The 68,397-nt window shown below is 58.7% G+C and overlaps 1 protein-coding gene across 3 annotated transcripts; it reads left to right on the top strand.

The window, feature by feature from the left end:
- Positions 1-31,314: 31,314 nt before the first annotated feature.
- LACTBL1 (lactamase beta like 1) lies at positions 31,315-65,857 on the top strand. 3 transcript variants are annotated; one of them, XM_068162784.1, is made up of 8 exons: positions 31,315-31,367; positions 32,348-32,423; positions 42,550-42,691; positions 44,272-44,381; positions 48,549-48,706; positions 49,540-49,787; positions 58,002-58,107; positions 63,999-65,857. In XM_068162784.1, the coding sequence occupies exons 2-8, from the start codon at positions 32,403-32,405 to the stop codon at positions 64,975-64,977; spliced, it is 1,764 nt and encodes a 587-aa protein (XP_068018885.1). In that variant the 5' UTR covers positions 31,315-31,367; positions 32,348-32,402; the 3' UTR covers positions 64,978-65,857. The 3 variants fall into 3 exon arrangements, with proteins under 3 accessions (XP_068018885.1, XP_068018886.1, XP_068018887.1); XM_068162785.1 differs by lacking the exons at positions 31,315-31,367; positions 32,348-32,423 and adding an exon at positions 34,310-34,634 and having other exon boundaries at positions 63,999-65,856; XM_068162786.1 differs by lacking the exons at positions 31,315-31,367; positions 32,348-32,423; positions 44,272-44,381 and having other exon boundaries at positions 42,618-42,691; positions 63,999-65,856.
- The last annotated feature ends 2,540 nt before the right edge of the window (positions 65,858-68,397 follow it).

The following is a 68,397-nucleotide window of genomic DNA, read 5'->3' as shown; positions in this document are numbered from 1 at the left end:
TTCTTCATATTTATTTAGATATAGATAATATTTAATATATTTAATATAGATAGATATATATTAGATATAGATATAGATAATATTTAATATATACACATAAATATTGTATATATATATATCTAAAAATATATAAAATATATTTTATATATATATATATTTATATATATATATAAAAAAATATATTATATATATATAAAATATTTTTAAATACCTTTATATATTTACTTTTTTTTTCCTGTATTTTATATTTGATATTTCCTGGCAGTGGTGCTTTATATTACATTCTTTCATATTTATTTAGATATATACAATATTTATGTGTTTATATATATATATTATGAATTTTTTAAATACCTTTATATATTTAACCTTTTTTCCCTGTATTTTTTATTTGATATTCCCTGGCAGTGCTGTTTTATATTATATATAAATATAAATATTTATATTTATTTAGATATAGATAATATTTATGTGTTTATATATATATACACACATATACATATATATATGTATTATGTACATATATATATGTACATATATATATTTTTAATACCTTTTAATACCTTTAATACCTTTTTAATGTGTTTTAATACCTTTTTTAATACCTTTATATATTTTTTTCCTGGATTTTATATTTGATATTTCCTGGCAGTGGTATTTTATATATTTTTTTTTCATATTTATTTAGATATAGATAATATTTGTGTGTTTATATATATATGTATATATATATGTGTGTGTGTATAAATATTTTTAATACCTTTATATATTTTTAAATACCTTTATATATTTAACCTTTTTTCCTGGATTTTATATTTGATATTCCCTGGCAGTGGTATTTTATATTTTATTTTTTTCATATTTATTTAGCTATAGATTATAGAGATAGAGATAGAGATAGACAGAGATATATAGACATATAGATAATATTTAGGTGTTTAAATATGTATACATATTAAAAAAATATTTTTAATACCTTTATATATTTACTTTTTTTTTTCCTGGATTCTATATTTGATATTTCCTGGCAGTGGTATTTTATATTATATTTTTTCATATATTTTTAGATATAGATATCATGTATGTGTTTAGATAGATAGATAGATATAGATATAGAGATAGATAGATAGATAGATATAGATATAGATAGATAGATAGATAGATAGATAGATAGATAGATAGATAGATATAGATATAGATGGATATATAGATAGATATAGATATAGATAACATTTATGTGTTTATATAAATAATATTTGCTTATATATAAATGATACTTTTAATACTTTTACATATTTACTTTTTTTTCCTGGCTTTTATATTTGATATTTCCTGGCAGTGCTATTTTATATTATATATTTTCATAGTTATTTAGATATCAAAAATATGTATATAGATAGATATATATAAATATAGATATAGATATAGATATAGATATATATTGATAATATTTATATGCTTATATATATATATATAATATTTTTAATACCTTCATATATTTACTTTTTTTCCCCTGTGTTTTATATTTAATATTCCCTGGCAGTGCTATTTTATATTACATTGCTTCATATTTATTTAGATATAAGTAATATTTATGTGTTTATATATATAAAAAATACATTTTTAATACCTTCATATATTGAATTTTTCCTGTATTTTACATATTTTTTACACACTCTACATATTTTTATACTGCCAATATTTATTTATCCATATATTCAAATTGATGTTTCTATCTTATACATATTTTTACTCTCTTTATGATATTTTTTTCCCTCCCTGTATTTTATATTCCATATTTCCTGGCAGTGGGATTTTATAGATCAAATTGGATTTATAGACATTTTTTTATAGATAATAGAAATGATGTAGAATATTTATGTTTATGTAAATGATATATTTTTAATACCTTTATATAATCATTATATTTTTCTTCTGTAATTTATATTTACTCTTTCCTGGCAGTGGGATTTTATATTATAGATTTTTAATATTTACTTTAATACCTACTATTTCTGTTGATATTATATATATATATATATATACACACATATAATATATATATATATATTTAATACATGTCTATCACAGTATCACAGTATCAGTCAGTGTTGGAAGGGACCACAAGGCTCAGCCAGTTCCAAGCCCCCTGCCATGGGCAGGGACACCCCACACTACAGCAGCCTGGCCACAGCCTCATCCAGCCTGGCCTTAAACACCTCCAGGGCTGGGGCCTCAACCACCTCCCTGCACAACCCAGTCCAGGGCTTCACCACTCTCATGGGGAAGAACTTCCTCCTCACCTCCAGCCTCAATCTCCCCACCTCCAGCTTCATTCCATTCCCCCTAGTCCTAGCACTGCCTGAGATCCTGAGCAGTCCCTCCCCAGCCTTCCTGGAGCCCCCTTCAGATCCTGGAAGGCCACAATGAGGTCACCTCAGAGCCTTCTCTTCTCCAGACTGAACAGCCCCAACTCCTTCAGTCTGTGCTCACAGCAGAGCAGCTCCAGCCCTCTGCTCATCCTCCTGGCCCTGCTCTGGACACCTTCCAGCACCTCCACATCCCTCTTGCCATAGGGGCCCCAGAACTGGAGGCAGGACTCCAGGTGGGGTCTCCCCAGAGCTGAGCAGAGGGGGAGAATCACCTCCCTTGCCCTGCTGGCCACACTTCTCCTGCTGCAGCCCAGGCTCTGCTTGGCTTTCTGGGCTGCAAGTGCACACTGAGAGCTCCTGCTGAGCTTCTCCTCCCCCAGCACCCCCAAGGCTCTCTCCTCAGGGCTGCTTTCCAGCCAGTCCCTGCCCAGCCTGCATTTGTGCCTGGGATTGCCTCCAGCCAGCTGCAGGACCCTGCCCTTGGTCTTGTTGAACCTCCTGAGGTTGGCTTGTGCCCACCTCTCCAGCCTGCCCAGCTCCCTCTGGATGGATCCCTTCCCTCCAGCTGTCTGCTGCACCACACAGCTTGGTGTCAGCAGCAACCCTGCTGAGGCTGCACTCAGTGCCACTGTCCATGGCACCCCCAGGGATGTTGAACAAGCCTGGGCCCAGGACTGATCCCTGAGGGACTCTGCTTGTCCCTGGCCTCCCCTGGGCCATGGAGCCATGGACAGCCACTCTCTGGGTGCAGCCATCAAGCCAGTTCCTTATCCATCCAGTGGTCTATATTTAATGTGTCTGTTTTTCTGTGTTTTATATTTCATAATTCCTGGCAGTAGTATTTTCTACTCTATTTTTTTAACATTTATTTTCATGTAGATAACATTTATGGGTGTATCTCTTACCCTCCTTCCCTGCCTCCCAAGGGCCACCCTTCCCCATCCAGGAGGGAGAAAAATCAGAGCAGTCTGGAGCTAGGGAGAGGGCTGCTGGAACTGGGATATCAGCAACCTGGGGTGGAGAGGAAGTCCTGGGGATCCAGGGAAGTCCTCACTGAAGGAGAAACATAACCTCCATGTCCAACAGGGTTCCATGACCCAGGGGACTACAGACCAGGCAGTGTCAGCTCTGTGCTTGGTAGGACCATGGAGCAGAACCTAAGCAACCCCAGCTCCCTCAGCCTCTCCTCACAGGGCTGTGCTCCAGACCCCTCCCCAGCTTTGGACACCTTCCACAGGCTGAGGGCTTGGCCAGGAGTTTCCCACAGAGGGATTCTGGAGCAGATCAGCCAGGGCCCCACAGCAGCTCCTCTGGCCAGTGCCTTCCCAGAGGCTGTGATTCAAGTTGCCCTTGGCTCAGAGAGGGCTAAGGGCCTCTCCCCTCATGCCCAGTTCACAGCCTGGAGCTTTCCCTTGGCTCAGGGAGGGCTGGGGGGCTCTGCCTCTCCTGTGTGCTCCATTGCCAGGCTGTAGCCTTTCTGTGGCTCTGCTGGGATTGAGTTCCCTGGGAGCCTTTCCCCTTCCTGCCTGGGTGCAGGGGCAAGGCCCAGGTGTGGTCACTGCCTGCCAGGGAGGCTCTGCAGCTGCTCCTGCAGCAGCTTTGGGCTCCAGCTCTGCCTGGCTGGGCACAGGGCAGGCTGCCTGACTGCTCAGCTGGCTGAAGCACTGTCCCAAGGCAAGGAATGCCCTTGGGGAAGACAGAAGCCTGGTGGCTGAGCCTCTAGGATGGGGCACATGCAGACATGGCCAGGGCCACACACAGCTCCCAGCTGTGTCACAAAGTTGATTGCATTGCTCCATGCTGACCTGGAGCCCAGAAGTGCTCAGGGCAGCACACTCAGGGCTGCTTGCAAGGTCAACCACAGATGCTGGGCACTTGCCTGGAAGTGTCCAGGCCAGCACACCCACAGGTGCTCAGCCACTGCCTGGCCTAGGGCATGTTTGGGGGCTTGACCCTTCAGGACAATCCTCTGCACAGCTCTGGGAGCCTTTGGTGGCAGAAGGTCTGAAGGGGCAGCTGGAGCTTAGACATTGTCATGAGAGCCATCCCCCATGGGAGCTGTGTTTGGGGCTTTGGACTGCAGCTTCCTTCTTCACAGAGCACTGTGGACCTTGTCCTGGCTTCTGGGCTTGCTCCATGAGGCAGCACTCCCCCAGCAAGGGGAGGAGTTCCTGCTGCTCAGGGCTGCCTTGCTGAAGGCATTTTCCCTGCCAGGTTCTTGTGGTCTACCTCTTGCCCTGCAGCCACTGGGGTCAACCAGGAATGCCTCTCAGGCCTGGCTGCTGGTGAGACTTTGGTCTGTGTCCCTCACCATCTGTGCTGTGATCTCTGGAGAAGATGAGACACAGCTGAAGGTGTGAGAGACACAGACCAAAGTGTCACCAACAGCCAGGCCTGAGAGGCATTGCTGGCCATGGCATTAGAGTGTGCTAAGCTGGACCACACTGGCTCCTTGGCCCCCTCCAGCCCTGAAGCAGGTGGTGGTCTGAAGGAAGGTAGAGGAGAGCAGGAACCAAGCCTGGATCTGGGCAGCAGTTTAACCACAGCACTGCTGCTGCCTTGTCCCATGCCCTCCCCTGCACCAGTGAAATAGAAGCAGAACCTGCAGGAGGTCCAAATGCTCGGGGGGATGTGCTGAAGGGTGCAGGTGGAGTGGTGCTGAGCATCCTCACAGCCCTGGGTGGTCACCATGGGATCCCCAGCAGAGGGTTTGGGCACTGTGTGTGCAGCTCACCCTGAGCAGGCCAAGCTCAGGAGGAAGTGGTGAGCACTGAGAGCGCTTTGGGAAGTGCAGTGAAATGCCTCTGGGTCTGGGGGTTCTGGGGCTTGCCCCCTGCCAGTCTGCCCCCATATGATGGGGAAGCAGGTGCCCTGCTCAGGCCCCAGCCTCTCCCTTCCTGCTGCCTGCAGAAACACATTCTGGCAGTCCCCAGCCCTGCCAAGCCCTCTGCCTCTCCCCCTGCTCTCCAGGTCCCTGTCTCTCATCTCTCCCATCAGATGCTTGCTGGCAGCAGGCAGAGCGAGGCAAGAAGGAGCTGGGAAGCAGGAGGCTTTATTTTTTCCCTAGAGACTTCATACTTCAAACTGTGCTGTCAGGTATCCTCAGACTAGACAGCCTGGCCTTTTGCTAACCCCTGGGGAGGCACTGGGCCTGCTCACATCTCAGCTGCTCCCAGCACACAGCTGCAGACATACATCTTCCTCCAGATTTGCATGCAGGCTGGAACAAGCACCCTGTGGTTGAGGGAAGGGGGACAGAAAACATCTCCATTCAGCCATGCAAAGTAGCCCCAAGCAGCATCATACCTCTGCAGGAATGCAGGAGGGAGGCTCTGTCCTGCAAGCCACCACAGAGCCTGGAAAGGAGCAGAGCAGACTGTGCTGGGAGTGCCCAAAGCCTCAGCCAGGGACTGGGAGCTAGAGGGAAAGAATTGGCTTGAACTGAACTGTCCAAGGAAGCTGCTCCTGCCCAGCTGCACTCTCACCTCTGCACACCCATGGGCCTGGGGGGTCTCAGCTAGGACTTGTGTGCAGCATGGAGCACAAAGAGTGACAGCTGCTGTGTCCTTCCCCGTGTGGAGGGGAGCTGCTGGCTGTGCCTTACCCCCTGGATGCTGCTGAGTGGTGTGGAAAAGAAGGATCTGGAGATAGTTTGGGCCTGGCAGCCAACACCCACAGCAGTTTGCTCCTTTCTGCCTGCCTCTCCCTGTAGCTCTCAGATGAGATTGGTTCTTGCCACCTCTGTTCCCTCTGCACACAGAACCACAGAAGGTAGGGGCTGGAAGGGACCTCTGGAGGTCATCTGGCCCCAGGCCCACCCAGAGCAGGGTCAGCCAGGGCAGTTTGCACAGCAATGCACCCAGGAGGGGTTGGGAAGGCTCCAGAGCAGGAGACTCCCCAGCCTCCCAGGGCAGCCTGCTCCAGGCTCCAGCAGCCTCACACCAAAGAAGTTTTTCCTCATGGTGAGATGGAACCTCCAGGGTCAGGGACACCTCACACCACAGCAGGTTGCTCACAGCCACCTCCAGCCTGGCTGCAAACACCTCCAGGCAGGAGGCTTCCACCACCTCCCTGGGCAGCCTGTGCCAGGCTCTCACCACCCCCATGGGCAACAACTTCTTCCTCACAGCCAATCTCAATCTCCCCACTTCTAGTTCTGCTCCATCCCCCCCAGTCCTATCCCTCCCTGACACCCTCCAAAGTCCCTCCCCAGCTTTCCTGCAGCCCCCTGCAGATCCTAGGAGGCCACAATGAGGTCTCCTGGGAGCCTTCTCCTCTCCAGCCTGCACAACCCCATCTCTCTCAGGCTGTGCTCACAGCAGAGCAGCTCCAGCCCTCTGCTCCTCCTCCTGGCCCTTCTCTGGACACCTTCCAGCACCTCCAGATCCTTCCTGGCACAGAGGCTCCAGAGCTGGCCCCAGAGCTGCAGGGGAGGTCTCAGCAGAGTGGAGCAGAGGGGCAGAATCCCCTCCCTGGCCCTGCTGGCCACACTTCTCTTGCTGCAGCCCAGGCTCTGCTTGGCTCTCTGGGCTGCAAGTGCTCCCTGCTGGCTCCTGTTGAGCTTCTCCTCCCCCAGCACCCCCAAGGCCTTTTCTCCAGGGCTGCTCTCCAGCCCAGCCTAGAGCCATGCCTGGGATTGCCCCAGGCCAGCTGCAGGACCTTGCCCTTGGTCTTGTTGACCCTCCTGAGGCTGTCCTGGGCCCAGCTCTGCAGCCTGCCCAGGTCCCTCTGCATGGATCCCTCTTTCACAACTGCTTTGCTGACACACTCAAAGCAGGCAGATTTGCCTTTAAAGAGGAGGTGCTGGGCTCTCTGCCTTGTGTTCCACAACCATCAATGACAGCCCAGCAGGTTCCCTGCACACTTGCAGGCTTCTTTTAACCCTTGTTGGGATGCTGCCTGCTTGGAGATGCATGAGGGAAGGCAACTGCTAATAACCTGAGCAGGTCTGCAGGTGAAATGGGTAAGAAGGCAGAGAACTGACCTGAGCCTGAACACCCTGATCCCAAGCAGGGAAGAGGAACCAGGGGGAGGGAGCAGGACCATAAATAATGGCTGTTTAGAGAACACTTTTACAGTTTGCCCTCCTGCAGCTCTAAAAACAGTTAGCAGAGCAAGCTGCTAATTAACAGGAGGAGAGCTTGAAAAATGAGCTCTAAGCATCTGCTGGAGCTAAAGGCTGCTCAGGTAAAGTGGGGCTGAGCCTGACACTAATCCTGCCAGGGGTTGGGTAAGAAGGGGCCTTAAACATCATCCAGTTCCAGCCCCCTGCCATGGGCAGGGACACCTCCCACCAGCACAGGCTGCTCAGGGCCTCATCCAGCCTGGCCCTGAACACCTCCACAGCCTCAGCCTCCCTGGGCAGCCTGTGTCAGTCTCCCCAGCCTCACTCTCCACAATCTCTTCCTCCTCTCCACTCTCAGTCTCCTCTCTCCCAGCTCAGAGCCATTGTCCTCATCCTGGCACTCCCAGCCCTTGTCCAAAGTCCCTCCCCAGCTCTCCTGGAGCCCTTCAGGTAGTGGAAGCTGCTCTGAGGTCTCCCTGGAGCCTTCTCCTCTCCATGATGAACAGCCCCAACTCTCCCAGCCTGTCCCCACAGGGGAGGTTCTCTCCAGCTCTCTGATCATCCTTGTGCCCTTCTCTAGACCCTCTCCAGCAGCTCCAGGTCCTTCTTGTGCAGTGCTGCAGGTAGGGTCTGAGCAGAGCAGAGCAGAGGGGCAGAATCCCCTCCCTGTGCTGCTGCTCTCCCTGCTCTGGATGCAGCTCAGCAGGGACATCCTCCACTAGCTCAGGACTTGGGGGTGCTGGTGGGGGAGAAGCTGGCCAGGAGCAGGGGATAGGCTGCATCCAAAGCAGCATTGCCAGCAGAGCCAGAGAGGGGATTCTGCCACTGTGCTCTGCTCAGGTGAGACCTCACCTGGAATACTGTCTGCAGCTCTGGAGCCCTCAACACAGAAGGACCTGGAGCTGATGGAGAGGCTCCAGAGGAGGACACAAAGACGCTCAGGGGGTTGGAGCAGCTCTGCTGTGGGCACAGGCTGAGGGAGCTGGGGGTGTTCAGCCTGGAGAAGAGAAGGCTCCAGGCAGACCTCAGAGCAACCTCCCAGGACCTGAAGGGGCTGCAAGAAGGCTGCAGAGGGACTGCTGGCAAAGGCCTGCAGGGCCAGCCCCAGGGACAATGGCTTCAAAGCAGAGCAGAGCAGATTGAGCTTGGATGTGAGGAAGAAGTTGTGCAGCAGGAGGCTGCTGGAACACTGCAGCAGGTTGCCCAGGGAGGTGGTTGGGCTCCATCCCTGGAGCTATTGAAGGGGAGGCTGGAGAGGGCTGTGGGCAACCTGCTCCAGTGGAGGATGTCCCTGCTGAGTGCAGGGGGTGGAGTGGCTGAGCTGTGGAGCTCCCTTCCAGCCTGGACCATTCTGTGGCTCTATGATTCTAAGATCAGTGCAGCCTGGGAAGGAAGAGTTGGGCCCTGAGGAGGCCCAGGGTGGAGGGAAAGTGAAGATGAGCCAACAGTGCACTCTGATGGCAAACAGGGAAACCACAACCTGGGCTATGCTGGAGCTGTGGCCAGCAAGGAGCTACCCATCCCTGCTCAGGGCTTCTGTGCCTGTATCCTGCATGCTCTGTGCCTGTGCATCCCCCTGGCCCCCAGAACAAGAAGGATGGGAAAGAACAGAACAGAGGAGGTCTGGTAGAGGCTGGCTGAGGTGTTAAAGGTCTCATGGCTTGGCCTCAGGACAGGTAGAAGGAGATGTTGGCAGATCAAGAGGATGCTGAGGGGCTGGCACCCCCAGCCCAGCAGTCCTTGAAGGGCACTGCAGTGAGCATGGAGCCAGACACTGCTCAGCCACACCAAGCATAGGACAAGGGTCACAGAGGTGACAGATTCAGGTGGGAGACTGGGAACAGATCTCAGTGCAGCACTGCTCCTTGCTCAGTCCTGTCCCACAGTGACCTCTGAGGGATCTCCCAAAGCATTGGATCTGCTGCACAGGGTCCAACAAAGAGCTGTGAGGATGGTGGAGGGGCCTGAACATTTCTGCTATGGAGAGAGGCTGAGAGCCCTGGGACTGGAGAGGAGAAGGCTGAGAGGGGATGTGAGCAATGTCTACCAATGGCTGAGGGGCAAGAGGAAGGGGGCAGGCTCTGCTTTGGTACCTGAGAGTAGGACAAGGAACAAGGGACATAAGCTGGAACTCAGGAGGTTCCACCTGAACAGGAGGAGAAGCTTCTTTGTTGTGAGGCTGCTGGAGCCTGGAGCAGGCTGCCCAGAGAGGTTGTGGAGTCTCCTGCTCTGGAGCCTTCCCAGCCCCAGCTGGCTGTGTTCTGTGTGCCCTGCCCTGGGTGGTGCTGCTCTGGCAGGGGTTGGACTGGATGAGCTCTGGAGGTCCCTTCCAAGCCCTAATGTTCTCTGCTCTGCTTTTCCCCACACTGCTCCATGCAGAACAGCTTCACTCCCAGGCTACCATCTCAGACTCAGCTCTCTCCTCTGCACAGCAGCCCTGCTGTAGTGTGAGGTGTCCCTGCCCATGGCAGGGGGGTTGGAACTGCCTGAGCCTTGAGGTCCCTTCCAAGCCTGACAGCTCTGTGATTCTATTTGGATCATTTCCAGCTCAGGTGTTGTGTGCCTGTGTGACTCCACTGACCTGCAACTTTTCACCCAGCAAATTCAGACACATCCTGGAGAGCTGTTCCTACAGGGCAGGAAATGCAAGCTGGAGCAGTGCTTGAAAATCAGCCTGGGGAGCATCAGTGCTGTGGGAACTGCAGAGCCAGGGCCACAGGCTGGGACACTGCCTGCTCCCTGCCCAACTGCTTGATAAAGTCATCTTTGGTGACAGCATTGGTACAGTGCAGAGCAAGAAGAGATCACAGCAGAGGCAGGGGCAGAAGGGAGCTGGGGAGTGGGGTAGGAAAGGAAGAAAAGAAATCAGCTCCTAGCTGAAAAATTATAACAGCAAAAGAGAACTCACAGAGCAGGGCACAGAGCAGGGCACGGAGCAGGGAATGGAGCAGGGCATGGAGCAGGGAATGGAGCAGGGAATGGAGCAGGGAATGGAGCAGGGCATGGAGCAGGGAATGGAGCAGGGCACAGAGCAGGGCATGGAGCAGGGCATGGAGCAGGGAATGGAGCAGGGCACAGAGCAGGGCATGGAGCAGGGCATGGAGCAGGGAATGGAGCAGGGCACAGAGCAGGGCACAGAGCAGGGCACGGAGCAGGGCATGGAGCAGGGCACAGAGCAGGGCATGGAGCAGGGCACGGAGCAGGGCACAGAGCAGGGCACGGAGCAGGGAATGGAGCAGGGCACAGAGCAGGGCATGGAGCAGGGCACAGAGCAGGGCACAGAGCAGGGCACGGAGCAGGGCATGGAGCAGGGCACAGAGCAGGGCATGGAGCAGGGCACAGAGCAGGGCACAGAGCAGGGCACGGAGCAGGGCACAGAGCAGGGCATGGAGCAGGGCACAGAGCAGGGCACGGAGCAGGGCATGGAGCAGGGCATGGAGCAGGGAATGGAGCAGGGAATGGAGCAGGGCACAGAGCAGGGCACAGAGCAGGGCACAGAGCAGAGCACGGAGCAGGGCATGGAGCAGGGCACGGAGCAGGGCATGGAGCAGGGCACAGAGCAGGGAATGGAGCAGGGCACAGGGCAGGGAATGGGGCAGGTTAGCTTCGCACCACCACACTCTTTGCCCCTACAGACTTACAGAGCAGAGCTGCTTGGAAGAGGCCTCCAGGCTGACCCAGCCCAGCCCTGCACCCAGCACTGCAGGCTCAGCACCAAACCATGGCCCTAAGCCCCAGCCCCACAGCTGCTGGAACCCCCCCAGGGCTGGGCACTGCAGCACTGCCCTGGGCAGACCATTCCAGGGCTGAGATCCCTGCCAGGGCAGAAATCTTTCCTGATTCCAGCCTCAGCCTCCCCTGGGGCAGCTTGCAACCATTGCCTCTGCTCCTGGCCCTTGGCACCAAGGAGCAGAGGCTGCCCCCTCCTCAGCCCAACCTCCCTGCAGGGAGCTGCAGAGAGCAAGGAGGTCTCCCTCAGCCTCCTCTCCTCCAGCCTCAACCCCCCCAGCTCCCTCAGCCCTCCTCTAGCCCAGGGGCTCCAGGCCCTTCTCCAGCCTGGCTGCCCTGCTCTGGACACCTCCAGCCCCTCAGTGTCCTTCCTGCAGGGAGGGCCCAGAGCTGAGCACAGCCTCCAGCTGTGGCCTCCCCAGTGCTGAGCACAGGGGGATGGTCACCTCCTGGCCCTGCTGCCCACCCTGCTTCTGCCCCAAGCCAGGAGGCCATTGCCCTGCTTGGCCCCTGGGCACTGCTGGCTCCTGCTCAGTGGCTGCCACCCAACACCCCCAGGTGCCTCTCCCAGCTGCAGCTTTCCATCCACACCTCCCCAGGCCTGCAGCTCCCCATGGGGCTGTTGTGAGCCAGGGGCAGGCCCTGGCCCTTGGCCTTGTTGAGCTTCATCCACTGAGCCTTGGCCATGGCTCTGAGCTGCCCAGACCCCCTGTGAGGCTTCCCTCCCCTCTAGCAGAGGGACTCAGCCACCCAGCTTGGTGCCACCTGCAGACTCACTGAGGCTGCCTCCTTGCCTTCAGTTGGAGGAGAAGGAGCAAATGTTGGCAGGTTCAGCCTAGGCAATATTTTACTTGTTCTTAAAGACATCAGAGGGAAGGAATGCAAACAGAAAGGGAGAGATATGCAAATTAATGTAAATTGAGCTGAAAATGTGCTCACAGCATCAGTCTCTTGGCACCTTACCCCACGTCTGTGCCTGGCTGCCTGCATCTGACTGAGCTGGGGGTTAAAAGGGAGGCACAATGTGACTGCTGCAGTGCAGAACAGTGAGCAGCCCAGCCTGGGAGGGCAGCTGGCAGGCTGCATGGCCACAGGCAGGGCTGGGGCTTCACCTCTGCTGCCCTCTTCTCACTTCAGAGCTAACAGCACAGCCTCACTCTGTCCCCGGCCAGTGAGGGAAAGACAGACACCCAGAGCAGAGAGCAAGCCTGGGGGCAGCATTCAGTACAGCTGAATTTGCTGTTCAGACCTTCTTCTGGAGGGGAGGAGAAAGTTCTTCCCAGCAAGAGAGATTGGCCCTTGGGATGTGCTGCCCAGGGAGGTGGTGGAGTCACCATCCCTGGAGGTGTTCAGGAGGGGATTGGATGTGGCACTTGGAGCCATGGGTTAGCTGTCAGGAGGTGTTGGGTGACAGCTTGGACTTGCTGAGCTCTGAGGTCTCTTCCAACCTTATTGATTCTATGATCAGAAACAAACCATGGGGCTGGTGCCCTCTGGCTCTTGGGTTTGCTTATCTGATCCCTGCTGGCTGCTACAGCAGCTCTGAGTGATGAGGATCTGTGCAGACCACCAGGTGCACTCACCTGGGAAAGACCACCTGGAGCCTTCACCACTGACCCCATCCCCCTCAGCCCCCAGCACCACCTGGTGAGAGAGGAGGGAACCAGTGAGGTGTTTGCTCCTCCAGGGGCAGAGGTCAGCACAGCCAAGACCACAGCCAGATGGAGATGGCTCCCAGCAGCACTGCCCAGGGCCAGCCCAGCCCAGCCCAGCCCAGCCCATCCCAGCCCATCCCAGCCCAGCCCAGCCCATCCCAGCCCAGCTCAGCTCAGCCCAGCCCAGCTCAGCCCATCCCAGCCCAGCCCAGCCCAGCTCAGCCCAGCCCAGCCCAGCTCAGCCCAGCTCAGCCCATCCCAGCCCATCCCAGCCCATCCCAGCCCAGCTCAGCTCAGCCCAGCCCAGCCCATCCCAGCTCAGCCCAGCCCAGCCCAGCCCAGCCCAACCCAGCCCAACCCAGCTCAGCCCAGCTCAGCTCAGCCCAGCCCATCCCATCCCATCCCATCCCATCCCAGCTGGTTTGTCAGTCCTGCTGCTGCTGGAGGTCTGCTGCAGACTGGGAGAATAAGTTGGCAGATTGAAGAGCAGAGCACAGGGCACAAAGCTGAGTCAGTCCTCTTGGATTCACATCTCATCATTTGCTGCCTGCCTGCCCCATGGAGCTCCCTGGGCACCTGACACCACAAGTCTGCCCCAGCTCTGGGATCATTCCAAGCCCTCATCCTGCACTTCTTCCCCATGGTGTCCTGCTGCCTCTGCACTCTGTGCCCTTTGCTGTGACTCTTACAATCATAGAGCCACAGAGTGCTCTGGGCTGGGAGGGAGCTCCACAGCTCAGCCTCTCCACCCCCTGCACTCAGCAGGGACATCCTCCACTGCAGCAGGTTGCCCACAGCCCTCTCCAGCCTCCCCTTCAATAGCTCCAGGGATGGAGCCCAACCACCTCCCTGGGCAACCTGCTGCAGTGTTCCAGCAGCCTCCTGCTGCAGAACTTCTTCCTCACATCCAAGCTCAATCTGCTCTGCTCTGCTTTGAAGCCATTGTCCCTGGGGCTGGCCCTGCAGGCCTTTGCCAGCAGTCCCTCTGCAGCCTTCTTGCAGCCCCTTCAGGTCCTGGGAGGTTGCTCTGAGGTCTGCCTGGAGCCTTCTCTTCTGCAGGCTGAACACCCCCAGCTCCCTCAGCCTGGCCCCACAGCAGAGCTGCTCCAACCCCCTGAGCATCTTTGTGGCCTCCTCTGGAGCCTCTCCACCAGCTCCAGGTCCTTCTGTGTTGAGGGCTCCAGATCTGCAGACAGTACTCCAGGTGAGGTCTCAGCACAGCAAAGTGGCAGAATCCCCTCTCTGGCTCTGCTGGCAATGCTGCTTTGGATGCAGCCCAGGCTGTGAGTGGCTTCTCCACTGCTCTTTGCCAAGACAAAAGGCCCCTGGCACCCAGTGCCATGTGAAGCCCAATGCTGCTCCCTCTTCACCTCCAGAAATGGAGGCAGTTTGATCTTCCAGCTCCACTTCACTTTCACAGACCTCCATGGCAGCTGCTGGCCCCTGCAGGGAGCCAGAGGAACACCTGGGAAGGCTTTTCCCCAGCTCCCCTCTGATGGCTTCACACCATCATGACCACAGGGATGTGTGGGAGCTGTCCCTGTGCACATGTCTGAGCAGTGAGAGCCTCCTCCTGACCCAGCTGGAGGAGCTTCAGGCCCAGGCAGGAGGCAAGTGAGGAGTTAATAAAAACTGCTGGATGAAAATCATTTCATTGTGCCTGCAGATCCCTGCTGCTAGCCACGGGGAAGGCCCTGGGCTGCAGCTCCCTCCCAATGCAATGAGAGGCAATTGAGCCAGGCTCCTGCTGCTGACCTATTTAAAGAAGCCCCAGGCAGGGCAGAGCAGGTTGCTGCTGCCTCAGCCTGCAGCAGCCAGGCTCCTGCTGCAGCTGCAGTGCCCTGGTGCCACCTCTCTGGGAGCAGGCAGCCCACAGCCTACCCTAAGCCTGGCCAATGGTGCCACTGGCAGCACCACTGCCCCTGCCCTGCTCAGGCTCAGTGAGAATGGTCTTGAGGAGGGTCTGGGGGTGTCAGCTGGTGACAGACTCCCCAGGAGCCAGCACTGGTCCCTGGCAGCCCAGAGCCAGCCCTGTGCTGAGCTGCAGCCAGATCAGGGAGAGCAGCAGCACAGGGAGGGGATTCTGCCCCTCTGCTCTGCTCTGCTCAGCCCCCACCTGCAGCACTGCCTCCAGCTCTGGGGCCCCCAGCACAAGAAGAACCTGGAGCTGCTGGAGAGGCTCCAGAGGAGGCCACAAAGATAATCAGAGGTTGGAGCAGCTCTGCTATAGGAACAGCTGAAAGAGTTGTGGCTGTTCAGCCTGGTGTAGAGAATCATAGGACCACAGAACTGTCAGGATTGGAAGGGAGCTCAAGGCTCAGCCAGCTCCAACCCCCTGCCATGGGCAGGGACACCTCACACCACAGCAGGTTGCTCACAGCCACCTCCAGCCTGGCTGCAAACACCTCCAGGCAGGAGGCTTCCACCACCTCCCTGGGCAGCCTGTGCCAGGCTCTCACCACCCTCCTGGGGAACAACTTCTTCCTCACAGCCAATCTCAATCTCCCCACTTCTAGTTCTGCTCCATCCCCCCCAGTCCTATCCCTCCCTGACACCCTCCAAAGTCCCTCCCCAGCTTTCCTGCAGCCCCCTGCAGATCCTGGAAGGCCACAATGAGGTCTCCTGGGAGCCTTCTCCTCTCCAGCCTGCACAACCCCAACTCTCTCAGGCTGTCCTCACAGCAGAGCAGCTCCAGCCCTCTGCTCCTCCTCCTGGCCCTGCTCTGGACACCTTCCAGCATCTCCAGATCCTTCCTGGCACAGAGGCTCCAGAACTGGCCCCAGAGCTGCAGGGGAGGTCTGAGCAGAGTGGAGCAGAGGGGCAGAATCCCCTCCCTGGCCCTCCTGGCCACACTTCTCTTGCTGCAGCCCAGGCTCTGCTTGGCTCTCTGGGCTGCAAGTGCTCCCTGCTGGCTCCTGCTGAGCTTCTCCTCCCCCAGCACCACCAAGGCCTTTCCTCTAGGGCTGCTCTCCAGCCAGTCCCTGCCCAGCCTAGAGCCATGCCTGGGATTGCCCCAGGCCAGCTGCAGGACCTTGCCCTTGGTCTTGCTGACCCTCCTGAGGTTGGCTTGGGCCCAGCTCTGCAGCCTGCCCAGCTCCCTCTGCATGGATCCTTCCCTCCAGCTGTCAGCCACAGCTCACAGCTTGGTGCTGAGGGAGCCTCAGTGCCTCTGGCCATGGCCCCAATAGAGCTGCTAAAGAAGCCTGCTGCCAGGCCTGACCCCTGAGGGACTCCACTTGTCCCTGGCCTCCAGCTGCCCATGGACCACTGGCAGCCACTCTTGGGCTCTTCTTTGCCCACCCAGTGTCCTCCCATCAAAGCCATTGTGCTGCTTTGAGCCTTGAGTGGAGTTTAAGGGCTCAGATGATAAGAGAGAACTCCTGCCCTGCCTCCCTCCCCTTCCCTAGCAAGGAAAGGAAAGGAAAGGGAGGAAAGGGCAAAAGGGAATAAACCTTTATTTAGAATAAACCAAACCAGGTTGGAAGAGACCTTCCAGATCATCGTGTCCAACCCATCAACCAATCCAACACCACCTAAACAACTAACCCATGGCACCAAGCACCCCAGCAAGTCTCCTCCTGAACACCTCCAATGACGGCGACTCCACCACCTCCCTGGGCAGCCCATTCCAATGGGCAATCACTCTCTCTGTGTAGAACTTCTTCCTAATATCCAACCTGAACCTCCCCTGGCACAGCCTGAGACTGTGTCCTCTTGTTCTGCTGCTGGCTGCCTGGGAGAAGAGACCAACCTCCGCCTGTCTACAACCTCCCTGCAGGGAGTTGTAGAGAGCAGTAAGGTCACCCCTGAGCCTCCTCCAGGCTAAGCAACCCCAGCTCCCTCAGCCTCTCCTCACAGGGCTGTGTTCCAAACCCCTCCCCAGCTTTGTTGCTCTTCTCTGGACTCGTTCCAGCAAGTCAACTTCCTTCCTAAACTGAGGAGCCCAGAACTGGACACAGTAGTCGAGATGTGGCCTAACCAATGCAGCGTAGAGGGGCAGAATGAGCTCCCTGCTTCTGCTGGCCACACTCTTCCTGATGCAGGCCAGGATGCCATTGGCCCTCTTGGCTGCCTGGGCACACTGCAGGCTCCTGTTCAGCCTGCCATCGACCAGTACCCCCAGGTCCCTCTCTGCCTGGCTGCTCTCAGCCACTCTGCCCCCAGCCTGTAGCACTGCATGGGGTTGTTGTGGCCAATGTGCAGCCCCTGGCACTTGGATGTGTTCAATCTCCTGCCCTTGGCCTCTTCCCATCTGTCCAGCCTGGCAAGGTCCCTCTGCAGAGCTCTCCTGACCCTCCAGCAGATCAACTCCTGCCCCCAGCTTGGTGTCATCTGTACATTCACTGCTGATGGACTCAATGCCCTCATCCAGATCATCAATAAAGATGTTAAAGAGCACAGGACCCAGCACTGATCCTTGAGGCACACCACTGGTGCCTAGCTGCCAGCTGGCTGTGGCACCATTCACCACCACTCTCTGGGCTCAGCCTCCAGCCAGTTCCTAACCCATCGCAGTGTGCTCCCGTCCAAGCCATGGGCTGACAGCTTGGCCAGCAGTTTGCTATGGGGGATGGTGTCAAAGGCCTTGCTGAGGTCCAGGTAGGCTACATCCACAGCCTGCCCCACATCCACCAGGCGGGTCACCTGATCATAGAAGGAGCTCAGGTTGGTCAGGCAGGACCTGCCCTTCCTAAATCCATGCAGGCTGCACCTGATCCCTTGGCCATCCTCTAAGTGCTGTGTGATTGCTCTCAGGGTGACCTGTTCCATGATCTTGCCTGGCACTGAGGTCAGGCTGACAGGCCTATAATTCCCTGGCTCATCCAACCGGCCCTTCTTGTGGATGGGCACCACGTTGGCCAGCTTCCAGTCCTCTGGGACCTCGCCAGTGAGCCAGGACTGCTGGAAAATGATGGATAGTGGCTTGGAGCTCATCTGCCAGCTCTCTCAGCACCCTAGGATGAATCCCATCTGGTCCCATGGACTTGTGGGGATCCAAGCTGCTAAGGAGAGTTCCAACCACCTCCTCATGGAACATAGGGAAACTATGCAGCTCCCAGGCTCCTTCTGCCAGCTCTGCAGGCCAGCTGTCAGGAAGACGTTCTGTCCTTCTAGTAAAAATTGAGGCAAAGAAGGTGTTAAGTACCTCTGCCTTTTCCTCATCCCTTGATATATTTCCCTCCATGTCAACCAAGGAGTGGAGGTTGTCCTTTCCCTTCCTCTTGCTATTAATGTATTTATAGAAGGACTTTTTGTTGTCCTTGTTGTAGTTTGGGCTGGGTGCCCTCTGCTACAGGAGTGTTTCCTGTGTCCAGCAGTCCAGCCCAGTGGGTGGACACAGGAAGTTAGGTTATTTCCTACCATGATCCCTTGCACCACTATAAGTCTCACGGCGGGGTCTGGCACTTCCTCTTTCCTTCCTCTCCTCCATCTGGTAACTGGGGGAGAGATCTACTGGCCATGGGCCTGGTTAGGCCCAAGGCCACGGGGGGATGGGCAGTCTCAGATCTGGCCAGCTGAGACTAGCCTAGCAGTGTGGGGGGGAAAGAGGAGGCCTGGGTGTTTTGGGTGCACCCTCAGGTGGGGATGGGATCTCTCTGGGTCTGTTTTGGGGTTCTTCTTGTCACTGTGTTTTTAGCTCTCTGCACACACTCACTGTTCTCTGTTCAAACTTTCCATCACTTTTGCAATCCGTTTGTCTGAGTCGTCATTTCTGCGTGTGGTGGGGAGGGCGTCTGCCCCAACCCATTACACCCCAGCACAGCCAGGTTTGAGCAGCCTGGGGAGCAGGCTGTGGGGTGGGAGAGTGTTGAAGGCTTTGCTGAGGTGCAGGTAAATGCTGTCAGTGGCTCTGCCCTTGTCTCTTGATGTCTCTCCTCTTGTGTGACCGCGGGAGGGTGGCTGAAGCCCTTGGCACTGAGGGCTGAGCTGAAGAAGTGCTGGAGAAGCTCAGCCTCCTCCAGGTCACTTGTCAGCAGTTCTCCTCTTCCCCTTCTGAGGGGGCTTCTGAGGGGAGAGCAGGAGATGTCCAGGGCAGATCCCCAGCAGATGCAGCTTGGTCTTGCTCAGAGACTGGAGAGAAAAGCAGGAGGCAGAGTTAGTTCTGTGGCAGCTGGAGCCCAGGAGCTGCGTAGGGAGCAGCATCCAGCATGGCAAGAGGCGGCTGAGGGGTGGAGAGGCTGAAGGCCAGCAGAGGAGAGCAAGGGTGGAAGGGCAGGAGAAGAGCAGAGAGTGCTGAGCCCCCCAGGTGCAGTGCTGGCACTTACTGTGGAGGTTGCTTCCTTCTGCTGCTGTGCAGGGCCCATAGGGGCCAATGATCACAGCTGTTGCTGGGCCTCAGCCGAGCCACTTCCCGGAAGCTGTCGTTCAGCAGCCTGTTGGCTCTCTCCAGTTCCTCTTCCAGAGCTGCAAGGCTCTGCTCCATGGCCTCCCTGGAAGGCTTCTTGCTCCTCAGCTCTCTTCTGGCTTCAGCAAGGATGGTGGCCTGCAGCAGGGCAGTCCAAGGGCCAGCAGTGAGCAGCAGAGGCAAAGGCAAGGCAGAAGCCCTGGGAGCCAGGGCTGCAGCCACAGCTTGCAGCTGCCAGGGGGACAGAACTGACCTGGGTGACCTCATGCTTGAAGTTGTCCTCTCTCATCCTTTGCAGCCAGCGCCGCTGACTCCTGGCCCCAGCACGGGCTGCTGTGCACTGAGCTGTGCAGTGAGCTGTGCAGTGAGCTGTGCAGTGCCTCAGCCCAGGCCTGGCCAAGCGCTGCTGCAGCTCAGCCAGCAGCCGCTGCAGCTTCTGGTTTGCAGCTCGCAGCTGGCAGCAATCTTCCAGCAGCTCCTCCTTGGCCTTCTGCTGCACTCTGGCTTCCATTTCTGCCAGCAGCTGCTTGCTCAAAGCCTCCTGGAGCTCTGTCTGCCTCGGTCTCTTTGTTGCCTAGGGAAAGAAGCCATCTCAGCTGCTCAGGGAGCCTGCTGAGCCCCAGCACATCAGGCCCTCTTCACTCAGCCTGTCCCCCTCGGGCAGCTGCTGCAGCCAGGGCCCTGAGGATCTCTGTGCTGCTCTGGGCCTGCTGCAGCAGCCAGCTCCCTCTGCTCCTGCCCCTGCCACAGTGCCCTCCCTGCCCCTGCCCTGCCCAGCCTGCTTTGCATGCAGCCCAAGATGCCAGAGGCACTGAGGGCTGCGAGAGCTGCTGGCCAGCCCCTGGGCAGCTTGTCCTGCCCCCACCTGCCACAGCCTTCTGTGCTCTCAGAGCCTTCCTCCCTCAGCCCTGGGCCATCTGCAGAGCTCTCTCAGGTACCTGTTGCTCTCTCTTCTGCAGCTGCTGACGCAGCAAAGCATTTTCCTGCTGCAGCTGGGCCACTTGTTGCTGTAGCTCTTCTGTCCTGTATGTGGCCTCTTTCCTCTGCTGCCTGTTGTGAGCCTCCTGCAGAGCAGCCTCCCTCTGTAAAGCTGAGCTCTCCTGCAGGGAAACTTTCTTCAGCTCCTGCAGCTCCTTCTGCAGGCTGAAAATCTTCCTCTCCGCTTTTCCCAGCTGCTGAGCCATGTGCTGGAAGGTTCCTTTGGTCTGCTCCATCTGCTCTGTGTGCCTGTGGAGGTGCTGCTGAGCTGCCCTTTCAGCTGTGCTCAGCTGCTCAGCCAAGTCCTGGATGATTTGCTCCTTGTCCATCAGCTCTTCATGCTCCTGCAGCAGCTGCTGAGCTGCTCTTCGGAAGGCTTGGGCGTCGAAGCTGTCAGACGTCCGACGCCCTGCAGGGCTGCGCTGGCAGAAGGAGGAAGCTGCCCCTGGCAGCGCAGTTTGGCCTCCAGCAGCTGCAGCACAGCAAGAGATTTGGGACAGCAGAGTCAGCTCCCCCAGCTGAGGTGCCTCCAGTGCCTCCCAAGCCCCCCTGGCTGCAGAGAGCAGCTGGGCAGGCTGGGAAGGCAGCGCAGTGCTGGCCAGCAGCCTCTTCCCCAGGGCCTCCCCCCCACCCCCTGCACCTCCTACCTGCTGCTGTTTTCACAGCCCCAGCACGCCCTGAGCCCCCAGGAGCTGCTGCTGCCCCTGCAGCTGGGCCTGCAGCTGCTCCCTGCCTGCCCTGCCGCCGGCACTCCACAGGCCCTGCCCTGGGGCTGTACCTGCCAAGAGAGAAAGCAGAAGCAGCTGCAGGCAGGGCTGGGGGCAGTGCTCCCTGCCCAGCATCCTCTGCCCCTTCCACAGCTGCCTCCCTGCAGAGCAAAGTGCCACAGGCAGGCAGCCCAGCCCCGGCTCCTGGCCAAGGGCCCAGGAGGTCCCCAAAGAGCAGCCCCAGGCCTGCAGCCCCTACCTGTCCCCCAGCTCCCCCCAGAGGCTCATCTGCTCCAGACGCCTGCCCCGGCACTCACAGAAGCCACTGCGGCTCCTGGAGGCCAGGAGCCACTGCCACGGCCTTGAGCTTCTCACTGAGCGCCAGATGCTCTTCATGGCCCTGCAGGAATGGGCACTGCACTGCCTGGCCTCTGCCTGGCCACTGCTGCCAGGCAGCACTTGCTGGCCACTGCCAGCTGCTGCCTGCAAGACCCTGTAGCTGAGCCCCGAGGAGCAGCAAGGATCAGGCAGCTGCCTGCAACCTGTGCCAGCAGCAGCAGCAGCTCCAGCAGCAGCAGCACCTGCAGTAGCACCAGGAGCAGCACCAGCACTGGCACTGGCACCAACAGCACCAGCACCAAGAGCAGCACTGGCACTAACAGCACCAGCACCAAGTGCAGCACTGGCACCAACAGCACCAGCACCAAGTGCAGCACTGGCACCAACAGCACCAGCACCAAGAGCAGCACTGGCACCAACAGCACCAGCACCACCAAGAACAGCACTGGCACCAACAGCACCAGCACCAAGAACAGCACTGGCACCAACAGCACCAGCACCACCAAGAACAGCACTGGCACCACCAGCACCAGCACCAAGAGCAGCACTGGCACCAACAGCACCAGCACCAAGTGCAGCACTGGCACCAACAGCACCAGCACCACCAAGAACAGCACTGGCACTAACAGCACCAGCACCAAGAGCAGCACTGGCACCAACAGCACCAGCACCACCAAGAACAGCACTGGCACCAACAGCACCAGCACCAAGAGCAGCACTGGCACCAACAGCACCAGCACCAAGTGCAGCACTGGCACCAACAGCACCAGCACCACCAAGAACAGCACTGGCACCAACAGCACCAGCACCAGCAATACCAAAACCACGTCCAGCACCAGTTCCACCAGCACCCCTGGCACCAGCACCAGCAGCAGCTCCAGGCACTGTGACTTCATGGCCTGCCCCAGCCCCAATTTATGCTGCCCCTGATGTCATGAGTGGCTCTGTGACATCACAAAGCTGATGCTGCTGAGGCCTCTGGGGCTGGATGGATCCTTCCCTCCAGCTGTCAGCCACAGCTCACAGCTTGGTGCTGAGGGAGCCTCAGTGCCTCTGGCCATGGTCCCAACAGAGCTGCTAAAGAAGCCTGCTGCCAGGCCTGACCCCTGAGGGACTCCACTTGTCCCTGGCCTCCAGCTGCCCATGGATCACTGGCAGCCACTCTTGGGCTCTTTGCCCACCCAGTGTCCTCCCATCAAAGCCATATCTGAGCAGCCTGGGGAGCAGGCTGTGCTGTGGGGCAGGGTTGAAGGCTTTGCCCAGGTCCAGGTTAATGCTGTCAGTTGCTCTGCCCTTGTCTGTTGATGTTGTGACCTTGTCACAGAAGGCCACCAGGTTTGTCAGGCAGGATTTGCCCTCTGTGCAGCCCTGCTGAGTGTCCCAAATCCTCTCTTTGTTATCCTTCTGCCTCAGCAGTGCCTGCAGGAGGATCTGCTCCAAGATCTTACCAAGCAGAGAGCTGACACTGCCTGGCCTGTAGTTCCCTGGGTCACTTTCTTTCCCTTGTTGGACATGGAGGTTATGTTTCTCCTTCTCCAGCCAGTGAGGACTTCCCTGGATCCCCAGGACTTTCTCTCCACCTGTGAGAGACTCAAAGCTTGTCTCTCCTGGTGTGACTCAACAAACACACTTGCTGCTTGCCCAGGCAGCAGCTGCTGTGTGTTGGGCAGAGCCACTGGAAGGACACTGGAAGGTGCAGAGATAACATTGATCACTGGACCACAGCTGGCCTACAACAGTGGCCCAAGGACCCAGCCATCACACCTTCAGGACAAGATCATTTCTAGCCATCAAGTAGCCTGGAAAGGGATGATGATGAGACAATGGAATGAGTGTGGGGGCAGGTAGATGGAGAAGGAGGAGGTGGAGCTCCCCCCCCCCTCCATCCAGCCCCCTGCCCAAACACACAGGGATGCACAGAAAGATTTCCTGGGGAATGATAGAAGACTTGCCTGAGGATGATTCCCTGGCCCCTGAATTCCTGAGGGACAATACTTGGGCACATAGCTAAGGACTAAAAACTGTGTAAAAGGCTTGAGAAACTACTGGCTTGACAGAAGAAAAACAGAGAACCAAAAACACAGGAGAAGGAAAGCACAGAAGGAGCATGGTGCTGAGAGGGGAAGCAGGAGAGAAGGAAAAGCCTGGGACAAGGCTGCTCTGAAGAGAAGAGGCCATGGAGCCTGGAAGAAGCAGACTGAACCTTCCCTCCATGTCCTAAGATCCACCTGCTGCAACTCATGGAGCTGAAGAGGCTGCCCAGAGGACCACAGCTCTCCTCCAGCCCAAGCCTCAGCAGCCTCTCTCTACAGACCCAGGCTGCCCAGAGGACCACAGCTCCCCTCCAGCCCAAGCCTCAGCACCTTGCTCTACAGACCCAGGCTGCCCAGAGGACCACAGCTCTCCTCCAGCCCAAGCCTCAGCAGCCTCTCTCTACAGACCCAGGCTGCCCAGAGGACCACAGCTCTCCTCCAGCCCAAGCCTCAGCAGCCTTGCTCTACACACCCAGGCTGCCCAGAGGACCACAGCTCTCCTCCAGCCCAAGCCTCAGCAGCCTTGCTCTACACACCCAACATCTGCAGCACCTTTCCTCCACAGACTCAAACTGCCCTGGGGGGGTGAGGAGGGTGGTAATATAATTCCTCTTCTCTCTTCTCTCTCTCTCTTCTCTCTCTCTCCCCTTCTGATCCATCCCCTTTATTTATCCATCCCCTTTATTTATGTAATCCATGGCCTGGCTGTTGGGATTTTGCCCTCCTTTGTGCCTCTCATTTCACAGCAGGGGACTATTCAAAAGCACTGAGCCTCTTTCCCTCTCCGGACCGAGACACCACCCCAGGTTGCTGATATTCCAATTCCAGCAGCCCCCTCCCTAGCTCCAGACTGCTCTGATTTTTCTCCCCCTCTGGATGAGGAAGGGTGGCCCTTGTGAGGCAGGGAAGGAGGGTAAGATGTGGTCCTTGGCAGGTGAGGCTGCTACCTAGCACAGGAACACCTGGGACCCCCTCTAGACTCAACTCATCCTGGCTGGAGCCCCTCAGGCTGAGGGAGCTGGAGAAGAGGAGGCTCAGGGGAGACCACCTTGCTCTCCCCAACTCCCTGAAGGGAGGTTGGAGCCAGGTGGGGGTTGGTCTCTTCTCTCAGGCAGCCAGCACCAGAACAAGAGGACACAGTCTCAAGCTGTGCCAGGGGAGGTTCAGGCTGGAGGTGAGGAGAAAGTTCTTCCCAGAGAGAGTTGTTGGCCCTTGGGATGTGCTGCCCAGGGAGGTGGTGGAGTCCCCATCCCTGGAGGTGTTCAGGAGGGGATTGGATGTGGCACTTGGAGCCATGGTTCAGTCATGAGGTCTGTGGTGACAGGTTGGACTTGGTGATCTTTGAGGCCTCTTCCATCCTTACTGACTCTGTGATTCTGTGATCTTTCAGGCCTGGGCAGGGAGGTGTGGGGCTGAGTCTGTGAGTCTGTGGAGCGCAGGAGCTAGGTTTGGTCTGGAGAAGGAGAGGAGGCTGGGTGGGACCCAGCAGCATCTTCCACTGCCTGAAGAGGCTGGAGAAGGCTCAGAGACAAGCTTGGGGGCACAGAGAGAGGGGCAGTGGGCACAGGCTGGCATGGGATCACAGTATCACAGTCTCACAGTATCGCTTAGGTTGGAAAGGACCTCGAGGATCATCGAGTCCAACCTATCAACACAGACCCCATGACTAGACCATGGCACCAAGTGCCACATCCAATCTCCCCTTGTACGCCTCCAGGGTCGATGACTCAACCACCTCCCTGGGCAGCACATTCCAATGACGAACGACTCGCTCGGTGAAGAACTTCCTCCTCACCTCGAGTCTAAACCTCCCCTGGCACAGCTTGAGACTGTGTCCTCTTGTTCTGGTGCTGGTTGCCTGGGAGAAGAGGCCCACCCCCACCTGGCTACAATCACCCTTCAGGTAGCTGTAGAGGGCAATGGGGTCTCCCCTGAGCCTCCTCTTCTCCAGGCTAAGCAACCCCAGCTCCCTCAGCCTCTCCTCACAGGGCTGTGCTCAAGGCCTCTCCCCAGCCTTGTTGCCCTTCTCTGGACACCTTCAAGTGTTTCGACGTCTTTCTTAAACTGAGGAGCCCAGAACTGGACACAGGACTCAAGGTGTGGCCTAACCAAAGCAGAGTACAGGGGCACTATGACCTCCCTGCTCCTGCTGGCCACACTATTCCTAATGCAGGCCAGGATGCTATTGGCCCTCCTGGCCACCTGGGCACACTGCTGGCTCATATTCAGGTGGCTGTCGATCAGCACCCCCAGGTCCCTCTCTGTTTGATGAGACATCCAGGAGACTCCCTTCATCTGAAAGTGGAGAAGCACCAGGACAGAGTCCCACAGGCAGATAGCCTCAGGGTCTCTTCCAACCCAGACCTCTCTGGTGCTATGAAATGAGTCCTCCCCTGCAGCCAGCTCTGCTCCTGGGTCTTGGAAGGAAATTAGAAGCTTTCAATTTTCACAACCCCTGCAGGATCCTCCTGGCTCCATGTGAAAACAAAAGCCAAGGGGATCAGCCCTTGGAGCTGCTCAGATCCCCCTGGCAGGGCAGGCTCTGCCTTGGCCCCGGCCTTCTGCTGCTGTTTATTTGTCTGCAAAGGGGAATCACCATCTCAAGGTGGGGGGTGCAGGGGGGAGGGATGGATTAGCAGAGCTGTGCCCTTCCTGCAGCAGTAGTGGCCATGGGCTCCCTGCTGCCATGGGGCTGCAATTGCCAGAGGCCACAGCCATCCCCAGCGAGTGGCTGCCGGCAAGCAGGTAATGAGAGAGCTGTGGAAGGGCTCAGGGAAATCCACCTTCCCTGCAGGCTTCTGCCAGCAAAGGGACTGCAGGCTGCACCCAGCTGGGGGCTGCAGGGCCCTGGGGCAGTGGGGGCCTCCTAGTGCCCTATGGACTGAGGGAAGACCTGCACAGAGCCAGCACAGGAGGCTGTTACAGAGCTCTGGGGGCTCTGCTGGTCCCTGGCAGCTCAGAGCTCCCTGCCCCAAGTCCAGACCTCCTTGGGGGCCTGACCCAGTCCAAGCCTCCATCCAGCACTGCAGGCTCAGCACCAAACCATGGCCCTAAGCCCCAGCCCCACAGCTGCTGGAACCCCCCCAGGGCTGGGCACTGCAGCACTGCCCTGGGCAGACCATTCCAGGGCTGAGATCCCTGCCAGGGCAGAAATCTTTCCTGATTCCAGCCTCAGCCTCCCCTGGGGCAGCTTGCAACCATTGCCTCTGCTCCTGGCCCTTGGCACCAAGGAGCAGAGGCTGCCCCCTCCTCAGCCCAACCTCCCTGCAGGGAGCTGCAGAGAGCAAGGAGCTCTCCCTCAGCCTCCTCTCCTCCAGCCTCAACCCCCCCAGCTCCCTCAGCCCTCCTCTAGCCCAGGGGCTCCAGGCCCTTCTCCAGCCTGGCTGCCCTGCTCTGGACACCTCCAGCCCCTCAGTGTCCTTCCTGCAGGGAGGGCCCAGAGCTGAGCACAGCACACCACAGCACACCCTCTGCATGCATCACAGAGCCCAGAGGTCCTTCTGGCTGCACTAAGTTCTCCCTGAAGCAGCTGTGCTCAAGAGCCCTGCTTGGGATGCTCAGCTCTGCTGGGCACCTGGACCTGCCAGTCCTGGATGCAGTGCAGCTGAGAGCAGCTTCAGGCAGAGCAGGCAGGGGGATGTGGCAGGGGGATGTGGCAGGGGGATGTGGCAGGGGGATGTGGCAGGAGGCCTTAGCTGTGCTCCAGAAAGTGGAGGGAGATTCCTAGTGCTGAAAAAATCCCTTCAGCATCACAGCATCACAGAATCAGCCAAGCTGGGAAAGGTCTCTGAGCTCATTGAGTCCAACCAATCACTCAGCACCTTCTAACCAACTACACCACAGCTCCAAGGGCCTCATCCAGGCTCCTTTTAAACACCTCCAGGGATGGGGACTCCACCACCTCCCTGGGCAGCACATCCCAAGGTCAATCTCTCTTGCTGGAAAGAATTTCTTCCTCACCTCCAGCCTGAACCTCCCCTGGTGCTGCACACTAGATCAGCCTGGCCAGAGCCTCAGCCAGCCTGGGCTTAAACACCTCCAGGGCTGGGGCCTCGACCACCTCCCTGCACAATCCCGTCCAGGGCTTCACCACTCTCATGGGGAAGAACTTCCTCCTCCCCTCCAGCCTCAATCTCCCCACCTCCAGCTTCATTCCATTCCCCCTAGTCCTAGCACTACCTGAGATCCTGAGCAGTCCCTCCCCAGCCTTCCTGGAGCCCCCTGCAGATCCTGGAAGGCCACAATGAGGTCACCTCAGAGCCTTCTCTTCTGCAGACTGAACAGCCCCAACTCCTTCAGTCTGTCCTCACAGGAGAGCAGCTCCAGCCCTCTGATCATCCTCCTGGCCCTGCTCTGGACACCTTCCAGCCCCTCCAGATCCCCCTTGCCATAGGGGCTCCAGAACTGGAGGCAGGACTCCAGGTGGGGTCTCCCCAGAGCTGAGCAGAGGGGGAGAATCACCTCCCTTGCCCTGCTGGCCACACTTCTCCTGCTGCAGCCCAGGCTCTGCTTGGCTTTCTGGGCTGCAAGTGCACACTGAGAGCTCCTGCTGAGCTTCTCCTCCCCCAGCACCCCCAAGGCTCTCTCCTCAGGGCTGCTTTCCAGCCAGTCCCTGCCCAGCCTGCATTTGTGCCTGGGATTGCCTCCAGCCAGCTGCAGGACCCTGCCCTTGGTCTTGTTGACCCTCCTGAGGTTGGCTTGTGCCCAGCTCTGCAGCCTGCCCAGCTCCCTCTGGATGGATCCCTTCCCTCCAGCTGTCTGCTGCCCCACACAGCTTGGTGCCAGCAGCAACCCTGCTGAGGCTGCACTCAGTGCCACTGTCCATGGCACCCACAGGGCTGTTGAACAAGCCTGGGCCCAGGGCTGATCCCTGAGGGACTCTGCTTGTCCCTGGCCTCCCCTGGGCCATGGAGCCATGGACAGCCACTCTCTGGGTGCAGCCATCAAGCCAGCTCTGTATCCAGCTAGTGGTCCACCCAAGCTCTCTGCAAGGCCTTCCCCAAACAAACCAGCACCAACTGTTTCTGTGACAACCAAGGACACTCTGGACACGGACAAGACCACCAGGAATCAGTATGATGTGTGACACACACAAGCTGCTTAAAGAACAAAAGCAGCACAGCAGTGTGACCCCAAAGCCAAAGTGCTGCCACTGCTCTGAAGTTGCAGCACAGGTGGGCAGGTTAATTCCAACAGATGAAGTGCTTTGACCTCTTGTCACAAGTTGCACAAGGTGCAGGTCAAAGAATGAATACTGAGCAAGAGTTTACCACAAAGCTTGGCCCCATCCCTAGTGGAGACCTCATTGTGGCCTCTCAATAGCTGCAGGGGGCTACAAGGAAGCCTGGGAGGGACTTGTTAGGGTGTGAGGGAGTGATAGGACTGGGGGATAGAGCCAAGCTAGAGAGGAGATTGAGATTGGCTGTGAGGAAGAAGTTGTTCCCCAGGAGGGTGGTGAGAGCCTGGCACAGGCTGCCCAGGGAGGTGGTGGAAGCCTCCTGCCTGGAGGTGTTTGCAGCCAGGCTGGAGGTGGCTGTGAGCAACCTGCTGTAGCCTGGAGAAGAGGAGGCTCAGGGGAGACCTTCTTGCTCTCTACAACTCCCTGCAGGGAGGTTGGAGCCAGGTGGGGGTTGGTCTCTTCTCCCAGGCACCCAGCACCAGAACAAGAGGACACAGTCTCAAGCTGTGCCAGGGGAGGTTCAGGGGGGAGGTGAGGAGAAAGTTCTTCACTGAGAGAGGAATTTGCTATTGGGATGTGCTGCCCAGGGAGGTGGTGGAGTCCCCATCCCTGGAGGTGTTCAAGAGGGGATTGGATGTGGCACTTGGAGCCATGGTTCAGCCATGAGGTCTGGGGTGAGAGGTTGGACTCCATGATCCTCCAGGTCTCTTCCAACCTTGGTGATACTGTGAGACTGTGAGACTGCAGTGTGAGGTGTCCCTGCCCATGGCAGGGGGTTGGAGCTGGCTGAGCCTTGAGCTCCCTTCCAGCCCTGCCAGCTCTGTGGTTCCAATGTACTTCCTGTTTAGCCCAGAGAGCATTTTCCATCCTGTTGCAATGAGGAGCACCTGGAGCCATGGTCTGGCAGGCAGGAGGGCTTGGGTGACAGGTTGGACCTGAGGATCTCTGAGGTCTTTTCCAACCTCCTTGATTCTATGACTCTATGATTCTAGGAGCTACTTAAAGCAGGCAGGGACCCCCAAAGGGCATCTTGCCCAACCCCCCTGCAGGCAGCAGGGACACCTCCAGCTGGAGCAGGCTGCCAGCAGGTCTGATCTTGAATGTCTGCAGGGCACAACCCTGCCCAGCCTGCTCCAGTGCTTTACCCCTCTCACTGAGCTGGGGTTGCTCAGCCTGGAGAAGAGGAGGCTCCAGGGAGACCTTCTGGTGGCTTTTCAGTGCTTGGGGTGGGTTTGTAAGATGGGGACAGGGGGTGGGGATGTCAACCTCCAAGAGGGCAGATTCAGAGTGGGTAGAAGGAAGAAATTATCTCTGTTAAGTTAAAAAGGGAAAAGTCCCAAAGCAGCCTGGGGTTCTGTGACCATCTGGAGAGGGCAGTGGGATGGCAGCACCCTGAGGTGCACAATGCCCCTGGATTTGGTGCAGAGCTGAGGCTGTGAGCATGGCCTCCTAATGCTGAGCATTTATCACAGAGTCACAGAATGCCAGGGGCTGGAAGCTCATCCAGTCCAAGCCCTGCCAGAGCAGGGTCACCCAGAGCAGGGTCACCCAGAGCAGGGCCACCCAGAGCAGGGTCACCCAGAGCAGCTCACACAGGAACTCAGCCAGGAGGGTTTGAATATCTCCAGAGGAGACTCCACAGCCCCCCTGGGCAGCCTGCTCCAGGCTCTGTCGCCCTCCCAGGGAATAAATTCTCCCTCCTGTGTCCATGGCACTCCCTCTGCCTCAGCTTCCACCACTGCCCCTTGGCTGGCATTGGGCATCCCCCAGCAGAGCCTGGCTCCAGCCTCTGGGCACTGCCCCTGCACAGCTTCATCCCCAGCAAGGAGCTCACCCTCAGGCTCCTCCTCTGCAAGCTCCAGAGCCCTCAGCTCCCTCAGGCTCTCCTCATGGGGAAGATCTTCCACAGCCTGCAGCAGCTCTGTGGCTCTGTGCTGGACTCTCTCCAGCAGTTCCCTGAGCTCCTTCTTGAGCTGAGGGTCCAGACCTGGACACAAGATTCCAGCTGTGGCCTCAGCAGGGCAGAGCAGAGGGGGAGGAGAACCTCTCTGACCTACTCAGCACAGCCCTTCTGATCCAGCCCAGGCTGCCCTTGGCCTTCTTGGCCACCAGAGCACATTGCTGGCTCATGGTCAACCTCCCACCCACCAGGACCCCCAGGTCCTCTTCCCCTTCCCTGCTCTGCAGCAGCTCAGTCCCCAAACCATCCTGATCTGTGAGGTTGCCCTTCCCCAGCTGCCAGACTCTCCCCTTGTCCTTGTTGGATTTCATTCCATCTCTCCCTGCCCAGCTCTCAGCCTGTCCAGGTCTGGCTGGATGCAGCACAGCCCTCCTGTGGCAGCCTCTCCACCCAGCTTGGTGCCACCAGCAAGCTGCTGGCAGCGCCCTCTGTGCCCTCAGCCAGGTCATTGATGAATAGATTGAAAGGTCCTGGTGCCAGCCCTGACCCCTGAGGGACTCCACCAGACTCAGGCCTCCATCCACTGAGCACAGCTCTCTGGCTTCTTCCCTTCAGCCAGCTCACAGCCACCTCACTGCCTGACCCTCCCCTGACCCTCCAGGCCACACTCCAGCCCTGCTGGGAGGCTGCTGGGGCAGTGGCCAGTGCTCCACTGAAATCAAGACACAGCCTCTGCTCTGCCAGCTTCTGTCCCCCTGTAGAAGTCCTCCCCAGGGGCCAGCAGGGTGGTCAAACACTTCAGCCCCCAGCGTGCTGAGGGCCCCCAGCTGCCCTTCTCCCCTCTGCTGTGCTGCTTGAGCTGTGAAAGCAGCAGCAGCCCCCAGCTGGGGCTGGATCCCTGGCCAGCTGCTGCAGGGCTTGAGGAGGGGTGAGGCATGGCTGATTAATCTGTGCCCAGAGAGGCTGCCTGCTGGGATTAGTGCTTCAGATGCTCTTAACATCTGCAGCTCCACAGCAGCCCCAAATTCAGCAGCACTGGGAGCTGGAGGGGTGCAGCAAGGCTGGTAAGAGCTCCATGGGGGAGGGGGGGCAGGGGAGGGGGCTGTGAATTGCCACTGCCAGGTAGCAGGAGAGGAAGGAGGAGCTGTGGGGAAGGTGGCAGTGGTGACAATTCTCTTGGCTTTGGGCTGGGAGAGAGGAGACTGAGACTGGAGAGGAGGAAGAGATTCTTGGCAGGGAGGCTGGGAGTGTTGGGGCTGGAGAAGAGAAGGCTCCAGGGAGACCTCAGAGCAGCCTTCCAGTACCTGAAGGGCTCCAGGAGAGCTGGGGAGGGACTTTGGACAGGGGCTGGGAGTGCCAGCGTGAGGAACAATGGCTTTGAGCTGGGAGAGAGGAGAATGAGACTGGAGAGAGGAAGAGATTCTTGGCAGGGAGGCTGTGGAGACTCTGGCACAGGCTGCCCAGGGAGGCTGTGGCTGTGCCCTGCCTGGAGGTGTTCAGGGCCAGGCTGGATGAGGCCCTGAGCAGCCTGGGCTGGGGGGAGGTGTCCCTGCCCAGGGCAGGGGGCTGGAGCTGGATGATCTCTCAGGCCCCTTCCAACCCAACCCATTCCCTCCATCTGTGCTCCCCAAGCTGGCACAGGTTTGCTTGGCTGTGTCTGGGATCCCCAAGCCCAGGGAGGATGGTGTTGGCTGGGGAGAGGCAGCAAGGCTGGGAAGCCAGGGGGAGGGCTGGGAGACCCTCACACAGCAGGCACAGAGCAGATGTGCCAGCCCTGAAGGTCTCCAAGCTGCAGCTGCCTGTGTTTGGGAGGTGGGGGGAGGCTGGTGGTGGTGCCAGGCAAGTCCCAGCTGCTGCAGGAAGCACAGGCAGCTGCCAGGGCTGAGGCAGGGACAGGGCAGGTCCCACTGAGGGCTTCCCTCGTGTGGCTGCTGTGGTTCAGGTCCCTGTCCCAGACCCTCCTGGTCTGCCCAGCTGAGCTTTGGGGCTTCCTTGCTCCAGCTCAGCTTTCCCTGCACTAACTCTCAGCTTCTTTTCCCCCCAGCCCTTTGGTTGTGCAGACAGCAGCCCAGGGGATGAGCAGAGCCTCCTGAGCAGCCATGGATGGGCTCCAGCTGCGGGTAAGGCTCCCCCCGTGCAGGGCTCCACTCTCAGCCCCCCCCAGAGCCCCCAGCAGCTAAGGGGAGAGAGACCACCGGCCCCAGCTGGGGGCAGAGAGCTGCCAGCAGTGACTCCCTGCCTGCCACTGGGGGAACTCCAGCAGGCAGCTCAGGATGAAGCCCAGAGAGTGCCTGAGCCTAAGCTCCTCCAGCTCCCCTGCCCAAGGGCAGCCCAGCCTGCATCCTGCCCCCTGCCCAGCCTGCCCCCTGCCCCCTGCCCCCTGCCCCCTGCCCCCTGCCCAGCCTGTCCCCTGCCCCCTGCCCAGCCTGCCCCCTGCCCAGCCTGCCCCCTGCCCCCTGCCCAGCCTGTCCCCTGCCCAGCCTGCCCCCTGTCCCCTGCCCCCTGCCCAGCCTGCTCCCTGCCCAGCCTGCCCCCTGCCCAGCCTGCCCCCTGTCCCCTGCCCAGCCTGCCCCCTGCCCAGCCTGCCCCCTGCCCAGCCTGTCCCCTTTCCAGCCTGCCCCCTCCCCAGCCTGCCCCCTGCCCAGCCTGCCCCCTGTCCCTGCCCAGCCTGCCCCCTGCCCCCTGCCCCCTGCCCCCTGCCCAGCCTGCCCCCTGCCCAGCCTGCCCCCTGCCCCTGCCCAGCCTGCCCCCTGCCCCCTGTCCCCTGCCCCCTGCCCAGCCTGTCCCCTGCCCAGCCTGCCCCCTGCCCCCTGCCCCCTGCCCCCTGCCCAGCCTGCCCCCTGCCCAGCCTGCCCCCTGCCCCCTGTCCCCTGCCCCCTGCCCAGCCTGTCCCCTGCCCAGCCTGCCCCCTGCCCCCTGCCCCCTGCCCCCTGCCCAGCCTGCCCCCTGCCCAGCCTGCCCCCTGCCCCCTGTCCCCTGCCCCCTGCCCAGCCTGTCCCCTGCCCAGCCTGCCCCCTGCCCCCTGCCCCCCTGCCCCCTGCCCAGCCTGCCCCCTGCCCAGCCTGCCCCCTGCCCCCTGCCCAGCCTGCCCCCTGCCCCCTGTCCCCTGTCCCCTGCCCAGCCTGCCCCCTGCCCCCTGCCCCCTGCCCCCTGCCCAGCCTGTCCCCTGCCCAGCCTGCTCCCTGCCCCCTGCCCCTGCCCAGCCTGCCCCCTGCCCCCTGCCCCCTGCCCAGCCTGCCCCCTGCCCCTGCCCCCTGCCCAGCCTGTCCCCTGCCCCCTGCCCCCTGCCCCCTGCCCCCTGCCCCCTGTCCCCTCGCCAGCCTGTCCCCTGCCCAGCCTGTCCCCTGCCCCCTGCCCAGCCTGCCCCCTGCCCAGCCTGCCCCCTGCCCCCTGCCCCCTGCCCAGCCTGCCCCCTGCCCCTGCCCCCTGCCCAGCCTGTCCCCTGCCCAGCCTGCCCCCTGCCCCCTGCCCCCTGCCCAGCCTGCCCCCTGCCCCCTGCCCCCTGCCCCCTGCCCCCTGCCCCCTGTCCCCTCGCCAGCCTGTCCCCTGCCCAGCCTGTCCCCTGCCCCCTGCCCAGCCTGCCCCCTGCCCAGCCTGCCCCCTGCCCCTGCCCCCTGCCCAGCCTGCCCCCTGCCCCCTGCCCCCTGCCCCCTGTCCCCTCGCCAGCCTGTCCCCTGCCCAGCCTGCCCCCTGCCCCCTGCCCAGCCTGTCCCCTGCCCCTGCCCAGCCTGTCCCCTGCCCCCTGCCCCCTACCCAGCTTGTCCCCTGCCCCCTGCCCAGCCTGCCCCCTGCCCAGCCTGCCCCCTGCCCCCTGCCCAGCCTGCCCCCTGCCCTGCCTGCCCAGGGCTGCCTGGCTGGAGGCACCCAGGGGCTGTCCCTGCCAGCAGTTAATCTGCTCCTGCTCAGCTGTCAGGAGGAGATGAAGCCTCTATAAATAGATGGTGAACCCTCCTGCTCTCAGCTGTGCTGCACACAGGGCAGGGAAGCATTAGGGGGAATTAACATCCAATCTCCCTGGCACTCTCCTGGGCACAGAGGCTATTCTCTGCCTGCTGCTTAATCTCCTTGCCCAGGGGAGCTCAGCAGCACGTTCTGGAGGGTCTGAACCAGTCCAGTGGCCGAGGAGACCTGGAGCAGGACCTCCAGGCACCCGAAGTGGCCACTTCAAGCAGAGTGGCTGAGGAGCCCCTGCCCCTGATACCCTGCAGCATGGCAAGGTGCTCAGGGCCCCCCTGCCCGGGGCTGGGAGCAGCTGCTGGCCTTTGGTTGCCTCTTGCACATGCTGGGACCCCTGACAGCAGCCTCTGGGACCAAGGCAGCTCCTGCTGATGGTATGTGTGGGGGCCTGGGGCTCCTTCTAGCTCTCCCTAAGTGGTGCTGAGATGTTTGGGGCTGGGCACTGGCAGGGGCTGTGGTAATCTGCCTGGATGGGCAGGGGGGGGCAGGGTGCTGCAGCTGGGAGCTGGGTGTGAAGTCTTCCTTTCCTCTTCATCCTAATTATTCAGAGATCAGGGGGCAGGAAAAAACCACAGCAGAGAGCTCAGCTCCCCATGGGAAGCTGGGGGGCTCCTGCTGCTGAGGGGTCTGCAGTCACCTGCCTCTGCCTGGGTGGTAGCCTCCATCCCCCTGCCTGGCTGTGCTCATGGGCTAAGGGTCACTGAGGGATGCTGGTGGGTGGAAGATTCCCCCCCAGCATTCAGCTGCCAGCCCAGAAGCTGCCTCCAGCAGCAGAGCTCCAGCCTGCAGTGCAGGGCAGTGGAGCTGAGCTGCAATATGTGCAGGGGTTTACAATCAGTGGGCAGCACAAGAACCTCCCTGGCCAAGGACCAGGGGAAGCTACCAGCTGCTCCCTCCCTGCCTCCCCCTGGACCAAAGGGGCAAGAGATTGGAGCAGAGAAGTTAGACTTCCACTCTCCATCATTTTCCTCCAGTCCTGGCTCACTGGAGAGGTCCCAGAGGACTGAAAGTGGCCAAGGTGGTCCCCATCCACAGGAAGGGTTGGATGGAGGAACCTGGAAGCTCCAGGCCTGGCAGCCTGACCTCAGTGCCAGGGAAAGTGATGGAGCAGATTATCCTGGGGGCAATAACTGCACCTGAAGGATGGCCAAGGGCTCAGGCCCAGCCAGCATGGAGTTAGGAAGGGCAGGTCCTGCCTCTCCAACCTGATCTCCTTCCATGCCCAGGGGTCTGCCTGGTGGCTGTGGGGCAGGCTGTGGATGAGCTCTGCCTGGACTGCAGCAAGGCCTTTGCCACCATCCCCCACAGCAAACTCCAGGCCAAGCTGTCAGCCCCTGGCTGGGACAGCAGCTCTCTGAGCTGGGTTAGGAACTGGCTGGAGGCTGAGCCCAGAGAGTGGTGGGGAATGGTGCCACAGCCAGCTGGCAGCCAGGCACCAGTGGTGTGCCCCAGGGATCAGTGCTGGGCCCTGTGCTCTTTAACATCTTCATTGATGATCTGGAGGAGGGGATGGAGTCAGTCATCAGCAAATGTGTAGATGACAGCAAGCTGGAGGAAGGAGTTGATTTGTTAGAGGGTTGGAGAGGCTCTGCAGAGGGACCTGGACAGGCTGGGCAGATGGGCAGAGGCCAAGGGCAGGAGATTGAACACATCCAAGTGCCAGGGGCTGCACTGTGGCCACAGCAACCCCAGGCAGAGCTACAGGCTGGGGGCAGAGTGGCTGAGAGCAGCCAGGCAGAGAGGGACCTGGGGGTGCTGGTTGACAGCTGCCTGAACATGAGCCAGCAGTGTGCCCAGGGGGCCAAGAGGGCCAAGGGCATCCTGGCCTGCATCAGGAAGAGTGTGGCCAGCAGGAGCAGGGAGCTCATCCTGCCCTGTGCTCAGCACTGCTCAGGCCACACCTTGAGTCCTGTGTCCAGTTCTGGGCTCCTCAGGTTAGGAAAGAGGTTGAGCTGCTGGAAGGTGTCCAGAGAAGGGCAACAAGGCTGGGGAGGGGTCTGGAGCACAGCCCTGGGAGGAGAGGCTGAGGGAGCTGGGGTTGCTTAGCCTGGAGAAGAGGAGGCTCAGGGGAGACCTTCTTGCTCTCTGCAACTCCCTGCAGGGAGGTTGGAGCCAGGTGGGGGTTGGGCTCTTCTCCCAGGCAGCCAGCACCAGAACAAGAGGACACAGTCTCAAGCTGTGCCAGGGGAGGTTCAGGCTGGAGGTGAGGAGAAAGTTCTTCCCAGAGAGAGTTGTCAGCCCTTGGGATGTGCTGCCCAGGGAGGTGGTGGAGTCCCCATCCCTGGGGGTGTTCAAGAGGGGATTGGATGTGGCACTTGGAGCCATGGTTCAGTCATGAGTTCTGTGGTGACAGCTTGGACTTGGTGACCTTTGAGGTCTCTTCCTACCTTGGTGATTCTGTGAGACTCTGATACTTAGTCAAAGCAATGCAGCCAAGGTCAGGCAGGAGCAAGTGAGGAGCTCTGCAGGGCACAGAAGTGAGGAGAGAGAAATGGTTTGGGGAACTCAATCTTCTGGTAGCTCTCTCTGCACTGGGGTGGTGCAGGATGAGCTTTGGTTTCCTTCTGACACCCAGCAGGGATTTATTTACCTTGCACTGCCTTCTGCTCAGGATCTGTGAACAGATGTGGGAGGCACAGCCTAAAGCCAGCACAGTGATGCACAGGAGCTGAGGGAGAGGTGAGAGCAGAGAGGGGCTGGGGTGGGAAGTGAGAGCAGTCTGGTTTGCAGGTATCTGTCCATCAGGGGCTCACAGCCAGAGGGTGAAAGTGGCACTCCTCCTGCAGGACAGCTTAGCAGGCAGAGCATCTCCTCAGGGTGATGAATGTTCCTCACACTGCTGCCTGCCTGGTGCCCTGCCGAGAGGAGAGCTCCATGCCTCTGCTTCCATGGCTGTGCAGTGCCACTAGACCACAGAACCACAGAATCAGCCAGGCTGGAAAAGACCTCAGAGCTCAGCAAGTCCAACCTATGGCCTAATCCCTAACCCCTCCTGACAGCTAAACCATGGCTCCAAGTGCCACATCCAATCCCCTCCTGAACACCCCCAGGGATGGGGACTCCACCACCTCCCTGGGCAGCACATCCCAGTGGCCAACAATTCTCTCTGGGAAGAACTTTCTCCTCACCTCCAGCCTGAACCTCCCCTGGCACAGCTTGAGACTGTGTCCTCTTGTTCTGGTGCTGCCTGCCTGGGAGAAGAGCCCAACCCCCACCTGGCTCCAACCTCCCTGCAGGGAGTTGCAGAGAGCAAGAAGGTCTCCCCTCAGCCTCCTCTTCTCCAGGCTAAGCAACCCCAGCTCCCTCAGCCTCTCCTCACAGGGCTGTGCTCCAGACCCCTCCCCAGCTTTGTTGCCCTTCTCTGGACACCTTCCAGCAGCTCAACCTCCTTCCTAACCTGAGGAGCCCAGAACTGGACACAGGACTCCAGGTGTGGCCTGAGCAGTGCTGAGCACAGGGCAGGATGAGCTCCCTGCTCCTGCTGGCCACACTCTTCCTGATGCAGGCCAGGATGCCCTTGGCCTTCTTGGCCCCCTGGGCACACTGCTGGCTCATGTTCAGCCAAGTATCAACCAGCATCCCCAGGTCCCTCTCTGCCTGGCTGCTCTCAGCCACTCTGCCCCCAGCCTGTAGCTCTGCCTGGGGTTGCTGTGGCCAATGTGCAGCCCCTGGCACTTGGATGTGTTCAGTCTCCTGCCCTTGGCCTCTGCCCATCTGTCCAGCCTGTCCAGGTCCCTCTGCAGAGCCTCTCTACCCTCCAGCAGATCAACTCCTGCCCCCAGCTTGGTGTCATCTGTACATTCACTGCTGACTGACTCCATCCCCTCCTCCAGATCATCAGTGAAGATATTGAACAGGCTGGGGCCCAGCACTGCTCCCTGGGGCACACCACTGGTGCCTGGCTGCCAGCTGGCTGTGGCACCATTCACCACCACTCTCTGGGCTCAGCCTCCAGCCAGTTCCTAACCCAGCTCAGAGAGCTGCTGTCCCAGCCAGGGGCTGACAGCTTGGCCAGGAGTTTGCTGTTGGGGATGGTGGCAAAGGCCTTGCTGGAGCATGGACCCTGTGCTCTGGCAGCTGCAGGGCTGAGAGGCTCTGCAGGTACCTGCATGGTCCCAGCCTAGCTTGGAAGCTTTGATCAAGTTATGGAAGCAGCTGAAGAGAGCTGCCCTCAGGCATGTGTGTGAGGCTTCCTGAGCAGACATCCAGGGCCCTGGAAAGAGCTGTGGTGGTTTATGCTGTTTGAGGTCTCTTCCAACCTTGGTGATACTCTGAACTGCAGCCTGGAGTTGTCAGAGTTGCCAGCTGGATCCTCACAGAGCCCTGGGCAAGGCTGGAAGTGGCAATGAGCCCTGGGGGCCAAGAGGCCAAGGGGGTCCTGGGGGCATTCAGCAGAGGGTGGCAGCAGAGCCAGGGAGGTTCTCCTCCCCCTCTGCTCTGCCCTGCTGAGACCTCCCCTGCAAGATTGCATCCAGCTCTGGGCTGCCCAGCTCAGGAGGGACAGGGATCTGCTGCAGAGAGTCCAAGGGAGGCTGCAAGGCTGCTGAAGGGACTGCAGCACTGCCTGGGGAGGAGAGGCTGAGAGCCCTGGGGGTGTTCAGGCTGGAGAGGAGAAGGCTGAGAGGGATCTGATCAATGTCTATCAATAGCTGAGGGCTGGGGGTGAGGAGGGAGGGGACAGGGCCAGGCTCTGCTCACTGTGCCCTGGGATAGGCCAAGGGGCAGTGGATGGAGACTGCAGCACAGGAGGCTCCAGCTCAGCATGAGGAGGATCTGTGAGGGTCCCAGAGGGTCCCTGAGGCCTGGAGCAGGCTGCCCAGAGAGGTTGTGGAGTCTCCTCTGGAGCCTTCCCAGCCCCATCTGGATGTGTTCTGTGTGCCCTGTGCTGGGTTCTGTGTCCTGCTCTGGCAGGGGGCTGGTCTGGAGGATCCCCAGAGGTCCCTTCCAGCCTCTCACATCTGTGACCTGTGACTCTGCAGGGTCCCCAGCTGGGGGTACCAAGGCTGAGTTGCCTTGCAGCAGGTTTTGTATCAGCTCTCCTGTATCTCAATAATAAAATAAAGCACCACATGGGGCACAGGCCCTGGGGGGGTGTCAGAGCAGTGCTTCAATCCTTCTCTCTCCCCAGTCAGCCCAGGCTGCCTGGAGCAGCTTTGGCACAATGGAGCACATGGGGTGCAAAAGGCAGAGCCTGTGTTTTCCAGCAGTGATTCCCAGCCCTCCCAAAGCAGCACACTGCCCTGCAGCCAGGGAGGGAGCACAGCTCAGGCTCAGCCACCTCAGCCTTTCTCATCTGCTCCTTGCTTTTCTCCAGCAGCCTTGGGGCTGTCTCACCAGCCTGGATGGGCTCCAGCCTCGTGAGAGCTGCACAGCCCCAAAATGTCAGCCCCTGTCCCTACCCGTGGCAGCTGGGAATGCCAAAGCCTGCAGCTGGTTGGTGACAGAATGAGAATCACAGAGCAGAAGGGTAAGGGCAGAATGTGCTGAACAACTCCAGCCACGAGAGCAGGATCTGCTCAGGAGCTCTGGCTGGGGGCTGCCATGAGCAGGTGCTGGACTCTGGGAGGGGGAAAGGGCTTGGAAAGACGACCAGGAACAAGTCATAATGGCTGAGGAGGGAGGAAATGAGAGCTGCAGCAGAGTCCTGCCTGCCTGGGCTGATGAGGAAAAGGAGCAAGCAGTGCACAGTGCTCTTGGCCAGCAAGGAGGGGGACCCAAGGTCTTGTGGAGCTCCCTGGGAGGCAAGAAGCCATCCCTGGCTCCAGTTCTGTCCATGGGGGCTGCCATGCCCAGCTCTGGGGCTGCAGCAGCCTCCTCTCCTCTGGAGCCTTTCCAGCCCCACCTGGATGTGTTCCTGGGTGCCCTGCCCTGGGTGCCCTGCCCTGGGTGCCCCTGCTCTGCCCAGGGACCTGGACTGGATGACCTCTGTTCTGTGAAGGGCATCTACCCCTGCCCCTGCAGGAGCTTCCCTCTGCTGCAGTGTGCCCCTGCCCCTGGGTGCTGTGCAGGGCTGGCAGCTGCTGTGCCCCTGGGTGCTGTGCAGGGCTGGCAGCTGCTGTGCCCCTGCCCCTGGGTGCTGTGCAGGACTGGCAGCTGCTGTGCCCCTGCCCCTGGGTGCTGTGCAAGGCTGGCAGCTGCTGTGCCCCTGCCCCTGGGTGCTGTGCAAGGCTGGCAGCTGCTGTGCCCCTGCCCCTGGGTGCTGTGCAGGGCTGGCAGCTGCTGTGCCCCTGCCCCTGGGTGCTGTGCAGGGCTGGCAGCTGCTGTGCCCCTGCCCTGGGTGCTGTGCCCCTGCTCTGGGTGCTGTGCCCCTGCCCCTGGGTGCTGTGCAGGGCTGGCAGCTGCTGTGCCCCTGCCCTGGGTGCTGTGCAGGGCTGGCAGCTGCTGTGCCCCTGCCCCTGGGTGCTGTGCAGGGCTGGCAGCTGCTGTGCCCCTGGGTGCTGTGCAGGGCTGGCAGCTGCTGTGCCCCTGCCCTGGGTGCTGTGCCCCTGCCCTGGGTGCTGTGCAGGGCTGGCAGCTGCTGTGCCTCTGCCCCTGGGTGCTGTGCAGGGCTGGCAGCTGCTGTGCCCCTGCTCCTGGGTGCTGTGCAAGGCTGGGACCTGCTGTGCCCCTGCCCCTGGGTGCTGTGCAAGGCTGGCAGCTGCTGTGCCCCTGGGTGCTGTGCAGGACTGGCAGCTGCTGTGCCCCTGCCCCTGGGTGCTGTGCAAGGCTGGCAGCTGCTCTGCCCCTGCCCCTGGGTGCTGTGCAGGGCTGGCAGCTGCTCTGCCCCTGCCCCTGGGTGCTGTGCAGGACTGGCAGCTGCTGTGCCCCTGCCCCTGGGTGCTGTGCAGGGCTGGCAGCTGCTGTGCCCCTGCCCCTGGGTGCTGTGCCCCTGCCCCTGGGTGCTGTGCAGGGCTGGCAGCTGCTGTGTGCCCCTGCCCCTGGGTGCTGTGCAGGGCTGGCAGCTGCTGTGCCCCTGCCCCTGGGTGCTGTGCCCCTGCCCTGGGTGCTGTGCCCCTGCCCTGGGTGCTGTGCAGGGCTGGCAGCTGCTGTGCCCCTGCCCCTGGGTGCTGTGCCCCTGCCCTGGGTGCTGTGCCCCTGCCCTGGGTGCTGTGCAGGGCTGGCAGCTGCTGTGCCCCTGCCCCTGGGTGCTGTGCCCCTGCCCTGGGTGCTGTGCAGGGCTGGCAGCTGCTGTGCCCCTGCCCCTGGGTGCTGTGCCCCTGCCCCTGGGTGCTGTGCCCCTGCCCCTGGGTGCTGTGCAGGGCTGGCAGCTGCTGTGCCCCTGCCCTGGGTGCTGTGCCCCTGCCCCTGGGTGCTGTGCAGGGCTGGCAGCTGCTGTGTGCCCCTGCCCCTGGGTGCTGTGCAGGGCTGGCAGCTGCTGTGCCCCTGCCCTGGGTGCTGTGCCCCTGCCCCTGGGTGCTGTGCAGGGCTGGCAGCTGCTGTGCCCCTGCCCCTGGGTGCTGTGCCCCTGCCCCTGGGTGCTGTGCAGGGCTGGCAGCTGCTGTGCCCCTGCCCCTGGGTGCTGTGCAGGACTGGCAGCTGCTGTGCCCCTGCCCCTGGGTGCTGTGCAAGGCTGGCAGCTGCTGTGCCCCTGGGTGCTGTGCAAGGCTGGCAGCTGCTGTGCCCCTGCCCCTGGGTGCTGTGCCCCTGCCCTGGGTGCTGTGCAGGGCTGGCAGCTGCTGTGCCCCTGGGTGCTGTGCAGGGCTGGCAGCTGCTGTGCCCCTGCCCTGGGTGCTGTGCCCCTGCCCTGGGTGCTGTGCAGGGCTGGCAGCTGCTGTGCCCCTGCCCCTGGGTGCTGTGCCCCTGCTCCTGGGTGCTGTGCAGGGCTGGCAGCTGCTCTGCCCCTGCCCCTGGGTGCTGTGCAGGGCTGGCAGCTGCTGTGCCCCTGGGTGCTGTGCAGGGCTGGCAGCTGCTGTGCCCCTGCCCCTGGGTGCTGTGCCCCTGCTCCTGGGTGCTGTGCAGGGCTGGCAGCTGCTCTGCCCCTGCCCCTGGGTGCTGTGCAGGGCTGGCAGCTGCTGTGCCCCTGGGTGCTGTGCAGGGCTGGCAGCTGCTGTGCCCCTGCTCCTGGGTGCTGTGCAGGGCTGGCAGCTGCTGTGCCCCTGCCCTGGGTGCTGTGCCCCTGCCCTGGGTGCTGTGCAGGGCTGGCAGCTGCTGTGCCCCTGCCCCTGGGTGCTGTGCAGGCCTGGCAGCTGCTGTGTCCCTGCCCCTGGGTGCTGTGCAAGGCTGGCAGCTGCTGTGCCCCTGCCCCTGGGTGCTGTGCAGGGCTGGCAGCTGCTGTGCCCCTGACCTGCTCTCTGTCCTCCCTGCCCACAGCAGCCCAGCAGCCGCAGCCTGCTCAAGCTTGCTGCCATGGAGGTGAAGTGGATCCACATCTTGGTCATCTTCTTCTTCCTGCTGTCCCTGGCCATGACAGGCTGCTTCCTGTGGCAGTACAGCCTGCCCAAGCTGGAGCCCAGTGAGTAGCCACTGTTCAGCTGGCTGATGGCCTCCACAGGACTCTGTGGGACCAGGAGCTGCCTCTCTCCCACCGTGGATGATTCCCCCCCCACCGAGAGCACACACAATTGCCTCCTTGCTGCTGCAAGGGTAGAGAGGACAACAGCCCTGGCTGGGGGGAGGACCCCACAGCTCTGCTGCTGCCTAGAGAGGCTCCAGCACTTCTGGCCCTAACCTGGGGTGATTGCCATGCCAAGGAGATCGTTCAGTTTGCATTCCCCATCACCCTCCAGGGCTCTGTGATTGAGTGTCCTGTGGGAAAAGCCATCCCAGTTTAGAAAGGGCTTGGTTGTAGAGCTCACCAGGTGCTTCAAACCATGCAATGACAGACTGGGTTGGCTTGGAAGGACCTTAGAGATCATCCAGTGCCACCCCCCTGCCAGGGGCAGGGACACCTCCCACCAGCCCAGGCTGCTCAAGGCCTCATCCAGCCTGGTCTTAAACACCTCCAGGGAGGAGGCAGCCACAGCCTCCCTGGGCAGCCTGTGCCAGAGTCTCCCCAGCCTCACTCTCAACAATTTCTTCTTCATCTCCAGTCTCAGTCTCCTCTCTCCCAGCTCAAAGCCATTGTCCTCATCCTGGCACTCCCAGCCCCTGTCCAAAGTCCCTCCCCAGCTCCCCTGGAGCCCTTCAGGTACTGGAAGCTGCTCTGAGGTCTCCCTGGAGCCTTCTCCTCTCCAGGCTGAACACCCCCAGCTCCCTCAGCCTGGCCCCACAGCAGAGCTGCTCCAACCCCCTGAGCATCTTTGTGGCCTCCTCTGGAGCCTCTCCACCAGCTCCTGTGTTGGGGCTCCAGAGCTGGCCCCAGGCCTGCAGGTGAGGTCTGAGAGAGCAGAGCAGAGGGGCAGGATCCTCTCTCTCCAGCTCTGGCCACACTGCTCTGGATGCAGCCCAGGCTGCCCTTGGCCTCCTGTGCTGCATCTCACCCTGCCTGCTCCTGCCCAGCTTCTCCCCCCCCAGCACCCCCAAGTCCTTCTCCTCAGGGCTGCTTTCCCTCCCCTGCTCCCCCAGCCTGTGCTGGCAGTGAGGATTGTTCAGCCCAGGTGCAGGACCTGCACTTGCTGTGGTTGGAGCTCCTGAGGCTCCCCTGGGCACCACCTCTGCAGCCTGCCCAGGTGCCTGTGGCTGCCCTCCTGTCCCCCTGGCACAGGGACAGCAGCACTCAGCCTGCTGCCACCTGCAGTGCTGCTGCTGCCTGGGTCCTGCTGTCTGTAGGAGTGATAACGATGCTCAGCAGCTCAGTCCCTGTGTGGAGCCCTGGGGGACAGCACTGTCACTGCTCCCCAGCTGAGTTCAGGCCACCCCTGAGCATTGCCCTCTGGATGTCACCCCCGGGGCAGCTCCCTCCCCACTGGGGATCCCTCCAGCGCCTCCACAGCTCTGCAGCCGGCGCGGGGCAGCGCAGAGGGCTTGCAGCAGGCAGTGGGGCAGGGAAGCCAAGGCTGCCTCTCTGCACAGCAGCAGCCAGGGAGCTGCCGCGGGGGCAGGCTGCGGCTGCCGCGGGGGCTGAGGCCTCGCTGCTCTCTCTCTGTCTTGCAGCGGCGGCGGAGCCGGAGCAGCGCCCCCAGGCGGTGCGGATGTGCCCTCGCTACCCCGAGCCCGTGCCCCTCCAGCACCCCCTGCCCGTCCTCAAGGAGGCCCTGGAGAAGGTCTGGCAGCGCAGGGCCCCAGGCAGGCAGAGCTCCTGCCTGCGCTGCTCACTGTCTGCAGCAGGAGGGAGGGCAGTGAGTGAGTGGGAGGGAAGGAGAGTGAGGGCGTGAGTGTGTGAGAGTGAGTGAGTGCGAGTGAGTGAGTGAGTGAGAGTGAGTGTGAGTGTGTGAGAGTGAGTGTGTGAGAGTGAGTGTGTGTGTGAGTGAATGAGTGTGTGAGAGTGAGCGTGAGTGAATGTGAGTGTGCAGTGGGAGTGTGTGTGAGTGTGAGTGAATGAGTGTGAGTGTGAGTGTGTGAGTGAGTGTGTGTGAGAGTGTGATTGAGTGGGTGTGAGAGTGAGCATGAGTGAATGAGTGTGAGTGTGCAGTGGGAGTGTAAGTGTGTGAGTGTGTGAGAGTGAGTGTGTGTGAGTGAGTGTGAGTGAGTGTGAGTGTGTGAGTGAGTGTGATTGAGTGGGTGTGAGAGTGAGCATGAGTGAATGAGTGTGAGTGTGTTAGTGAGTGTGAGTGAGTGTGAGTGTGCAGTGTGAGTGTGTGTGAATGTGAGTGAATAGTGTGAGTGTGCAGTGTGAGTGTGAGTGAATGAGTGTGAGTGTGCAGTGTGAGAGTGAGTGAATGAGTGTATGAGAGTGTGAATGAGTGTGGGAGTGAGTGTGAGTGAGTATGTGTGTGAGAGTGTGAGTATGAGTGAGTGAATATGTGTGTGAGTGAGTGAATGAGTGTGTGTGAGAATGAGTGTGAGTGTGAGTGTGTGAGTGTGAGTGAATGAGTGTGTGCGTGCAGTGGGAGTGTGGGTGTATGACTGTGAGTGAATGAGTGTGAGTGTGAGTGAGCGTGTGAGTGTGAGTGAATGAGTGCGTGTGTGCAGTGGGAGTGTGGGTGTATGACTGTGAGTGAATGAGTGTGAGTGAAGTGAATGAGTGTGAGTGAATGAGTGTGAGTGTGCAGTGTGAGTGAATGTGTGTGTGAGAATGAGTGTGAGTGAATTGAATGAGTGTGTGAGAGTGAGTGAGTGTGAGTGAATGAGTGTGAATGTGTTTGTTGCAGCTTTGATGTGCAGTTTGCAGCCCAGCTTCTCTCCCTGCTTCCTGGCTTGCTGCTGGCTCTCTGGCTCTGCTGCTGGCTCTCTCTCTGGCTCTGCTGCTGGCTCTCTCTCTGGCTCTGCTGCTGGCTCTCTCTCTGGCTCTGCTGCTGGCTCTCTCTCTGGCTCTGCCGCTGGCTCTCTCTCTGGCTCTGCTGCTGGCTCTCTCTGGCTCTGCTGCTGGCTCTCTCTCTGGCTCTGCTGCTGGCTCTCTCTGGCTCTGCTGCTGGCTCTCTCTCTGGCTCTGCTGCTGGCTCTCTCTGGCTCTGCTGCTGGCTCTCTCTCTGGCTCTGCCGCTGGCTCTCTCTCTGGCTCTGCTGCTGGCTCTCTCTCTGGCTCTGCTGCTGGCTCTCTCTCTGGCTCTGCTGCTGGCTCTCTGGCTCTGCCGCTGGCTCTCTCTCTGGCTCTGCCGCTGGCTCTCTCTCTGGCTCTGCCGCTGGCTCTCTCTCTGGCTCTGCTGCTGGCTCTCTCTCTGGCTCTGCTGCTGGCTCTCTGGCTCTGCTGCTGGCTCTCTCTCTGGCTCTGCTGCTGGCTCTCTGGCTCTGCTGCTGGCTCTCTCTCTGGCTCTGCTGCTGGCTCTCTCTCTGGCTCTGCTGCTGGCTCTCTGGCTCTGCTGCTGGCTCTCTCTCTGGCTCTGCTGCTGGCTCTCTCTCTGGCTCTGCTGCTGGCTCTCTCTCTGGCTCTGCTGCTGGCTCTCTCTCTGGCTCTGCTGCTGGCTCTCTCTCTGGCTCTGCTGCTGGCTCTCTGGCTCTGCTGCTGGCTCTCTCTCTGGCTCTGCTGCTGGCTCTCTCTCTGGCTCTGCTGCTGGCTCTCTGGCTCTGCTGCTGGCTCTCTCTCTGGCTCTGCTGCTGGCTCTCTCTCTGGCTCTGCTGCTGGCTCTCTCTCTGGCTCTGCTGCTGGCTCTCTGGCTCTGCCGCTGGCTCTCTCTCTGGCTCTGCTGCTGGCTCTCTCTCTGGCTCTGCTGCTGGCTCTCTGTCTGGCTCTGCTGCTGGCTCTCTCTCTGGCTCTGCTGCTGGCTCTCTGTCTGGCTCTGCCGCTGGCTCTCTCTCTGGCTCTGCTGCTGGCTCTCTGTCTGGCTCTGCTGCTGGCTCTCTCTCTGGCTCTGCTGCTGGCTCTCTCTCTGGCTCTGCTGCTGGCTCTCTGGCTCTGCCGCTGGCTCTCTCTCTGGCTCTGCTGCTGGCTCTCTCTCTGGCTCTGCTGCTGGCTCTCTCTCTGGCTCTGCTGCTGGCTCTCTCTCTGGCTCTGCTGCTGGCTCTCTCTCTGGCTCTGCTGCTGGCTCTCTGGCTCTGCTGCTGGCTCTCTCTCTGGCTCTGCTGCTGGCTCTCTGGCTCTGCTGCTGGCTCTCTCTCTGGCTCTGCTGCTGGCTCTCTCTCTGGCTCTGCTGCTGGCTCTCTCTCTGGCTCTGCTGCTGGCTCTCTGGCTCTGCTGCTGGCTCTCTCTCTGGCTCTGCTGCTGGCTCTCTCTCTGGCTCTGCTGCTGGCTCTCTGGCTCTGCCGCTGGCTCTCTCTCTGGCTCTGCTGCTGGCTCTCTCTCTGGCTCTGCTGCTGGCTCTCTGTCTGGCTCTGCTGCTGGCTCTCTCTCTGGCTCTGCTGCTGGCTCTCTGTCTGGCTCTGCCGCTGGCTCTCTCTCTGGCTCTGCTGCTGGCTCTCTCTCTGGCTCTGCTGCTGGCTCTCTGTCTGGCTCTCTGTCTGGCTCTGCTGCTGGCTCTCTCTCTGGCTCTGCCGCTGGCTCTCTGTCTGGCTCTGCCGCTGGCTCTCTGTCTGGCTCCTCCGCTGGCTCTCTCTCTGGCTCTGCTGCTGGCTCTCTGGCTCTGCTGCTGGCTCTCTCTCTGGCTCTGCTGCTGGCTCTCTGTCTCTGCCGCTGGCTCCGGTTTGGGCTCTGGGTGAGGCACAGCAGCAGGACAGAGATGAGCTCTGAGCTGGCACACAGCCCTGGGGACCTTTGCCCGGGGGGTCTGGTTGTGCTCAGAGGGGGCAGAGCTGCTCTGTGCAGGGGGCTGTGCCTGGGCTGCTCTCTGGGTTTATGCCAATGGAATTCTGTGGTTCTGACCTTCTGTGCTGTGCTGGGCTGCAACTACCCCAAACTAACCTGAGAGAAAAACTACTCCACAGTAAAATTGCCAGACTGGCTCAGAAGCTTTGGAAGCAAATGGAATCAGAGAATCAGACAGGCTGGAAAAGACCTCAGAGGTCATCAAGTCCAAGCTGTCACCCAACACCTCCTGACAGCTAAACCATGGATCTGAGTGCCACATCCAATCCCCTCCTGAACACCTCCAGGGATGGGGACTCCACCACCTCCCTGGGCAGCACATTCCCATGGCCAATCTCTCTTGCTGGGAGAAACTTCTTCCTAACCTCCATCCTGAACCTCTCCTGGCACAGCTTGAGACTGTGGCCTCTTGTTCTGCTGCTGGGTGCCTGGCAGAAGAGCCCAACCCCCACCTGGCTCCAACCTCCCTTCAGGGAGTTGCAGAGAGCAAGGAGGTCTCCCCTGAGCCTCCTCTTCTCCAGGCTAAGCAACCCCAGCTCCCTCAGCCTCTCCTCACAGGGCTGTGCTCCAGACCCCTCCCCAGCTCTGTTGCCCTTCTCTGGACACCTTCCAGCAGCTCAACCTCTTTCCTAAGCTGAGGAGCCCAGAACTGGACACAGGACTCCAGCTGTGGCCTGAGCAGTGCTGAGCACAGGGCAGGATGAGCTCCCTGCTCCTGCTGGCCACACTGTTCCTGAAGCCCCATCCAGAGAGGGGGAAATGGGAAGAGAGGAGGTCAGTTCACTTATCTAGGTTTGAGTGATCTGCCCAATGAGATGCTTCAGAGCTTATCATGGCTTTCCCTTTCACATCCAATAGTCATTGGTTTGCCTTCTGCTGCTTCCTGTTCGAGACCTGGGCACAAGGTTCCAGGCCCCGTCTGGAGCTGCCACCCCTCTGCTCTTCTGTGCAGCTGGGTGGGTAACCATCCCATCTTGCTTCCAAGCCCTGGGCAGTGTGGCAGTTTTACTTCTTGAGGCACATTTCCCACTCTGGGGGGGGTCAGGGCCGCTGCAGGCTGGCTGCCAGCTGATGCCCCCCCCCCGGCCCTGCAGGTGGATCTGATGCTGCGCCAGAAGCTGCAGGACTGGGCCCTGCCTGCCGCCTCTGCCATCGCCATCTACAACGACACCGTGCTCTGGACTGGCAACTTCGGGAAGAAGAATGGCTCAGACCCCTCCTCAGGGCTGCCCAATGAGTACACCATCTACAGGTGAGGCAGAGCAGCCAGGGGCCTGAGGGCTGGGGAAGGGGCAGGTGGATGCCTCCGGCTTAAGGAGCGAGACAGAAGCTCTTTTGTGGCTCCCGGAAAGGGTGAAAGGGAAAAGCTCCACACAGGATTGGGAAGCATTGGAAGGGTCAGCAGCAGTATTCATACAATCAGCCAGGTTGGAAGGGACCTCCAAGATCATCCAGTCCAGCCTGTCACCCAGCCCCATCCAATCAACCAGACCATGCTCACCCAGGCTTTGCTTGAACACCTCCAGGCATGGGGACTCCAGCACCTCCCTGGGCAGCACATCCCAAGGGCCAATCTCTCTTGCTGGGAAGAATTTCTTCCTAACATCCCCTGCTGAGCACAGGGCAGAATGACTTCCCTGCTCCTGCTGGCCTCAGGGAGCTGGGGCTGCTTAGCCTGCAGAAGAGGAGGCTCAGGGGAGACCTTCTTGCTCTCTGCAACTCCCTGCAGGGAGGTTGGAGCCAGGTGGGGGTTGGGCTCTTCTCCCAGGCAGCCAGCACCAGAACAAGAGGACACAGTCTCAGGCTGTGCCAGGGGAGGTTCAGGCTTGAGCTTAGCAAGAAGTTCTTCCCAGACAGAGATTCCCTCTGGGATGTGCTGCCCAGGCAGGGGGTGGGGGTGGCGTCCCTGGAGGTGTTTAAGCAGAGCCTGGATGAGGCACTTGGTGCCAGGGTCTGGTTGATCAGTTGGGGTTGGGTGGTTGGTTGGACTCGGTGACCTTGGAGGTCTCTTCCAGCCTGGGTGACTCTGTGACTCTCACTGCCCCCTCTGTGACTCTCACTGCCCCCTCTGTGTCCCTGTGCCAGGATTGCCAGCGTCTCCAAGATCTTCCCCACCCTCATGCTCTACAAGCTGTGGGAGGAAGGCAAAGTCACCTCCCTCGACGACCCCTTGGAGCGCTACGCCCAGAGCTTCGTCATCAAGAACCCCCTGGGGAGGCTGAAGGAGGCAGAGCAGAGGTTCACAGCAGAGGGCTTGGTGTTCCTGGAGAAAGGCTCTGTGACCCCCAGGCCATCGCCTGTCACCCTGCGCAGGATGGCCAGCCAGCTCTCAGGTGAGGCCTGCCCTGCCCTGCCCTGCCCAGACCTGCCCAGCCCTGCCCAATCCTTGCCAGGGCTGGAAGCAGAACAAGTGGTGCTGAGGAGCAGGACTAGATAGAATTAGATAATAGTTGGACTCCAAGTCCTTAAAGACCTTTCCCAGCCAAAAGGACTCTGCATGAGGGACTCTCAGCTGGTCTGCAGGTGCAGAGTACACAAAGTGTTAGATCATGGAACTGTCAGGGCTGGAAGGGAGCTCAAGGCTCAGCCAGCTCCAACCCCCTGCCATGGGCAGGCACACCTCACACCACAGCAGGTTGCTCACAGCCACCTCCAGCCTGGCTGCAAACACCTCCAGGCAGGAGGCTTCCACCACCTCCCTGGGCAGCCTGTTCTCAGAGGTCAGTCAGGAGCTTTGGAATCAAGCTGTCAGCAGCTCCATGGGGTGCTGAAAGGAAGCTCTTGTCCAGGCCACCTGCTAGGAAAGGACCCAGGCTGCACTGCTGGGGCTTAGTCACTCCCAGTAAGGGGAATGTCTAAAGCCTGGAACACAGCAGCATCCCCTGCTCTGTGAGACCTCCTGCAGGCCTGGGGCCAGCTCTGGAGCCCCAGAACAGGAAGGACCTGGAGCTGGTGGAGAGGCCACAAAGATGATCCAGGAGCTGGAACAGCTCTGCTGTGGGCACAGGCTGAGGGAGCTGGGGCTGTGCAGCCTGGGGAAGAGAAGGCTCCAGGGAGACCTCAGAGCAACCTCCCAGGACCTGAAGGGGCTGCAAGAAGGCTGCAGAGGGACTGCTGGCAGAGGCCTGCAGGGCCAGCCCCAGGGACAATGGCTTCAAAGCAGAGCAGAGCAGATTGAGCTTGGATGTGAGGAAGAAGTTCTGCAGCAGGAGGCTGCTGGAACACTGCAGCAGGTTGCCCAGGGAGGTGGTTGGGCTCCATCCCTGGAGCTATTGAAGGGGAGGCTGGAGAGGGCTGTGGGGAACCTGCTCCAGTGGAGGATGTCCCTGCTGAGTGCAGGGAGTGGAGTGGCTGAGCTGGGGAGCTCCCTCCCAGCCCAGAGCACTCTGTGGCTCTATGATTGTAAGAGTCACAGCAAAGGGCACAGAGTGCAGAGGCAGCAGGACACCATGGGGAAGCAGTGCAGGATGAGGGCTTGGAATGATCCCAGAGCTGGGGCAGGCTTGTGGTGTCAGGTGCCCAGGGAGCTCCATGGGGCAGGCAGGCAGCAAATGATGAGATGTGAATCCAAGAGGACTGACTCAGCTTTGTGCCCTGTGCTCCCTCCCAGCCCAGAGCACTCTGTGGCTCTATGCAGCCAGGCCCCAGTGGCACAGAGGTTTTTGTGCTGCAGCCCCAAACACTCTGATGTTCCTGAGAGGCAGACCTGAGGGTCAGGGTGGCACCAGCCCTCTTTGCTGTAAATAGACAGATCTTGATCACTGAGCTAAATTCAGCTGTCAGTGTGGCTCCTGATCTGGGATTCCTGAGCTATGAATAGGTTTGCTCTTGCTGGCAGGAGATCATTAATCTGCTGCTACCTTCACCATTGAGTAACTCTTCCACTAAGTCCTAGGTGCTCACAGGGCTCAGGAGAACTTTAACCTCCTACCACTTGGCTCTGAGATTGCAGAATGTGGTGGCCAGGGAGGCTGAGCTGATAATTCAGGTGGCATTAGGTTAAACTCTGCATCACCTGCAGAGCTCCAGACTGCACTAATGGTCCTAAAACTAGGACCTGAGGTCAAAAGAGCAGACAGGCAAACTGCAGTGGCTCAGGACACAGTGCAGCAGCATCCAAAGCAAGCCAAAGTCAGAGGAAGGGTTCCCCATAAAGGGAGGATGTGGCTGACATCTGGAAGCAAAGAGACAACCAACCAAACCTGGCCAGTGGCAGAGAGAAAGCTCTGAGTGAGCACAGCCCTGCCCAGGCCCTCTCCCTGCAGGCAAGGCCTTGCTTTAGCCAACGTGATGCTGTCCCCAGGGGCAGCAGCTTGGTCCCCTCTGACTCTCAGGAGCACATCAAGCTGCTGTGCTTGCAGCAGTCTGCTGGGGCTGCAGCTCCCACAGCTTATGTGCTGTGTGAAGCTCTTCTTCTCCTTCCCAGTGTGACCTGAGCTGGAGGCTGTGCTGCTGGAGGGGTCTGAGCAGAACAGAGCAGAGGAGAGGGGCAGACTCCCCTCCCTTTCTGCAGATGTGCCAAGGTCTCCTTTCTCCTCTCCCTGCCACCTAAGGGCACTCTCCTGCCCACACAAGGGCTGCTGTGTGAAGCTCTTCTTCTCCTTCCCACTGTGACCTGAGCTGTGCTGGGCTGAGCTCAGTGCAGGTGCAGCTTCATGCCTGGTTCATGCTGTGTGGAGAGCAAAAGTCTGGACTTGGCTGTCATGGGAAGGAGCAAGAGCACAAAAGGTCTCAGTGTGCATGGCTGAGGGTGACTCAGGAGGACAGAAAAGCTTTGTCAGTGCCTGCATCACTGATGGGAAAGTGAAACATCTTCAGCTCTCCTTCAGTCCCACTGGGGCACTCCAGAGTGGTGTTTGAGCCTGGCCAGTGGGCAGCATGAGGTAGGAATCCTCATTGTCCCAGAGAGTTACAATCAGAGAGTGTGAGGGGCTGGAAGGGACCTGGAAAGCTCATCCAGTCCAAGCCCTGCCAGAGCAGGGTCACCCAGAGCAGGGTCACCCAGAGCAGCTCACACAGGAACTCAGCCAGGAGGGTTTGAATATCTCCAGAGGAGACTCCACAGCCCCCCTGGGCAGCCTGCTCCAGGCTCTCTCACCCTCCCAGGGAATAAATTCTCCCTCCTGTGTCCATGGCACTTCCTCTGCCTCAGCTCCCACCACTGCCCCTTGGCTGGCATTGGGCAGCCCCCAGCAGAGCCTGGCTCCAGCCTCTGGGCACTGCCCCTGCACAGCTTCATCCCCAGCAAGGAGCTCACCCTCAGGCTCCTCCTCTGCAAGCTCCAGAGCCCTCAGCTCCCGCAGGCTCTCCTCATGAGGAAGATCTTCCACAGCCTGCAGCAGCTCTGTGGCTCTGTGCTGGACTCTCTCCAGCAGTTCCCTGAGCTCCTTCTTGAGCTGAGGGCCCAGACCTGGACACAAGATTCCAGCTGTGGCCTCAGCAGGGCAGAGGGGGAGGAGAACCTCTCTGGGCCTGCTAACCACAGCCCTTCTAATGCACCCTAGAGCAACCCTGTTCATGTGCAGCTATAGAATCACAGAGGCACAGAGCTGTCAGGGCTGGAAGGGAGCTCAAGGCTCAGCCAGCTCCAACCCCCTGCCATGGGCAGGCACACCTCACACCACAGCAGGTTGCTCACAGCCACATCCAGCCTGGCTGCAAACACCTCCAGGCAGGAGGCTTCCACCACCTCCCTGGGCAGCCTGTGCCAGGCTCTCACCACCCTCATGGGGAAGGACTTCTTCCTCCCATCCAATCTGACATCCATCCACTGCTTCCATCACTGCTGGGGTTCACAGGGTCACAGAAAGATTCAGGTCAGAGAAGAGCCTCAGGATCACCAAGGCCAACCCAGAACCTACTCTACAAGCAGGTAGCAACTATATCCCCAAGCACCACACACAAACACCTCCAGGGTTGGTGACTCCACCACCTCCCTGGGCAGCCTCTTCCAATGCCTGAGCACTCTTGCTGTGATAGAATTCTTCCTCATGTCCAGCCCCAACCTCCCCTGGTGCAGTTTCTTTCCTTGCTTAGCTCCTTCTACATTCCCCTGTCTTTAGTTTCCTGGATTGTGGCCCAAGGCTCCCACACCACAGCAGCAGGGCACAAGAACAGACCTGGACCCTGCCACTTTAGCACAACCATAGGTTGGAAAAGACCTCAGAGATCATCCAGTCCAAGCTGTCACCCAGCACCTCCTGACAGCTAACCCATGGCTCCAAGTGCCACATCCAATCCCCTCCTGAACACCTCCAGGGCTGGGGACTCCACCACCTCCCTGGGCAGCACATCCCAATGGGAAGAACTTTCTCCTCACCTCCAGCCCAAACCTCCCCAGGAGGAGAGGCACAGTGTCAAACCCCCACTGAAGATCACAGAACCAATTGCCAGGGTCAGAAGGGACCTCAAGGCTCACCCAGCCCCAACCCCCCTGCCATGGGCAGGGACACCTCACCCTGGATCAGGTTCCCACTAAGATCAAATGGATGTTGAGGTCACCTCACGTTTCCTGGCTGTCAAAACCCCAAAGGGAAGAGGCTGTGCTCAGCACCAAGATCAAAGGCAGTGCCTGCCATATTCTGCAGAGGGTTTTCATCCAAACCCCTCCCGTGGCAGCTGGTCTCTGAGCTCTCCTCATTAGCTGGGCTGCTCCACGCTCTGACAAAGGGAACTCCAAAGGTTTTCCTCCTCAGCACTTGCTGGGGACATGGCTGGAGGGCAGCTCCAGCTTGTTAAGGCTCTGGTTCTCAGATCCATGTGACTGACAGCAGGAGAGGCTCCTGTAAATTATTACCAGCATGCTTGTCACATCAATTAGCAGCCCATCAGTGCCTGTGGAGCCTCTGCTGTGCTCAGACAGCCTCTGGGTTATCATTTCTAATGAACCTCAAGAGGCTGCACAGCTGTGCTGCTGCTGCTTGAACTCTCCCTTCAGAGGACATGAAGGAGTCCATTGTCTGCTGGAAGGTGCTCAGTGCCTCTCCTCTCTGCTCACCCAGCTGCACAAATCACCCCTGACTACAAGCCAGAAAAGGGCTCTTGAGGTGCAAACCCCAGGGTCAGGGCAGCTGGGACACCAAGGTGCTGCTGCCCCAACAGCACAGGGCCTGACTCAGCTGTGCCTTGGTGGAGCAGAGGCTCTCCAAGCAGAGCACTGCAAGTTGCTTGCTGGCATGGCACAGGATCACAGATCCCAGGATCACAGATCCCAGGATCAGAGGAAGTTAGTGGTTGGAAGGGACCCCTGCAGATCTTCAAGTCCACCCCCCTGCCAGAGCAGGAGCAGAGAATCCAGCACAGGTCACACAGGAACACATCCGGATGGGGCTGGGAAGGCTCCAGAGGAGACTCCACAACCTCTCTGGGCAGCCTGCTCCAGGCCTCTGGGACCCTCACAGTCAAGAAGTTCCTCCTCATGCTGAGCTGGAGCCTCCTGTGCTGCAGTTTATATCCATTGCCTTTTGTCCTAACCCAGGGTGCAGCAGAGCAGAGCCTGGCCCTGTCCCCTCCCTCCTCACCCCCAGCCCTCAGCTATTGATAGGCATTGATCAGATCCCTCTCAGCCTTCTCCTCTCCAGCCTGAACAGCCCCAGGGCTCTCAGCCTCTCCTCCCCAGGCAGTGCTGCAGTCCCTGCAGCATCCTTGGAGCCTCTTTTGGCCTCTCTCAGCCTCTCTCCAGTGGATGTCCCCTCTCTGGTTTCCTTCCAGCCTCTAAATCAAACTCAGCTGTGAACTGCAGGGAGGTTTTCATTCCAGATGTCATCCAGGTTCTGGGCTTGGCAAGCCACAGCTCCTGTGCAAAGGAGTCTCTGGCCCAAAGCCATGGGGATGTGGTGAGAGGGAAGTGGGTCAGTGGGGACCTGGCAGTGAGGAGTTGGACTCAGTGCTCTTGAAAGTCATCTTCCAACTAAAGAGTTCCATGACCCTGTGAGCAGCTTTTAGGGACTCCATACCCAGGGCTGTGGAATTAAAATTGAAATTAACTTCAATTTGTCTCTGTTCATAGAGTCACAGAGCTGGCAGGGCTGGCAGGGAGCTCAAGGCTCAGCCAGCTCCAGCCCCCTGCCACGGGCAGGGACACCTCACACCACAGCAGGTTGCTCACAGCCACCTCCAGCCTGGCTGCAAACACCTCCAGGCAGGAGGCTTCCACCACCTCCCTGGGCAGCCTGTGCCAGGCTCTCACCACCCTCCTGGGGAACAACTTCTTCCTCACAGCCAATCTCAATCTCCCCACTTCTAGTTCTGCTCCATCCCCCCCAGTCCTATCCCTCCCTGACACCCTCCAAAGTCCCTCCCCAGCTTTCCTGCAGCCCCCTGCAGATCCTGGAAGGCCACAATGAGGTCTCCTCAAAAAATAGTAATCAAAAATAAAAAGGTAAAAAAGACTTTAGGCCAAGCCTGGAATGGTTCAGAGGAGTTTAAGTCCTCTACAGTGAGGAGGAAAGGACAAAATCCTACCTAAGAGGCTGAAGTTCTTCCCAGCAAGAGAGATTGGCCCTTGGGATGTGCTGCCCAGGGAGGTGGTGGAGTCCCCATCCCTGGAGGGGTTTAGGAAGAGCCTGGATGAGGCCCTTGGTGCCATGGTTGAGTTGATCAGATGGTGCTGGGGGAGAGGTTGGGCTTGGTGATCTCTGAGGTCTTTTCCAACCTGGTTAATTCCATCCAGCCCAGCCCAGCCCATGCCATCCTATTCTATTCTATTCTATTCTATTCTATTCTATTCTATTCTATTCTATTCTATTCTATTCCATTCCATTCCATTCCATTCCATTCCATTCCATTCCATTCCATTCCATTCTCAAGGCAGTGCAGCCAGATGGGAAGACAGATCCTACACCCTCTCTGCCCTGCTCTTCCAACACTCTCTGCAGGCCATGGGCTATTTGTAATCATTAACTGAGGTATTTTTACTGCAATGTGGCAACCCAGCCCTGGCCCTAGGGCAGGGCTGACACTCCCTGGACTCAGTGCTCTGTGACTTAGAGCTGCCAAACAGAGAGGGACCTGGGGGTGCTGATTGACAGCTGCCTGAACATGATCCAGCAGTGTGCCCAGGGGGCCAAGAAGGCCAAGGGCATCCTGGCCTGCAGCAGGAAGAGTGTGGCCAGCAGGAGCAGGGAGCTCATCCTGCCCTGTGCTCAGCACTGCTCAGGCCACACCTTGAGTCCTGTGTCCAGTTCTGGGCTCCTCAGGTTAGGAAAGAGGTTGAGCTGCTGGAAGGTGTCCAGAGAAGGGCAAGAAAGCTGGGGAGGGGTCTGGAGCACAGCCCTGGGAGGAGAGGCTGAGGGAGCTGGGGTTGCTTAGCCTGGAGAAGAGGAGGCTCAGGGGAGACCTTCTTGCTCTCTGCAACTCCCTGCAGGGAGGTTGGAGCCAGGTGGGGGTTGGTCTCTTCTCCCAGGCAAGCAGCACCAGAACAAGAGGACACAGTCTTAAGCTGTGCCAGGGAAGGCTTGAGCTTGAGGTGAGGAGAAAGTTCCTCCCAGAGAGAGCTGTTGGCCATTGGGATGTGCTGCCCAGGGAGGTGGTGGAGTCCACATCCCTGGAGGTGTTCAGGAGGGGATTGGATGTGGCACTTGGTGCCATGGTTCAGTCATGAGGTCTGTGGTGACAGCTTGGACTTGGTGATCTTTGAGGTCTCTTCCAACCTCGGTGATACTGTGACACTGTGACACTGTGACTTGAGCACTGCCTCCTGCAGCGCAGAAGGAAGAGGCCATGGAGTCCCAGAATCACAAAATGGTAGAGGCCAGAAGGGTCCTGTGAGAGTCAGGAAGGATCTGCTGGAGAGGGTCCAGAGGAGGCCACAAAGATGATCAGAGGACTGGAGCAGCTCTCCCTTGAGGACATGGTTCAGTCGTGAGGTCTGTGGTGACAGGTTGGACTTGGTGACCTTTGAGGTTTCTTCCACCCTTGGTGATTCTGTGATTCTGGGAGGGTTGGGGCTGGAGAAGAGAAGGCTCCAGGCAGAGCTCAGAGCAGCCTTCCAGGACCTGAAGGGCTCCAGGAGAGCTGGGGAGGGACTTTGGACAGGGGCTGGAAGTGCCAGGAAGAGGAACAATGGCTTTGAGCTGGGAGAGAGGAGACTGAGAGTGGAGGTGAGGAAGAAATTGTTGAAAGTGAGGCTGGGGAGACTCTGGCACAGGCTGCCCAGGGAGGCTGTGGCTGCCTCCTCCCTGGAGGTGTTCAGGGCCAGGCTGGATGAGGCCCTGAGCAGCCTGTGCTGGTGGGAGGTGTCCCTGCCTGTGGGAGGTGTCCCTGCCTGTGGCAGGGTCTTGGAGCTGGATGAGCTTTGGGGTCCCTTCCAACCCATCCCATTCTACACTTCTGTGCTCCCCTGGTCCAACCTCCCTCCCAGAGCAGCACCACCCAGGCCGAGTCAGCCTTGCAGCCCCTCCGCTGTGTGCATGCAGCACTTGTGTGCATGCAGCACTTGTGTGCAGCTTCTCTTCCCCACTTTGCCTTTGGCTCACCCCTCAACAGGCTCAATGTTTGCTGCCCCATGGCTTCTCTCAGATGGTTAACTTCTCTGCTGCCTGGCACAGGTCTGCCCAGGAGGCTGCGCTCTACGACCCTGCTGTGGAAGGGCAGCACGCAGGAGGCTCTGGCTCTGCTGAAGGATGATGTCCTGGTGGCTGACCCAGGAACCAGGTCAGATGCATTCACTTGTGAGATGTCATCACATCCCTTAGGATGCACACAGCTGTGGTCACTGGGCTTGTGTTCTGCAAGCTCCATGGTGTGGTGGGTTGAAAATTCCCCCCCAAAGTTAAACTGCCAGAGCAGCTCAGCTGGAAGCAAATGGAGCTGCATTGACAAGCAGAAGAGACTAGGACTAGACTGGACTAGACTAGACTGGACTAGAGTAGATTAGACTAGAATAGCATAGAATAGAATAGACTAGACTAGACTAGACTAGACTAGACTAGACTAGAATAGAATAGAATAGAATAGAATAGAATAGAATAGAATAGAATAGAATAGAATAGAATAGAATAGAATTAACCAGGTTGGAAAAGATCTGAGAGATCACCAAGCCCAACCTCTCCCCCAGCACCATCTGATCGACTAAACCATGGCTCCAAGTGCCTCATCCAGGCTCTTCCTAAACACCTCCAGGGATGGGGACTCCACCACCTCCCCAGGCAGCACATCCCAAGGGCCAATCTCTCTTGCTGGGAAGAATTTCTTCCTCACCTCCAGCCTAAACCTCCCCTGGCACAGCTTGAGACTGTGTCCTCTTGTTCTGGGGCTGGTTACCTGGGAGAAGAGACCAACCCCCACCTGGCTCCAACCTCCCTGCAGGGAGTTGCAGAGAGCAAGAAGGTCTCCCCTGAGCCTCCTCTTCTCCAGGCTAAGCAACCCCAGCTCCCTCAGCCTCTCCTCCCAGGGCTGTGCTCCAGACCCCTCCCCAGCTTTGTTGCCCTTCTCTGGACACCTTCCAGCAGCTCAACCTCTTTCCTAACCTGAGGAGCCCAGAGCTGGACACAGGACTCAAGGTGTGGCCTAAGCAGTGCTGAGCACAGGGCAGGATGAGCTCCCTGCTCCTGCTGGCCACACTCTTCCTGACCCAGCCCAGGATGCCATTGGCCTTCTTGGCCACCTGGGCACACTGCTGGCTCCTGTTCAGCCTACCATCAACCAGCACCCCCAGGTCCCTCTCTGCCTGGCTGCTCTCAGCCACTCTGCCCCCAGCCTGTAGCACTGCCTGGGGTTGTTGTGGCCAATGTGCAGCCCCTGGCACTTGGATGTGTTCAATCTCCTGCCCTTGGCCTCTGCCCATCTGCCCAGCCTGTCCAGGTCCCTCTGCAGAGCTCTCCTGACCCTCCAGCAGATCAACTCCTGCCCCCAGCTTGCTGTCATCTGCACATTTACTGCTGATGGACTCAATCTCCTCATCCAGATCATCAGTGAAGATGTTAAAGAGCACAGGGCCCAGCACTGCTCCCTGGGGCACACCACTGGTGCCTGGCTGCCAGCTGGCTGTGGCACCATTCCCCACCACTCTCTGGGCTCAGCCTCCAGCCACTTCCTAACCCAGCTCAGAGAGCTGCTGTCCCAGCCAGGGGCTGACAGCTTGGCCAGGAGTTTGCTGTGGGGGATGGTGGCAAAGGCCTTGCTGGATGAGCCAAATTAATCTGCCACAGCTCAGTCCAGTGAGCCTGAAATGAGGAAAGATGAAGATTTCAGAAGTGAAAGGAATCCCAGAACCATAGAGGCTCAGAGGGACACTTAAAGCTCATCATGCCCTCCCCCCCTGAAGTGACCAAGGGCATCTCCAACTAGATCAGGTTGCTCAGGGCCACATCAAGTTGGACCTGGAGTGTCTCCAGCAATGGAGCCTCAGCCACAGAGCAGTTCCAGCATTTCACAGCCCTCATGGTGCAGAACTCTCTTCTGATGTCCAACCTAATCCTGCCCTGCTCCAGTTCCACAACATGCCCCTTGTCCTGTCACCCCAGGCCCTCCCCAGCAATCCTGGAGCCCCTTCAGGTGCTGGAAGGCAGCTCTGAGGTCTGCCCAGCCTGTCCCCATGGTGGAGGTTCTCCAACCATCTGTGGCCCTGTTAGTTGATGTAGGTTTGAGTCACCCCAGGCTGTCCATGCTGTGTCTCTTGTGGTTCCCCTGTCTCTAAGCCACCTCCCAGCTCTGTTACCATTTGCCACCATCTCCATGGCCTGGCAGCACCCTCTGAGCCGAGCTGCAAACCCTCAGCAGCAGGGAGCAGACCAGGGGAAGCATTCAGACAACCTGGGCAACACTTCCTGAGTCTGTAGAGGTCTAAAGGAATCAAATCACAGTTTGGATAGATTTTTGCCACTGGCTGCTGCTGATTCTCCATGGCTTAAAGGCTGCAGGCTTAGAGCAGGTGATGTTCCAACCTCAGTGGTACTGTGATACTGTGATACTGTGATGCTTTGCTCATGGCAGCCCTGCTTTGGCTGTGTCCCATGGCCTGTGAGGAGTTCACACAGATGTTGTGTCCCTGCCCGTGGCAGTGGGGTTGGAACTAGATGATCCTTGTGGTCCCTTCCAACACTGACTGATACTATGATACTGTGATGTTCCCTGAGGGATCTTGAGAATTTCACCCTCCTGGTGGCTGTGGGGCAGGCTGTGGATGAGCTCTGCCTGGACTGCAGCAAGGCCTTTACCACCATCCCCCACAGCAAACTCCTGGCCAAGCTGTCAGCCCCTGGCTGGGACAGCAGCTCTCTGAGCTGGGTTAGGAACTGGCTGGAGGCTGAGCCCAGAGAGTGGTGGTGAATGGTGCCACAGCCAGCTGGCAGCCAGGCACCAGTGCTGTGCCCCAGGGAGCAGTGCTGGGCCCCAGCCTGTTCAATATCTTCATTGATGATCTGGAGGAGGGGATGGAGTCCATCAGCAAATTTGCAGCTGACAGCAAGCTGGGGGCAGGAGTTGATCTGCTGGAGGGTGGAGAGGCTCTGCAGAGGGACCTTGCCAGGCTGGGCAGATGGGCAGAGGCCAAGGGCAGGAGATTGAACACATCCAAGTGCCAGGGGCTGCACATTGGCCACAGCAACCCCAGGCAGAGCTACAGGCTGGGGGCAGAGTGGCTGAGAGCAGCCAGGCAGAGAGGGACCTGGGGATGCTGGTTGATGGTAGGCTGAACATGAGCCTGCAGTGTGCCCAAGGGGCCAAGAAGGCCAAGGGCATCCTGGCCTGCAGCAGGAGCAGTGTGGCCAGCAGGAGCAGGGAGCTCATCCTGCCCTGTGCTCAGCACTGCTCAGGCCACACCTTGAGTCCTGTGTCCAGTTCTGGGCTCCTCAGTTCAGGAAAGAGGTTGAGCTGCTGGAAGGTGTCCAGAGAAGGGCAACAGAGCTGGGGAGGGGTCTGGAGCACAGCCCTGTGAGGAGAGGCTGAGGGAGCTGGGGTTGCTTAGCCTGGAGAAGAGGAGGCTCAGGGGAGACCTTCTTGCTCTCTGCAACTCCCTGCAGGGAGGTTGGAGCCAGGTGGGGGTTGGTCTCTTCTCCCAGGCCCCCAGCCCCAGAACAAGAGGACACAGTCTCAAGCTGTGCCAGGGGAGGTTTAGGCTGGAGCTGAGGAAGAAATTCTACACAGAGTGATTGGCCATTGGGATGTGCTGCCCAGGGAGGTGGTGGAGTCCCCATCCCTGGAGGTGTTCAGGAGGAGACTTGAGGGGTGAGAGGAGACTTGATGGGGTGCTTGGGTTGCATGGTTTAGTTGATTAGGTGGTGTTGGATGATAGGTTGGACGTGATGATCTTGAAGGTCTCTTCCAACCTGGACTGTTCTGTTCTGTTCTGTTCTATTCTATTCTATTCTATTCTATTCTATTCTATTCTATTCTATTCTGTTCTGTTCTGTTCTGTTCTGTTCTGTTCTATTCTATTCATTTAACACAGGCACCTGCCCTGGTGTCTGCATTGTGCTCACCACTGAGATCACAGAATTGTTCTGGTTGGGGAAGACTTCTAAGATCACTGAGTCCAGCTGCCAGCCTGAGACCCCCATGGCCACTGAACCATGTCCCTGAGTGCCATGGCCACACCTTCCCTGAGCACCTGGAGGGATGAGGACTCCATCAGACATCCTCTCACACTGCCCCAGCTCCTTATACTTGAGAGTTTAAACCTGTCCCTAGATTGCCCTGCTGAGACCACACCTGGAATGCTGGGTCCAGTTTGGGGCTCCCCAGTTCAAGAGAGACAGAGACCTGCTGGAGAGGGCCCAAGGGAAAGCTACAATGGTGCCTGGGGGTCTGGAACATCTGTTATGAGGAGAGGCTGAGAGCCCTGGGGCTGTTTAGTCTGGAAAGGAGAAGGCTGAGAGAGATCTGCTCAATGGCTATCAAGATCTGAGGACTGGGGGTCAGGAAGGAAGGGGCCAGGCTGTTCAGTGGCATCTAGCAGTAGGACAAGGAGCAATGGGTATGAACTGGAGCCCAGGGGGTTCCACCTGAGCATGAGGAGAAAATTCTTCACTGTGAGGCTGCTGGAGGCCTGGAGCAGGCTGCCCAGTGAGGTTGTGGAGTCTCCTGCTCTGGAGACCTTCAGAGCCCACCTGGATGTGTTGCTGTGTGCCCTGCCCTGGGTGACCCTGCTCTGGCAGGGGGTTGGCCTGGATGAGCTCTGGAGGTCCCTTCCAAGCTCTAAGATCCTGTGAAGCTGTGATAACAATTTGTGATGTGAGCAGGCCTCAGCTGTGTGGCCTCACACAGCTACAGAACAGCCTCTCAGAGCTGAGGAGCTGATGAAATTTGGCTGTTTGAAGAGCAGTTCCCACTGATGTCTTTGATCCAAGGGTAAAGGCTTCAAGCACTCGCTGGATGCTGAGGGCTGAGGCACTCAGCTGTCTTTGCTGGCTGAGCATTGCTGGGTGCTGCTTTGAAGCCTTGGCAGTGCTGTTTAAGTGCTTTTAGCATCTTAAGGTAGCTTAGGTGATGAAGTGATTATACCACCTTAGCTCCCCAAAGAGGCTTACCTGGGATTTGGAGACCTTTGAGGTAAGCACTTGTAACCCAGCCCTTGAGAGGAGTGGATCTGTTCCTCGGAGAGCAAGCAGCCAGCACAGGCAGGGTTTGCATAACTTTGCTGCCTCAGCTTTCCATCTCCACATCTCTTGCTGTCCCTAGGGCTCAAGAGCTCTGCTAATGTCCTGCAGGAAGGAGCATTTGCAGAGGACTTGGGGGTGCTGGGGGGGGGAGAAGCTGGGCAGGAGCAGGCAGGGTGAGATGCAGCACAGGAGGCCAAGGGCAGCCTGGGCTACATCCAGAGCAGTGTGGCCAGAGCTGGAGAGAGAGGATCCTGCCCCTCTGCTCTGCTCTCTCAGACCTCACCTGCAGGCCTGGGGCCAGCTCTGGAGCCCCAACACAGGAAGGACCTGGAGCTGGTAGAGAGGCTCCAGAGGAGGCCACAAAGATGCTCAGGGGGTTGGAGCAGCTCTGCTGCGGGCACAGGCTGAGGGAGCTAGGGGTGTTCAGCCTGGAGAAGAGAAGGCTCCAGGAAGACTTCAGAGCAACCTCCCAGGACCTGAAGGGGCTGCAAGAAGGTTGCAGAGGGACTGCTGGCAAAGGCCTGCAGGGCCAGCCCCAGGGACAATGGCTTCAGAGCAGAGCAGAGCAGATTGAGCTTGGATGTGAGGAAGAAGTTCTGCAGCAGGAGGCTGCTGGAACACTGCAGCAGGTTGCCCAGGGAGGTGGTTGGGCTCCATCCCTGGAGCTATTGAAGGGGAGGCTGGAGAGGGCTGTGGGCAACCTGCTCCAGTGGAGGATGTCCCTGCTGAGTGCAGGGGGTGGAGTGGCTGAGCTGTGGAGCTGAGCTCCCAGCCCAGAGCACTCTGTGCTTCTGTCATCTATGATTCTCTTTCTTAACAACAATTCCAAGCAGCAATGCCTTTCATTTTCCTTCACTGTCCCTCCTCCCTCTCTCCTCTCCCCTCAGCATCCCACCTGAGGAGGTGACAGTTGCCCCCCGGAGAAGGGAGCCCTGGCTCCTGCTCCTGCATTGTGCTACCCACAGCGAGTCGAGCTGACCCAGCGGTGTTGCTCTTCCCTTCCAGGTGCCACTACAGCAACTTGGCCTTCTCCCTGCTGGCACACGTGCTGGCTGAGCACGCCGCCGAGGGGCAGTACCAGCGCTGGGTGGCAGAGCACATCCTGGACCGCCTGGGCATGGAGGACACCGGCTTCGACATCACCGCCGCCATCCGCGCCCAGATGGCCGTGGGCTTCTACGGCAGCCGGCAGCCGGCGCCCCTCTACGACCTGGGCTGGTACAGACCTTCTGGCCAGATGTACTCCACGGCTGCTGACCTTGCCAAGCTGGCCATGGTGTTCCTGGGCACCTACCACCGGCGCCTGCTGGAGCCGGACACGGTGAAGACCATGCTGACCCCGCTGCTCAAGTGCTCCTCCGAGTACTTCGCTAACAAGACCGGCACCCCCTGGGAGATCAACGAGCAGCTGGGCTATGACGTCATCAGGAAGGATGGGGACCTGGATGGCTACTCAGCCACCTTCTCCCTCATCCCCAAGCTCCGCCTGAGCTTCATCGTGCTGATGGCAGGGCCCCGGCCCCAGGGTGGAGACGTCGTGAGCCAGACCTATGAGTACCTCATTCCCGCCATGGAGACGGCGTTCAGGGAGGCAGAGAAAAGCCTCATTCCTCCTCCCAGCCCCAGCCCTTACGTTGGCTACTACACCTATTCCAACCTGACCTTCTATGAGATCAAAGCTGGCCCCGGGGGGGTGCTGGTGATGCAGCAGTTTGGCCCTCACGTGGAGGAGCTGATCCCCGAGAAGTTCCGGACCATCAAGCTGCACCACCTGGAGGAGCGCGTCTTCCAGGTGGTCTTCGACAAGGAGTTCCCCTGTGTGCTGCACCTGGGCTCTGCCTCCATCTCCCTGGAGACCCAGAACGGGCAGCTCTTCAACTTCTACCCCTTCGACCGCCAGGGGCTGTCCCCCGGCTTCGACGCCCCGGGGCTGAACACCTACGGCGTGGCGCGAGTGCTCCGCCGCCCGGTGTTCTACACATAGAGCCCCCTGCCCCCTCCCCCTGCCCGGCAGCTGGCTCCACACCCCTCTCTCACCAGCCTCTCCTGCCTGCCTGGCTTGAGCAGTGCCCCTTCAGAGGGCAGAGATGGTGGCAAGTGTCCCTGCTGCCCCCTGCCACGTCCCACTGCCGCAAGGCGCTTTGCTGCTTGCCGTCGCTGGCGGCTCAGAGCAGGCCAGGTGGGAACTGCAGAGGCCTGCAGGGGAGTAGAACAGAGGAGGGAATGTGCTGGCTGGATGGTGCTGGGGTGCCAGCAAGTGAAGCCCAGCACTGCAGGCTCCACGCTGGGCATGGTCTGTGTGGTGATCACTGCGCTGCCTGGCTGCCACGGTCAGAGGGTGGAGGATTCCCTGTGTCGCTCAGACAATGTCTCCTCTTCAGCCCCAGGGTCTTTCCACGGCTCTTAAGGAGCACACCCACCTTGAAGATCCCTCACCTGGGCTTGCCAAAAGTATTCTGTGCTAGAAGATGGCAGCAGCCTGATCCCAGGCCCTGCTGGTGATGCCTGGGCAGCTGGGGCCCATCGCTTCCCTGGGCCACAGCAAGGAAACTCTGGAAAGAGCAGGCAGAAACATGGCCCTGTGTTGGTGCCAGGGATGTCTCTGGCAGTGGTTGTCACACAAAGGGCTGTGAGGGACAGGCTGTGGGTGCCATCAGGACTTCAGTAAAGCATTTGACACTGTCTCACTGCAGCCTCCTGGACAAACTGCCTGCTGATGGCTTGGGTGGGTGGGAAGGAAGCTGGCTGATGGTTTGGGTGGGTGTGTGCTTCACCAGGTGAAAACTGGCTGATGGCTGGGCCCAAAGAGTGCTGGGGAGTGGAGAGAACCCCAGCTGGCAGCTGGCCACCAGTGGTGTTCCCCAGGGCTCAGTGCTGGGGCCAGTTCTGGTTCACATCTTCATCAGGGGGCTGGGGGCACCCTCAGTCACTTTGCAGGTGACACCGAAGTGTCTGGCAGTGTTGATCTGCTGGGGGGTAGAAAGGCCTTTCAGAGGGACCTGGCCAGGCTGGATCCTTGGGCCTAGCTCAGCTGTATGAGGTTTAACAACCCTGAGTGCTGGCTCCTGCATTTGGGTCACAACAACCTGAAGCAATGCTCCAGGCTGGGGGCAGAGAGGCTGGAAAGTTGCCTGGCAAAAACTGACCTGGGGATGTTGATCAACAGCTAGCTCAGGATGAACCAGCACTGCCCAGGGGGGCAAGAAGGCCACCAGCACCCTGGCTTGGGTCAGGAATAGTGTGGCCAGCAGGACCAGGCAGTGCTCATGCCCCAGTACTGGGCACTGGTGAGGACACATCTCAGATACTGGGCTCAGTTTTGGGGCCCTCACTCCAAGAAGGACACTGAGGGCTGGAGCAGGGCCAGAGAAGGGCAACAGAGCTGGGGAGGGGTCTGGGGAGCAGGGCTGGGGAGGAGCAGCTGAGGGAGCTGGGGGGGTTCAGCCTGGAGAAGTGGAGGCTGAGGGAGACCTCCTTGCTCTCTGCAGCTCCCTGAGAGGAGGTTGCAGCCAGGGGGGGTTGGGCTCTGCTCCCCAGTCTCAGGTAACAGAAGGAGAGGAAATGGCCTGAAATTGTGCCAGGGGAGGGTTAGGTTGGAGATGAGGAACAATTTCTTTGCTGCAGGAGTGGTCAGGGACTGGCAGAGGCTGCCCAGGGAGGTGGTGGAGTCCCTGTGCCTGGAGGTGTTCCAGAAGCCTGTGGCCATGGCAGCTGGGGCCAGGGTTTGGTGGCCATGGTGGGGCTGGATCAGCAGCTGGCCTGGATGATCTCTTCCAATCAAAATGGTTCTATGATTCCATGAGGCAGCAGTAGCTAAGAACAGAAGCTGAACCTAACTCCTGTGGGCTGGGGCTTACAAATACACCCTGGGGTGCTCCAGCTGCACTCAGCTTGGTGACTGTCTCAGTACGTAGGCAAGTGTCTGAGTGTGGCACTTGGGCACAGGAGCCCCTGGCAAGCTGTGTGTCTGCTTTGCTGGGGGGTCTGGAGGGGCTCATGTCCTGCATGCCTGTGCAGGCATCAGGGGACAAGTGCAGTAGCCTGGGGGTCACTACAGGCAGCTCAGGAGCTCCTGCAAGTAACCCACAAAGCCCCAGGAGCTTTTTCTTCTCCCTTCCTGTGCCCACTCAGCATCCCTGGCAGTGTTCAAGGATCTTGGGGCCATGGCACCCTGTGGTTTAATGGCCATGGTGCTCTCAGCTTGACAGTTGGACTCAATGATCTTGGAGGTCTTTGCCAACTGCAACAAGTCTGTGACTCTAATTCTGAGACAGATGATCCATCACTGCTGGCCAACACCACGGCACTGGGATGGGAGCAGTGCAGGGCAGCACTGCAAAGCAGGGCAAGCACCACCCCTGAGGAGCCTTGGCTCCTGCAGACCCCCTTCAGGTTTAGGGGAGCTTAGAGACTGCAGCCCTGGTGGAAACCTGGCAGGAAACCAAGCAGAGGGGGAGGGCAAGCAAACTCTTCCCTCAGAATGAGGCTGTAGAGCATGGCTCTGGCTGCAGGACATGGCTCTGTATGCAGGACATGGCTCTGGCTGTACTGCATGGCTCTGGCTGCGCTGCATGGCTCTGGCTGCGCTGCATGGCTCTGGCTGTACTGCATGGCTCTGGCTGTACTGCATGGCTCTGACTGCACTGCATGGCTCTGGCTGTACTGCATGGCTCTGGCTGTACTGCATGGCTCTGGCTGCGCTGCATGGCTCTGGCTGTACTGCATGGCTCTGGCTGCAGGGCATGGCTCTGGCTGCACTGCATGGCTCTGGCTGTACTGCATGGCTCTGGCTGCAGGGCATGGCTCTGGCTGCACTGCATGGCTCTGGCTGTACTGCATGGCTCTGGCTGCACTGCATGGCTCTGGCTGTACTGCATGGCTCTGGCTGCAGGGCATGGCTCTGGCTGCACTGCATGGCTCTGGCTGTACTGCATGGCTCTGGCTGTACAGCATGGCTCTGGCTGTACTGCATGGCTCTGGCTGTACTGCTTGACTGTACTGCATGGCTCTGGCTGTACTGCATGGCTCTGGCTGTACTGCTTGACTGTACTGCATGGCTCTGGCTGTACTGCATGGCTCTGGCTGTACAGCATGGCTCTGGCTGCACTGCATGGCTCTGGCTGTACTGCTTGACTGTACTGCATGGCTCTGGCTGCACTGCATGGCTCTGGCTGCGCTGCATGGCTCTGGCTGTACTGCATGGCTCTGGCTGTACAGCATGGCTCTGGCTGCAGGACATGGCTCTGGCTGCAATGCATGGCTCTGGCTGCAGGGCATGGCTCTGGCTGCAGGACATAGCTCTGGCTGCACTGCATGGCTCTGGCTGCACTGCATGGCTCTGGCTGTAGAGCATGGTTCTGGCTGCAGGGCATGGCTCTGGCTGCACTGCATGGCTCTGGCTGCA

The sequence above is a fragment of the Melanerpes formicivorus genome, unplaced genomic scaffold, assembly GCF_026170545.1.
Source record: "Melanerpes formicivorus ecotype bairdi unplaced genomic scaffold, bMelFor1.0.p_v2 SCAF_67, whole genome shotgun sequence".
NCBI lineage: Eukaryota > Metazoa > Chordata > Aves > Piciformes > Picidae > Melanerpes > Melanerpes formicivorus.
This window is presented reverse-complemented; position numbering and strand designations above follow the sequence as displayed.

What these genes read in the sequence shown, in the direction of transcription:
- LACTBL1 (XM_068162784.1), top strand. Translation starts at nt 32,403, where the DNA reads ATGGATGGGCTCCAGCTGCGG. An exon ending in TGGATGGGCTCCAGCTGCGG is followed by an intron (nt 32,424 to 42,549) that starts GTAAGGCTCCCC and finishes CCCTGCCCACAG; the next exon opens with CAGCCCAGCAGCCGCAGCCT. An exon ending in GATGGCCAGCCAGCTCTCAG is followed by an intron (nt 49,788 to 58,001) that starts GTGAGGCCTGCC and finishes TGCCTGGCACAG; the next exon opens with GTCTGCCCAGGAGGCTGCGC.